Below are 72,089 nucleotides of genomic sequence, written 5' to 3'. Positions count from 1 at the left end.
CCCACCTATTGCATTTGACTCCCTGCAGGTAGGGCCCTGGAATTGTGATTCCTGCATACACTGAAATGGTAAACCATGGTGCAGTCAAGGGCCTTCCATCTCTGGTCCACAAGCCGAAGATGGCACATAGGCTGACTGTGAGCAGAGCCTGGGCCAGATGCCCCCCGCCCTCACCTTTAGGAAGATTGGGTCAGCATCGCTGCTGCCACCGTCTCCCAACCTGCCATGCCCTCCTGCACCCCCAATGGCCAGAAGGACTGTGTAGCACCTTGCCACATCTTGTTAGCAGTTAGGAATGTCAGACCCAGAAGGTATTCTGGTTAAGAGCATGGGTTCTGCACTCAAACTTCTTCCATCTGTGCTCTTTACTACCAGCCTGCTGTGTGACCTCCAGTGGATTATTTACCTTGCAGTGCCTCAGTTTCTCCAACTGAGAAGTAAGGTTAATAGGGCTATTTTGAGGTGCTTGAATGGGAGACCTGGCAAGAGCTCAAGGTGTGAAAGCTGTTGCTCCTTTTCTGTGGTTTCAACCTATTCTGCAGGACATTCACAAGATGAAGAGATAACATCTCTGGGTCTCTGACCTGTTTCCAAAACCTCCAGGTCACTCTTTTGCTGGTGGCTATGTGAGTGAAGACCAACCTAGACAGCACATTGAAAAGCAGAGACATTACTTTGCCAACAAAGGTCCGTCTAGTCAAGGCTATGGTTTTTCCAGTAGTCATGTATGGATGTGAGAAAGCTGAGTGGCGAAGAATTGATGCTTTTGAACTGTGGTGTTGGAGAAGACTCTTGAGAGTCCTTTGGACTGCAAGGAGATCCAATCAGTCCATTCTAAAGGAGATCAGCCCTGGGTGTTCTTTGGAAGGAATGATGCTAAAGGTGAAACTCCAGTACTTTGGCCACCTGATGCGAAGCGTTGACTCATTGGAAAAGACTCTGATGCTGGGAGGGATTGGGGGCAGGAGGAAAAGGGGACGACAGAGGATGAGATGGCTGGATGGCATCACCAACTCAATGGACATGAGTTTGAGTGAACTCCGGGAGATGGTGATGGACAGGGAGGCTGGCGTGCTGTGATTCATGGGGTCGCAAAGAGTCTGACATGACTGAGCGACTGAACTGAACTGAACTGATGTGAGTGAGAGGAAATGAGAGAACTCGACAGACCCTTTACAGAAACTTAAAGTTGTTAAGATCACTGCGGACAGTGACTGCAGCCAGGCAATTAAAAGATGTTTGCTCTTTGGAAGAAAAGTTACGGCAAACTTAGTGCATTAGAAAGCAGAGACGTCACTTTGCAGACAAAGATCTCTATAGTCCAAGCTATGTTTTTTCCAGTAGTCATGTATGGATATGAGAGTGGGTCCATAAAGAAGACTGAGCTGAGCAACCAAGGAAAAACTGATGCTTTCAAACTGTGGTTTTGGAGAAGACTCTTGAGAGTCACTTGGATAGCAAGGAGATCAAACCAGTGAGTCCTAAAGGAAATCAGCCTTGACTAGTCATTGGAAGGACTGATGCTGAAGTTGAAGCTCCAGTAATTTGGCCACCTTACGCGAAAAGCCAACTCATTGGAAAAGACCCTGATGCTGGAAAACATTGAGGGCAAGAGGAAAAAGGGACGATACAGGATGAGATGGCTGGATGGCATCATCAGCTCAGTGGACAAACTCAGTTTGAGCAATCTCCAGGAGACAGTGAAGGACAGGGAAGCTTGGCGTAAACCTCAGAGATGAGGTCCTTAAAAGGGGCTAACTGGCGTCTGAACCAATGGGATTGCAGAGTCAGACCCAACTTAAGCCACTGAACAACGACAACAAAGTTGTGAAAGGCAATTTGCAATCTTAGCCTGAGGGAAACTTGCCTAACCTTGAAATACAGGCTTTCATATCCTTGCAAGTATCGTGCATTTTTCTTTTATCCCCACATCTCGGTGAGAGGGTTTGTGGAAAAAACTATTTTCCTTTCTTATCTCAAGTCTTGGTCTTCTGTGGTAGAAAGCAGTCAATGAGCAAAAAACCCAGAAGTACCAAGAATAAGTACTCTTTTTTAAATAATAAAGAGTATTCAGTCATTAAATTATTATTAATATTATTCAATCATAAAAAGAAATGAAGTGCTGATACATGCTATGATGTGGATGGACCGAGAAAGCATTATGCTACAAGAAAGCAGCCAGATACAGAAGGTTTCCTATTGTCTGATTCTGTTCACATACAATATCTAGATTAGGTAAACTCATACAGAGAGAATGCAGATTGATCACTTCCAGGGATAGGGAGGAGGGGGGATGGAATCAACTGCTTTATGGGTACAAAGTTTCCTTTGGGGGTGATGAAAACGTGTTAGAACGAGACAGAGGTGGCAGCTTGTACAATATTGTGAATGTACTACATGCCATTAAATTGTACACTTTAAAAATGGTTAATTTTATACTATGTAAATTTTACTTCAGTAATAATAAAGTTATATTCACTATAAATTATACACAGTTGACCAGGTAGTAAGTGGAATTTAAAAAGAATTCTTAGCTCCAGAAACAGATGCCTGTCCAAGTTCAAAGTTACAGTACAATGATTTTCTACACCAATGCTATTGTTATAAATTGTGATGATGATAATAAAATAAGATAGCCTCTTATTTCCAAACAACTCAAACTAGAATTCCTTACCCGAGGATTATTTATTAATTTATTTCTAAGATAATCAGACAGACCTGTGGCAGAGATGTTCATTCTTCAGAGAAAGCAAAGAAAGGACCTTAATTCATAGCCTCATTTTTAAAACCATTTCCTCCAAGATTCTTCCATGGTTCTAATTTCACTTAACATAAAGAGTTACCCAAATACCCTGGTCAGAGGTAAAGCTAATTTTTAAGGGACTCCTGTAAGATTGAGAGGCCAAGTTGAGAGATTCAGAGATAAAAACCCACAAGGTTTTGTGCTGTTGTGCTCACAGGGTGGTTCTGACTAATTTGGGGTGACAGAACAGAGCATTTATAAACTATTTTCTGACATGGGCAGACAAGGTAAGGCTAAAACAGTTCAGATTACGGTTGCAGGGAGTGGTAGGAACTGGGGTGAACTGTGACCCCCCAAGCCCCACCTAAATCTGTGACTAGTGATCTGTGGAATTGGGAAGCCCAGCATAGCCAGATCTTCTAATCTTTCAAGAAATGGCAGAAATTCAGATATTTATGTGAAAGCTTCTGCTCTGCTAATGTCAAGAACTAATTTTAAAAAGAGAAGATCATTGTGCACGCCAAACAAAACAGGTCTGTAAACGATCCTGCCTGCCAGCTGCCAGTTTGGAACCTCCGAACCCTTATCTTTAAGCCTTCAAGGACACACTTGCCAAAGATAAATATTTCCCTTAGTAAGAATCAGATTATGCACTGAATTCTTAGCTCTCAGTTGAGGGTAAAGTTTATAGTGCTAGAGTAGATCAGATGTAGCCAGTGTAGCCAGGCCTCTTTCTTTTCTTTGCAGGTGACAGGTGAGTCCTGCCTAGTGCTTCCCCATTCTACTCCTCACCACACCCAACTTTATTTTGCTTTGAATACACTGGAGCATGAAACTGATCTGCAGTTACAGCCCTGTTCCACCCTCTCAGATTCGGACCAAGCTGGGGCTATGCCACTGTATTTATTCTCCATGTGTCCCATGGGAAGGAAGGGAGGGAAGAGCAGAGAGTGAGTGGGCCTAGGACAAAGCCCATTGCTGTGGGAAACAGAGCATTCCTCCACAGAATGGCCAATATCAGTAGCAACACTTTTTTTTTTTTAATCTTTTGGCCATGCCACATGGCTGTGGGATCTTAGTTCCTTGGCCAGGGATTGAACCCACACCCCCTAGGTTGGAAGGCAGAGTGTTAATCACTGGACTGCCAGGAAAGTCCCTGACTCTTAATTTGAAGTAGAATCCTCTGTAAAGTAGGAGGGAATTTCCAGGAGCTGAGACTCAGTCAAACCTACAAATCGGTTCTGATGTATAGAAAAACACTTTCTTCTTAAAATTAGATCCCTGTCCTAGAAAACACTGCCATCCTACATTCCAGCACCTTCCTTCCTGCACCTTCAAGCTCTTTTTGTCCAGATTCAGACATGTGGACCCAACAGGAGAGATTAAATTCAACTTTTGTAAAAGCTAAAGAGAAACCTCTGCAGTCTATCTTGCTGAGACCTAACAAAAAGCCACTTGAGTCAGACTGAACGGCCCTTGCTCCTCTTGCAGAAACTTAGGCAAGCTACCTGCATCCGTGCTTCTGATTTTGTGTATACTGGGTGGGTTTTTCAGCTTTATCAGCCTTGCAGGAAACCATAAATAGACTTCCAGTTGACACTCATGCATTCTGGTTATGTCAACCCCAGTTCTTCCTTCCAGAGACACCATCCTGGCTATAGAGATAAAATTCAACAAATATCACATTTTTTCCAACTGGTCTAGCCATAAGTTATGGCTGGTTTGAGCATGTCAGCCTTCTGGTTTTCTCCAGAGTACAAGCAGTGCCCTGGGCCCACTGGTGGCTTAGCTGGGTTTCCTGCTGACATGAACAGAGGGAAACGCCCCCTTCCACTGGCCAGGACCCTCCCTAGGAACAGCATCTGGCCTTTGAATCTTTTATAACTCAACTTGCTGAGCCTAAAACCTATATCTTGGTATTTTGCTTGTTTCTGTTTCATCAGGTGACCTTCAGTGCCCTTTCTGTATTGGCTTAAAAAAATTTTTTTTTGTTTATTTTTAAACCTGTAATGCCCCTGACCTGTGACCCTGAGAGGATCTGCCAATTATTTGTGCTCTTAAAAAAAAAGAAAAGAAGTTTCTTAAACTTTGGAGGAGTGGGGAGGAGAAAGTGTGAAAGAGACTAATTTGTTCAAGTTATTTATCTTCTCTCTTTTCTGTCTGGCAAAACCAACTCCTAATTGACTGATTATCTCTTCCTGGCTTGCAGGCTAATCACACATGCCCTCCCCACCTCCTGCCACCAATACCTCACCCCTTCCTTCACTGCCAAGAATCTTCGTTGTTTCTGCTAAGGAAGAGGAAAGAAAAAACTAGAATTCATTCTCTTTGATTACCCAAGAGAGGTTTGTGGGGCCCAGGCCTTATCTTGATCTCTCTTCAAGCAAATAATGGAGTCCACTCTCACCTCTTAGGGAGTACATCTTACTGAGAGCCCTTTGAGCATTCTGTGAGAAAACTTCCTTGAATGAACTTCTTGCTAGAGTGAGCCAGGACTCCAAGGTGGAAGGGCTTAACAGAACAAAATGTGGGGAATGATTGAGCCTACAAAGTTCTTTTGAGGCCATAAAGCCATCAACTGTTACAGGCGGAAGTTCCAGAAGGAAAGAGGAAATCAGTGAAATTCCATTGTTACAACCCTCGTTGTGTTTGGGACAGGAAAAAAAAGGGAAGAGAAGGAGTCATTTCGGATTACCAGGTACAGAGATGTGGTAGGGCAGGGCTTCCTGAATTTGATTGTGTGTAGGAAACACCTAGGATCTGAGTCTGGAGGTCTAGGGTGGGGGAGATTCTGCGTTTCTAACAGGCTTCCTGACAATTGCTACTTTGCTACCCTTTTAGAAGCAAAATGATAGAGTATTTTGGGAACTAGGGACTAGCATAAAGGTGAGATGCAGTGAGGGGCAGAGGCAAGAGAGAATGAAAAGAAGTCTGTTACCACTTCACGATGAAGGCAACAGATGGACAGCCTTGCAGCCAAGAGCAGAACAAGACAGCCAGTGGAGATCAATGTAGGTTGACATTCTGGCTCTGCCACTACTCTGCTGTCTGACCTTTAGGAAATCATTTCATCTCTTGGTGCCTCTGTTTTTGCATCTGTAAAAGTGGAAATAGTAAAATCTGCTTTGGCTAATTTCCAGGGTTACCCTAAGGATTACATGAAACAAACATAAGGAAACTCTTTATAGACACCAAAGTACTTTGCAAATGTAACCTATGATTATGCTGATACCACTGCAAAGTTTCACCCACATATGATTAACATTAACTCTAACTACCTTTCTCAGAGCACTGGACAAGCACTTATTCCCATGAGACTGGAAGAGAGGAACTTGTATCTGTTTCATCATCCTTCAAAGCCTTTGTGATGTTCACTGGTCCATGTCCAGGCCTTTGCTATCCTTCTGGTTCAATATTAATCACTTCATCTGTTTTATTGGATGATTAGTCCTCTCTGAAAAGATGAAGGAAGTGTTTGTGTTGATGGAGACTTCTCTTTTCTACTTTGGGCTGTCTCACATTTTACCTACACTCTTGGGCAGAATAGTTGATTTTCCTGTTTGATGTGGAACTAGATGCCCTTTCATTAGGAAACTTTGTAGCCCACAAAGGTGTGTTTTTCTCCTGAAAACAGGGCTCATTTTCCTCCCAGTGTGACGGGGCCCCTCCCACCAGATTCAGTACCTTTCCTGCTGCACAACCTCAGCACCAATGCACAGGCACCCATCGAGGCAGGCCTCAAGGACTACAAATACCAAGAGGAGAAGGGAAGATACTCTGGCAAATAGAATTTTCTGTTTAACTCACCATTATATCTAGAAAATATGGAGGTCCCTTCCCCAATTCTTATAATTAAAAATTTCTCTGAGACAGTACTCTCCAATTTACTAACTTAATAAGGAGAATATCTCAAACAATTAAAGCTTTTGAAGATTAGGATTTTGCAGCAGCTGAGTCATCATCCTGAATATCATCACTGATTACACATGATGCTAAGGCATAGATGACGGCAGACAGGCTCCAGACTGGTTTTTAAACTAAAGCCCCAAATTTTCTCCTCTTAAGTATAACACATAGCAGGTAGACAGTATGCCATGGGCTTAAGCATTTTCTTATTTAATCCTCAAAAATCAACCAATTAAAACAAAACAAAAAAAACCATACAGTGATTGGTTATGAACCCACTTTAATTGATGAGGAAACTGAAGCCCAGAGAAAGGGTATAATTTACCAAAGGTCACATAGTGGCCAAGGTGGGATTTGAAAGTAAATGTAGATGTTATGCAAAATAATAGCCCCCAACAGTGTCCACACCCTAATGTCAGAACCTGCGAATATATTACCTTACTTGGCAAAAAGGAGTTTGCAGATTGCTTAAATTAAGGATTTTAAGATGGGAGATTATCCAGGATTATCTGGATGGGCCTAATGTAAACATGAGGGTTCTTATAAGGGAAAGTGAGGGGTAGGAGGATTAAAGAAGTGATGGCAGAAGGACAGGTTGGAGGGACACAGAGCTACAAGCCAAGGAACGCAGGCAGCCTCTTGGAGCTAGAAAAGGCAAGGATATGGAGTCTTCCCTATGGCCTCCAGAAGAAGAACAGCTCAGCTGAGCCAGTTTGGCCTTTTTCTTTTTTTTTCTTTTTTAAAAAAGAAATTATTTATTTTAATTGGAGGCTGGCTAATTACTTTACCATATTGTGGCGGTTTTTGCCATACATGAACATGAATCAGCTACAGGTGACCTCCAGAACCGTAAGGTAATATATTTGGGTTCTTTTAAGCCACTGCATTTGCAATAATTTCTTACAGCAGCAATAGGAATCTAACACATACAGATGTTTCTTGGAGATACTGCAGATTTGGTTCCAAACCACCACAATAAAATTTATATTGCAATAAAGTGAGTCACATGAATGTTTCACTTACCCATGCATAAAGAGGTTAGATTTACATTTACATTACTGTGCACTTAACGGATGACAGTAGCATTACATATACTTATACACTGGATCATAGAAAAAGCAAGGGAATTAAAAAAAATAACATCTGCTTTATTGACTATGCTAAAGCATTTGACCGGATCACAACAAACTTCAGAATATTCTTAAGGAGATGGGAATACCAGACCACATTACCTGCCTCCTGAGAAATCTGCATGCAGGACAAGAAGCAACAGTAAGAACTAGACATGAAACAATGGACTGGTTCAAAATCGGGAAAGAAGTATGTCACTGTGCTTATTTAACTTATATGCGGAGTGCATCATACAAAATGCTGGGCTGGATGACTCACAAGCTGGACTCAAGATTGCCAGGAGAAATATCAATAACCTCAGATATGCACATGATACCACTTTAATGGCAGAAAGTGAAGAGGAACTAAAGAGCCTCTTGATGAAAGAGGAGAGTGAAAAGCTGGCTTAAAACTGAGCATTCAAAAAATGAAGATCATGGCATTTAGTCCTATCACTTCATGAAAATAGGTGGGGAAAAAGTGGAGACAGTGTCAGATTTCATTTTCTTGGGCTCCAAAATCACTGTAGACAGTGACTATAGCCATGAAATTAAAAGACGTTTGCTCCTTAGAAGAAAAGCTATGACAAACCTAGATAGTGTATTAAAAAGCAGAGACATTGCTTTGCCAACAAAAGGCCCTTATAGTCAAAGCTATGGTTTTTCCTGTAGTCATATATGGATGTGAGAGTTGGACCATAAAGAAGGCTGAGTGCCAAAGAACTGATGCTTTCCAACTGTGGTGTTGGAGAAGACTCTTGAGAGTCCCCTGGACAGCAAGGAGATCAAACCAGTCAATCCTAAATGAAATGAACCCTGAATAATCACTGGAAAGACTGATGCTGAAGCTCTAATGCTTTTGCCACCTGATGCAAAGAGCTGACTCATTGGAAAAGCCCTTTTTGCTGGGAAAGATTGAGGGCAGGAAGAGAAAGGGGTGAGAGGATGAGATGGTTGGGTGGCATCACTGACTCAATGGACATGAGTTTGAGCAAACTCAGGGAGTTAATGAAGGATAGGGAGGCCTGGCATGCTAAAGTTGATGGGGTCAAAAAGAATCAGACACAACTTAGTGACTGAACAATAACAGCATTAGGTATAAAAATGTACATGTATTACATATATGTGTAAAAATACTTTATTGCTAAAAACAATCTGAGCCTTCAGTGAGTGGTATTCTTTTTCCAACAGTAACATCACTGATCACAGATCATAACAAATAAGAATGAAAAAGTTTGAAATATTGCAAGAATTACCAAAATGTGACACAGAGACACGAAGTGAACAAATGTTTTGAAAAAATGGTGTCAAAACAGTTGCTTTGACATAGGATTGCTACAAACCTTCAATCTGTAAAAAGTGCACTCTCTGAAGTGCAGTAAAGTGAAGCACAATAATCAAGTTCTGCCTATACCAAAAGGAAGAAAAGCGGAAAGAAAAGTCTGGTTTTATCAATAAATCATATGTATGTTGCTGTTAGACATTTCTGGTTTTACATGCAGATTTAGGGAACTGTAATTATTTTTCAATACTCAGAGCCTCAACTATTAACCACAGAATGAAAGAGCCTCTCCTCACCTCCACCCCCAAACAAAACTTTTGTTGTTTGAAAGTGGTTGTGTGTAGCTAGAATTCTGGATTAATACAGAGTATTAAAGAAATAAAGACTATCAAGTTTATTTACATTGGAAATTATTGGTAGACTTCTTGAGTATCACCTTTCTAAGAGTGAATAGTGTGGACTGGCTTATAGAGGTGTCGGTTTGAATGCAGGTTGATGGCCGAAAGGGAAGGAGGGATCCACTTGGTTTACTCTGATCACATGGGGTGATTCTGAGCAGAGAGAATGAATGGAGAAGACTTTCAGTGCTTCAGTCTTGCAAGCAGATAGCCATATCCTGTGGGGGACAGAAGGGACCCTCAAGATAATCATCCAAAACTTCATTTTACAGAAGAGGAATCCCAGGGAGGAGAGCCAACTTGCCCAAGGTACACAGTGAGTCCTCGGGCAGAACTAGAGCCCAGATCTGGCTCCTGGCTCGTCTCTTGCTCTGCCCACTCCCCTGACTTGGCACACAGTGTAGTTTTTGTACACTAATTGGGCATTTCACATAAAAACATTCACAGTTTGGTCACTGTTCAGAGGACGGTATTTGTAGACACTGTCTTAAATCAATAAGAAATTTTCATACTTCAATAAACTGTCCTATTATACTTGTCCAATAAAACCCATGCTGTTTTCTAACAGGTTTATTTCAGAGCCACAGATGTTATAAAATCGTTGAACTGTAACATGTCTTTTGCAAGTTCAGTTCTTGCAGGAGTGCCTATATCAGCAGCGGCGTAGGATTACATTAAAATCCACGCAAATTTTGACGGAAGATAGGCGAAACCAGGCCAAAGGGCACCTTTCCACCCATCCCTAAGTTCACACACATAGGCTTAAACGAATGAACCTAGAGACCTAGATTTCCAGAATTTTAATCTAGTCTTCTGTACATATATCAGCCCCCCAGTGCACACACCTACCCACCCAATAAAAATGCATACCTGGTGGCCACAGACATACCTAGTCCTTTAAAATCTGCTTTCCTACATAGGAGCACATCTTCAATTTATTTGAGTGCCTACTGTGTGCCAGGAATTGATGTAGGTTTGGGGGGGGGGTACAAAAATTAAAATGCCCCAGTCCCTGATTGATGGAGTTAGGGATTAATAGATGTAGGTATAGCAGATTATTTCTATAACCATTTTACCAATGAGGACCAAAACTAGAGTACTAATTCACAGACCCAAGATCACACAGCCTGCTGTTGTCAGAGCAGACTAGACCCCAGGGTGTTCCTCCTTTAAGCTGGTGTGAATCTGTGAACAGGCTGCCTCATAATTACCTAGGGTTCTTGTTAAAAATGTAGAATTCCTCAGCCTTCAGAGTCGGAGGCTGGGAGGATTAGGAGGCATACTGTGACTGAGCAATTTTTATGCTTAACAAGCTCTTCAGGGGACTGATACACACTCAGGTTTGTACACTTCCAAGTATATCCAGTTGTCTGTGTCTCTACTCAACTGGCTATACATAAAAATTAGCTGGAAGATTTAAAATATATATGAATTCTAGGCTCAATCCTAGAGGCCTATATCCAGTTCATCTGAGTGGTGCCCAGGCAATTACATAATTTTGGAAAGTTGCCAGAATGATTCTAACGTGCAGAGTTCAAAGTCCACAACTCTGTGAGCAGTGGTAACAAATACTACACCCCAAAGTCAAGGTAACTCCCCAAGTAAGTCAACCCTATCCTTCTGGCTGTGTTCTAGCTTGTAGGCTCCCAAGAGGAAGCATGGGGTTTAGAGAGAACAGAGAAGGAATGAGGAACAAGGTTGGGTCCCCTGAGAAGACCAGGGCTTTGGATCAGAAATAAGTGTAGACGTGCTAGTTGCTTAGTTGTGTCCGACTGTTTGCAACCCCATGGGCTGTAGTGTTGCCCTAACGGTCCAGGAGCAAACAATGAGAACGAAGACAAAACACGAAACCTGTTGCACTGAGTCAGGGGACCTGCAGCCGCTATTGGACTGAGGTGCAGAGTCCACTCTGAGTCCAGCTTTTATTCCTAATTGCAGACTACAGGACTTTTTTTGATCTTAGCTTTCCCAAGACACTACACTGACATAGTCCAGATCTCCTTGTTTTTATCCCAGGCCGTTCCCTTTTGGGCTAGTCTCGGGAACAAGCAGCAAGTGCGCAGGCAGCGTTCACGCCTGACGCCGACCACAGGACCATGCTTTCATGATCCCAGTCATACTCCCTTCTGGGTCTGGCCTTGGGGGTTGTAGCAAGGAGATTATTCTCAAGAAAAACATGAAAGATAATTATTAATACATGTTCTTAATATATGCTGTTTTGCCAGGTGCTATTTCTGTGGAATTTCTCAAGGCTGTGAAAGGACATTATTAGGAATTCCCGCTATACTGTAGCCTGCCATGCTCCTCTGTCCATGGGATTCTCCGGGCAAGAATACTACAGTAGGTTGCCATTCCCTTCTCTTGGGGATCTTCCTGACCCAGGGATCGAACCCAGATCTCCCACATTGCAGGCGGATTCTTTACCATTTGAGCCACCAGGGAAGCCCACCTCATTCCCAAATCAGTGAGGAAGGAACTGCTCAAACCCTTAGGTCTTTCCCTAATGATGTTTCCCAAAGATTCCCCCAGTGTTCCCTCTTTGCCGGTATCAAGCAAAGTTCCTGGAGTGTTTGTTTCCATTTTGTGGACATAGTGAATCTTATAATTGATTTGTTTTTTCCTTTGTTCTCCTCTGAAACTCAGAGCCAAATCTGAGGCTCACCTTTAGCAATAACACAGCACCTATGGCATGCACTGTGTATTTTCTTAGCCCTGAGCCACTTCTTGTTTCCCTTCTTTAGTTTTTTTCATCCCTTATTTCTGCATTTACTGTTTTTTCCCTTGGACAAGTGTTCTCTTAATTTATTCTGAAAGGCTATAAGTGAATAAATCACTATTTAAAGAGCTATTATCAATATAGTTTTTCTTTCTCTTAGGTCATAGAGAGAAAAATAAAAGAGCATGCAAATAATACTGAGAAATGCTCTCCAACAGTGAGAGTTAATCTGCTCAGGGCTACTTAACAAGGGCTTTTAAAACTTTTGTGGTCAAACCCTTTCACACTTCCCTTCTTATTTAAAATCAGTCTACTTGTTGCATCATTGGCAGTAGGAATTACAATATCAAGGCCTGGCAGTTGGGAAACTAGGTATTATGACTATGAGTCATTTTAAAAAGAACATGAAATGGATTTCCTTGCCGGTCCAGTGGTTAAGAATCTGCCTTGCAATGCAGAGGACATGGGTTCACTCCCTGGTCTGGGAACTAAGATCCCACATGCAGAGCAGCTAAGCCTGTGCACCACAGCTACTGAGCCCAAGTGCTCTGGAGCCCATGTACCACAGCTAGAGTCCGTGCACCACAAGGAAAGATCCTGCATGATGCAACAAAGATCCTGCTTGCTGCAACTAGGACCCAAAGCCCAAATAAGTACTTTAAAAAATTATTAAAAAAAGGAGAAGAATGAATGTCTTTCCTTTTCGCATATTCATACACATATACAAAATTTATTTTAAAATGAAAAATTGATAGCTATGACAGGGAAGCAACCTAGATGTCCACTGACAGATGAATGGGTAAAGAAGATGTGGTGCATACACACAATGGGATAGCATTCAGCCACAGAAAAAAGAGCAAATCTGAGTCAGTTCTGTGAGGTGGATCAATGTAGAGCCTGCTATACAGAGTGAAGTAAATCAGAAAAATATTGTATGTTAATGCATATATATAGAATCCTAAACAATGGAATTTTGGAACCTATTTGCAGGGAAATAATGGAGACACATATATAGAGAGTGGATTTGTGGACACAATGGGGGAAGAAGAGAGTGGGACGAGAGGAAAAAAGTAACATAGACTTAAAGACACTACCAGGTGTGAAACAGATAGCTGGTGAGAAGCTGCCACATAACACAGGGAGCCCAGCCATGTGCTTTGTGACGTTCTAGAAGAGTGAGGTGGGGGCAGGGCAGGGCGGATCAAGAGGGAGATGATAGATGTATAATTATGGCTGATTTGTGTTGTTGTACAGCAGAAACCAACACAACATTGTAAAGCAACTGTCCTCCAATTAAAAAATAAATTAAAAAAAATAAAACAAAAAATTGAGAAAAAGTTATAACACTACATCTAAAATGATTTGCAAAGGAATTTTTCTTTACAAGTGGCCTGAAGTAGTCAGATAACAAATTAGGGAGATTTTGATTACATAGTGAGTCAACAAGGCATTTTTGTTATTGTTTAAAGAAACTCATTGCCTTACAGAAACATTTTTTAGTTTTTGATGATCCTGTAAACAAAAAAGCTCCCATTTCAAAATAAAAACTGAATCCAAGACTATATAGACATTTACAGCAATTATATTTATCTAAGTGACATACATAATTCAGTGGTAAGATGTTAACTACATTTCAGTAACAAATATGTTTTCTTTTTCAATAGCCAAGAACAACAGAGTGTGCAGAACCTGAAGGATAATCTCAAAGTCACTAAGTTTTTCTAAAGTCTTTACTTTAGATGCTATTTCCAGCACAGGTGACTAGCAGAGGCTTTCATATTCTCGAACACTGGAACCTTTGGTTGCTAGCATTCCAGCAAAGCAGCCAACCATTTTAAGAATGTTTGAAGTGAACAATTTGCAAACTCCAATGATGTCTATTTTTTAGCCTTATTAATATATATATTAAGTGAGTGAGTGAGTGAAAGTCGCTTAGTCTTGTCCAACTCTTTGCGACCCCATGGACTGTAGCCCACCAGGCTCCTCTGTCCATGGAATTCTCCAGGCAAGAATACTGGAGTGGATTGTCATTTCCTTCTCCATATATATATATATAAACTGCCTCAAATCTGCATTTTGAAATAAGGGAGATTATAGAAAATAACAGTGACAGAAGAGATTCCATTCCCCACAGAGAAGTGTTTATAAGTGGGATGAAAATCTTTTCCTCTTTCAATACCAAAGGGCCATGCCACCTGGCAGTTCTTGCCACTGAAGCAGGCAGGAAGAGGGGAAACTTTTTCCTCAATCCTCAAGTTTAGTCACTGGGACCTGCAAATTAACTGACAGAAGGAGTTCCCTGGTGGCCTAGTGGTTAGGATTTGGTACTTTAACTGCAGAGGTCAGGGTTTGATCCCTCATCAGGAAACTATTCAACATGCCAGCCAAAATATAAAAACAAAACAAAAACACCCCCTAAACAATAAAAAAAACTGCCAGAAATAAAGGCATACACATTTTATATGCACAGGGGCTTCACAGAAAACAAGTGAAAACTCAAAAAAGTAGCTAGACTTATATATTATTTTAACAAAGTGATAAATAGTGGAGAAGTAACTAGAAAAAGGAAAGAGGTTTGCCCCTATTCCAGGGGCAATAAACTATGGGAAAGTGACTAGGAAATGCATGGAGGAAACTACTAGGAGGTAGAAGGTAGGGTTGTTTTAGTAAGGTATATTTATGCAGACACATCTTGGTGTCAGCCTTCCACCTACAATGATAAGTATCATTCTCCCCATCCTAGTACAAGAAGTGGTAAAAATTATTGCCACCTTCAAGTGGGAAATTTATACTCTGGTTTGTAAAGAGGGAAGGGCAGAGAACTCTTGCATTTGCTGTTTCTCAGCTGCTTCAGCTCAAAATAATTAATACGCCAAAATGGCATTCTTGGCATAGCTTATCTGCAGCCACATTGTTTGTCTTCCCTCTTGCCCTGTGGCTGTGGCTCAGAGACACCTGAGGTTTCAGGGCTGAGCTCCCAGGATTGTTATATTTGTCCTGTAAGGAATCATGCTCTGCCAGCTAAGAAACAGCCACCACATGGGGTTCAAAGGATTCTGCACCCCAGCTTGTGTGTCTTCCTAACTGTGCTTCAACCTTGAGAAACAAGAGTTGGGAAGCCTTGGAAAGCCAGGTAGGTGGGAGTCAGAGGCCCTGGCAGGGGTCCTAGAAGCAGCACTCCCCACTCCCAGTTCTCCAGGAAGTGGGTCTCAAACTTGAGTGTGCATAGAATCATCTGGAGGTCTTATTAAAATCAGATTCCAGGGCTCTCCCCAATAGATCTAGGAGGACCAGCAATTTGCATTTCTAGCAAGCTCCCAAGGGATGCTGGTCAGGGGACTCCACTCAGTAGCACTGCCCGAGAGGTAGGACCTTGCAGTCAGGGTGACGTGGGGAAACAGGGGCTGTTGTGGGTGAAGATCCACTCCAGACTTGGGGGAGAAGAGGGGGCCACGTCCCTGTGGATGTCCAGGTGCCAAAAAGGAAACAGCTGGGATTTTCCATCAAGTATTGGTGAGGATGGTACACTTAGATGTGATATGAAGGGAACTTAATAAGGGACTGTTTACAAAGGTGTGGGCAGGATGCAGGGAATTCAGCAAGGGACAGTGAAGCACTCTAGGGCTAGCTACTGTGGGGACGTGTCTCCACCCCAGCCACCTCAAGGGGCAAGGAGAGGCAGCTGCTACCAGAAGTCTAAAACCACCAGTGTAGCTCCAATGGTTGATTCTCATTATTCAAGGCAGTTATGCTCTACGAAGTAGCTGCTAATACTGAATTAGTGAGCACCGAAACTTCGTTCCCAGGCAAGATCCAGAGTTAGGGTCCTGCCACAACATTTGCATCAACCAGTCAATACATATCCTTGTTTAATGTTTGTTTCTTTCAAAGAAGAATTGTTGTTGTTGTTGTTTAGTCGCTAGGTCCTGTCTGACTTTTTGCGACCCCATGACTGTAGCCCGCCAGGCTTCTCGATATATCCATGGAATTCTTCAGGCAAGAATACTGGAATGGGTTGCCATTTCCTTCTCCAGGGGATCTTCCCCGACCCAGGGATCAAACCCAGGACTCCTGCATTGACAGGCAAATTCTTTACCACTGACTGGGTCACCTGGCATATAAATCGTTGATTCATTAACCTTGAACTCACAGCCATGAGCACCTGAATGCAGCTTCTGTAACACACATACATATTTTTTCCATAAGGAACACTACACGGCGCTTCCGCAGTATGTTGGGGGGCATTTAAAACAGTGAAATCACCAGCAAAAAAGCACAGACGTGCGAAAACATGGTGTTAACGGACTGTGAAATGGATGCTTGTTCACAGTAGGAGAGCTGAAACAAAAAGGCAGAGCAGTTGCCTTGCCTGACCTCAGCTGGGAATGAGCACATTAGGCAACAAACTTTTTTTTTTTTTTTTGCCCTGAGCGTGTCTACAAATGACCACAAAGAACCAGAGGGCACAAGGACCCTTGATACAGTATTATAAAGGTCAATTTTCAAGGATACTGAGAAGGATGAGGAAAAAGTGGTGAGAAGTTCTGGGAGGGACCTAGAGAATATTAGTGCATCATCCCTTATTATTTATAGACTTGGCTGAAACCCTAAGGGATATGGCTATCTTATAAGCCATTCATTCATTCATTCTCTCACTCATTCATTCATCATGGATTTTTTTTAGCACAGAGCACTAGGCTATACACTCTAATCTGGGTAGGAGAAGGTTGAAAAGTTTAGAAGATAGTTTCCCACATGGAACTAAAACAGTACTATAAATAACTAAATAAAAGATACAGTTCCCATTGAGCTATTTAAGCATCTCCTACATTCCAGACCCTGTTTTAGGCGCGCAGGATATAGCAAGACCCAAGAAACTTCCCTGCCCTGATAGAACTTACAGACCAGGAAAGGGGAAAGACAAGTGAGTGAAGCACCCTGCTCTGGGATCCTAAGTGGAGCAGAGAAGCCTCTACTGTCAAGGGAACAATGAGGGGCCCCAGATCTAATTAGGGCAGAAAGAATGACCGTGGAATAGTCAGGGAAAGCTTTTTAAAGGCAAGAATGAGTGGTTTGACAGACTCTGAGTCACTGCCAGGAACCTAGAGCAGAGTTAACACCACGTTTTCGCACGTCTGTGCTTTTTTGCTGGTGATTTCACTGTTTTAAATGGCCCCCAAGCATACTGCGGAAGTGAAAGGCAAGAAGTGAAGCCATGTCTGTGCACAAATGTGATTACATTGTGTGTCCAAATGCTGAGAAGCGCCAATGAGAGCGAGAGTTAAAATGCTGTCAGAGCTCATAGGAAGGCAAGGTCACACTGCACTGGCCCTGAAAGCGTGAGGTGTACTCAGGAGGCTGAAGCACCAGGCAAGTCATTCTAGAGCTCCTGGCTCACTGTGATAATTTCCTAAAGGCAGGGACCTGTCCCCTGTGCCCGCCACATAGAGCATCCACACGGCAGCACTGATGGTACCCGTTCTTCTAGCCTGCTGCTGCCTTGAATTGCCCAGGGTGGGCCACTGTCCACTCTGGAGTTCAAACGTCAGAGTTGTAAGCAAAGTTCCTTAAAGAGAGCCTCAAAAACTTAAAAGGGATATAACTGCAGGGCAGTTGGGATGCTGGGGAAATGTTCAAATCACATCATGCAAAGGGTCTTCTTTACCCCCATGAATTGTTCAATAACGTTGCAGGGATTCTCCTTGCTCAGCTTCAAGTAGGTGCACTTGTAGAAGTAGGAAGGAAGGAAGGGAGGGAGAGAAGATGAATTGATGGATGAATGGTAACAAGTAAAACCTAACATTCTCTACGCTTGTGGCACTGAGCTGGCTCCAAGCTGTGGTTCTTTCTACTCATCAGGTAGGGGAGTTCACCAAGCCAGTCCTGTGTACCTGGCTCAGGGCCAGGACCTCACACAGGAATGGACTCACTTCAGGTTTCCAATAACCCTGAGAGGGAGACACTGCTTCCGCCATTCACTGAGTGAGGAATGAGGGGCCCAAGGAAGCTGAGTAACATCTTCCAACTCCATGTTCTGTCAGAGGCAGAACTGAGACCTGAAGCTAAGCCTCTGTCTCCAATTCGTGTCCTCTTTCCTTATTCCATTTCTATTTTGCTTCCTCTTCTCCTTTCCTTCTCTATTAATAAGAAGAAAATCCTTTTAAAACAGTATCTTTTTTCTGTTCTAAATAGGCCTTAATGGAGCTTTATCACCTGGCAAAGATGCTATTTTTGTTTCAGTGAATTCTGGGTGCTCTTGCTACCCTTTTGGGAGTACCTTGCTCTTTTAACCTTTCAAGCACGTTCCCACCCCTCACACCATTTAAACCTTTAGTGGTCTATAGGGGAAGTTATGGCCTCCATTCTACAGATGAGTAAATATTAATAGATGCTCAGAGGAATTTAATGACTTACCTCAAAGTCACGCATCCCTACTCTGAGATTAAAAAAAAAAAGAAGACTCTCTGGACTCTTAGTCTCTTTCTCCTAGCCTAGGAATGAGAATATTTTTCTGCTTCATTGACTATGCCAAAGCCCTTGACTGTGTGGATCACAATCAACTGTGGAAAATTCTGAAAGAGATGGGAATACCAGACCACCTGACCTGCCTCTTGAGAAACCTGTATGCAGGTCAGCAAGCAACAGTTAGATCTGGATGTGGAACAACAGACTGGTTCCAAATAGGAAAAGGAGTACGTCAAGGCTGTATACTGTCACCCTGCTTATTTAACTTCTATGCAGAGTACACCATGAGAAACGCTGGGCTGGAAGAAGCACAAGCTGGAATCAAGATTGCCAGGAGAAATATCAATAACCTGAGATATGCAGATGACACCACCCTTATGGCAGAAACTGAAGAAGAACTAAAGAGCCTCTTAATGAAAGTGAAAGAGGAGAGTGAAAAAGTTGGCTTAAAGCTCAACATTCAGAAAACAAAGATCACGGCATCCGGTCCCATCATTTCATGGCAAATAGATGGGGAAAAGTGGAAACAGTGTCAGACTTTATTTTTCTGGGCTCCAAAATCACTGCAGATGGTGATTGCAGCCATGAAATTAAAAGATGCTTACTCCTTGGAAGAAAAGTTATGACCAACCTAGACAGCATATTAAAAAGCAGAGACATTACTTTGTCAACAAAGACCTGTCTAGTCAAGGCTATGGTTTTTCCAGTGGTCATGTATGGATGTGAGGGTTGGACTATAATGAAAGCTGAGCACCGAAGAATTGATGCTTTTGAACTGTGGTGTTGGAAAAGACTCTTGAGAGTCCCTTGGACTGCAAGGAGATCCAACCAGTCCATCCTAAAGGAGATACGACTGATTGGTATGAGTGATGTTGAAGCTGAAACTCCAATACTTTGGCCACCTGATGTGAACAGCTGACTCATTTGAAAAGACCTTGATGCTGGTAAAGATTAAGGGTAGGAAGAGAAGGAGATAACAGAGGATAATATAGTTGAATAGCATCATCGACTCGATGGACATGGATTTGGGTAAACTCTGGGAGTTGGTGATGGACAGGGAGGCCTGGCATGCTGCAGTTCATGGGGTCGCAAAGAGTTGGACACAACTGAGTGACTGAACTGAACTTAACTGAGGAATGAGAATGGCAAATGGGCTAAATCTCTGACAGATAGAAGGCTTCTGAGGCTATATTCAGGCTCCAAGGGGAAGATATCTGTTAATTGATTAGTAATGTGCTGTCAAGGGGAAATAAGGTAAATGGAGGCACATGGGCTTTGTTTTTGCTAACCCAACCTAACATAACTATTTTTAAGCCTTATCTTATTTCTTACTTTAATGAAGAATTTTGTTAATTCCCTTAGCCTAGCAGTCCATGGGGTCACTAAGAGTCGGACATGACTGAGCGTCTTCACTTTCATGAATTGGAGAAGGAAACGGCAACCCACTCCAGTGTTCTTGCCTGGAGAATCCCAGGGACGGGGGAGCCTGGTGGGCTGCCGTCTATGGGGTCACACAGAGTCGGACACGACTGAAGCGACCTAGCAGCAGCAGCAGCAGCAGCACAAAGCTGATGCTCAGTACAGAGAGGTACTACAATTTATTGCGTGACTGCTGGTTATCAGGCACAGTCTGCTTAGCTACATTTACAGCCGTTCAAGTTGAAAATAAATAAACATTTTGATTCAGCTACACTGAAACAAGACGAGCTATTTTTACTCCCAGTCAGTCAGTTCAGTTGCATCCGACTCTTCGCGACCCCATGAATCACAGCATGCCAGGCCTCCCTGTCCATCACCAACTCCTGGAGTTCACTCAAACTCATGTCCATCGAGTCGGTGATGCCATCCATCCATCTCATCCTCGGTCGTCCCCTTCTCCTCTTGCCCCCAATCCCTCCCAGCATCAGGGTCTTTTCCAATGAGTCAACTCTTTGCATGAGGTGGCCAAAGTATTGGAGTTTCAGCTTCAGCATCAGTCCTTCCAATGAACACCCAGGACTGATCTCCTTTACTCCCAATACTTCGAACCAAATGTGTGGTGTTTTTCCCAACAGAGACTGCTTCTGCAATTCTCTGGACACCAGCTGGGTGTCCAACAATTCCGTTCAGCTCTGACACTAACTGCCCAGAGTTAGGAGAGACTCCCCAGGTTAAGGGCTCCGTCCCACACCATGCCCACTGTAGATGCTGGTCACAGGTCCCAGACTGCCACCTGAACTTCTGGCTGACTGGCTCGAAATTGAGATTTTCATGACCCCTGCTTCAGGTTTGGCAACTCACTAGAGTGGCTTACACAAGTCAGGAAAATACTTTATTTAAATTCACTGATTTTTTAAATAAAAGATACAACTCAAGAGCCGCCAAATGGAAGAGATGCATAAGGCAATCTATGGGGAAAGGGGTTGAAGCTTCCTGCTCTCTCTAGGAGAATCCCCTCCCAGCACTTCAGTGTGTTTACCAACCCAGAAGCTGCCCAAACCCCATCATTTAGCAGTTTTGTGGAGGCTTTATTGTATAGTCAAGTTGGATTAAATTATTGCCCTTGAGGTGGGGATGTAAATTAATACAGACACTATGGAAAACAGAATGGAGGTTACTTATTGTACAGGAGGCAGTGACCAAAACCATCCCCAAGGAAAAAAATGCAACAAGGCAAAATGGTTCTCTGAGGAAGCCTTATGAAAGGCTGAGAGAAGAGAAGCCAAAGGCAAAGGAGAAAAGGAAAGATATAACCATCTGACTGCAGAGTTCCAAAGAATAGCAAGGAGAGATAAGAAAGACTTCTTAAGTGAATAGTGCAAAGAAATAGAGGAAAACAATAGAATGAGAAAGACTAGAGACCTCTTCAAGAAAATTAGAGATACCAAGGGAACATTTCATGCAAAGATGGGCACAAAAAAGGACAGAAATGGTATGGGCCTAACAGAAGCAGAAGATAAGAAGAAGAGATAGCAAGAATACACAGAACTGTACAGAAAGGTCTTAATGACCCAGATAACCACGATGGTGTGATCACTCACCTAGAGCCAGACATCCTGAAATGTGAAGTCAAGTGGGCCTTAGGAAGCACCACTACGAACAGAGCTGGTAGAGGTGATGGAATTCCAGCAGAGCTATTTCAAATCCTAAAAGATGACACTGCTGAAGTGCTGCACTCAATATGCCAGCAAATTTGGAAAACTCAGCAGTGGCCACAGGACTGGAAAAGGTAATTTTTCATTCCAATCCCAAAGAAGGACAATGCCAAAGAATGTTCAAACTACTGCACAGTTGCACTCATCTCACATGCTACCAAGGTAATGCTCAGAATCCTTCAAGCTAGGCTTCAACAGTACATGAACTGAGGATTTCCAGATATACAAGCTGGATTTAGAAAAGGCAGAGGAACCAGAGATCAAATTGCCAACATCTGCTGGATCATAAAAAAGTTCAGAAAAAGCAAGAGAGTTCCAGAAAAACATCTACTTCTGCTTCACTGACTATGCTAATGCCTTTGACTATGTGATCACAACAAACTGTGGAAAAATTCTTAAAGAGATGGGAATACCTGACCGTATTACCTGCCTCCTGAGAAACCTGTATGCAGGTAAAGAAGCAATACTTAGAACCAGACATGGAATAATAAACTGGTTCAAAATTGGGAAAGGAGTACATCAAGACTATATATTGTCACCCTATTTATTTAACGTATGCAGAGTGTATCATGTGATTTGCTGGGCTGGATGAAGCTAAAGTTGGAATCAAGATTGCCAGGAGAAATATCAATAGCCTCAGATAGGGACATGACACCATTTAATGGCAGAAAGCAAAGAGAAACTAAAGAGCCTCTTGATGAAAGTGAAAGAGGAGAGTGAAAAAGCTGGCTTAAAACTCAGCATTCAAAAAATGAAGATCATGGCATTCGGTCCTATCACTTCATGGCAAATAGATGGGGAAACAATGGAAACAGTGACAGACTTTATTTTCTTGGGCTCCAAAATCACTGCAGATGGTGACTGCAGCCATGAAATTAAAAGATGCTTGCTCCTTAGAAGAAAAGCTATGACAAACCTAGACAGTGTATTAAAAAGCTATGACAAACCTAGACAGTGTATTAAAAAGCAGACAGTGTATTAAAAACCTTTGTTGGCATGACTTTGCCAACAAAGGTCCTTATAGTCAAAGCTATGGTTTTTCCAGTAGTCATATACGGATGTGAGAGTTGGACCATAAAGAGGGCTGAGCACTGAAGAATTGATGCCTTCAAACTGTGGTGCTAAAGAAGACTCTTGAGAGTCCCTTGAACAGCAAGGAGATTAAATCGGTCAATCCTAAAAGAAATCAACCCTGAATATCAGTGGAAGAACTGATACTGAAGCTCCAACTTGTTGGTACCTGATGCGAAGAGCCAACTCATTGGAAAAGACATTGATGCTTGGAAAGACTGAAGGCAGGAAATGAAGAGGATGACAGGACAAAATGGTTGGATGGCATCACCAATTCAATGGGCATGAGTTTAAGCAAACTCTGGGAGATAGTGAAGGTCAGGGAAGTCTGGTGTGCTACAGTCCATGGGGTCACAAAGAATCGGACAGGGCTGAGTGGCTGAACAACAGCAATGACCCAGCAGTCCGACTAGTGGACATATACCCTGAGAAAACCATAATTCAAAAAGACATATGCACTTCAATGTTCATTACAACACTCTTTACAGGACATAGTGTCCTGTAAATGCTAGGATGTGGAAGCAACCTAAATGTCCATCAACAGAGGAAGGGATAAAGAAGATGTGGTACATATATACAGTGGAATATCACTCAGCCATAAAAAGGAACAATATTGGGTCATCTGTAGAGACATGGATGGACCTAGAATCTGTCATACAGAGTGAAGTGAGAAATGGAATATTTCCTGTTATAACAGTAAACAAAGGATGTCACAGTCATCAGCGATTGCAGCCACTATGGATGGTGAGCTGGTGACCCTTGAGGGAACTCAGGAAGGAAAGAATTCCTGCCATGTAGTAGCCATCAGACTGCAGCCACACACTGTGGTGAGCCCTGAGGAAACTCAGGATATAACACAAGATACTGATCTCAGATGGCTGATTGCATATGAAAGGAATGATGTCAGTAAGCCCAGACTCTTGCATCTTCCCATAGGTAGAAAAGTGCTAAATTCCTTAATTTGACATATATAGCTTCTTTAACAAACATATGAACACCAAGTGAGGGAAGGGAAAGGTGGGATGAATTGGAATATTGGGATGGATACATGTGTACTGCCGTGTGTGAAACAGATAGCTAGTGGGAACCCGCTGTTTAGTATAAGGAGCTTAGCTCGGTGCTCCATGACGACCCACAGGGGTGGGATGGAGGGAGGAGGGAGGTTTAAGTGGGAGTGGATATAGGCATACTTATAGCTGATTTACTTCATTGTACAGTAGAAACCAACAACATTGTAAGGCAATTATACCCCAATTAAAAAAAAAAATTGTTGCCCACTGGTGGTTAACTCAATCTCCAGCCCCTTTCCTCTTGCTGGTGGTTGGGGGGTGGGGTGAAAGTTCTAATAATCACTGGGAGACCAATCCCCATCCTGAAGTTATTTAGGAGCCAATCATCTCACTAGTATACAGAAGACTCTTATTGCTATGGAGATTCCAAGCATTTTTAAAGAGCTATGTGCCAGGAACCAGGGGGAAAAAAACCAAATATATTATTTGTCACACTTGGCCTTAGACATACCTTGGAAAAACAAAACTCCTTTGTACACAGATGTCAGTACCAGGATTAAAAGAAACCTGATATAACTTTCTCAGCACAAAACAAGCTGACATTAAGTTTATTAAGACAGCAGTTTTATATGTGATAAATACGATTATCAGTATTTTCGGCGTGAAGTTTACTGCCAGTGAGCACAGGGAGCATTCTACTCATTTTTATGTCCCCATTGTCTAACCAGTTCTGGGTACTAACAGAGAATGAGTGAGTGAGTGAAGCTGAGAACCATTTGCTGATTTTCACTGGTGATACGTCCCTGTCCTCCCTCTAGTGGCCATGAAATGTTGCAGGGATAATTTCTATACCTTTTCTTTCAAAATGCTCTTGTATGGACACTTTGGACATTTAAGATGATGTCACTGGTGACTGCCATCTGTGTGCCTGTGTGGTTGTGGATGCATGCAAATATGGTTACAAATACCAAGGAGCAAACAGCCACAAGCAAGGCCCCAGAGGCAAGGTGTCTTCCAGTGTTCAGACCCCCACAATTCTTATGTACAGAAAAATAGTCTCCGCCTGAGGGAGGGAGAGAAAGTGGGGCTCTAAGTCTAGCCAAGGTGTTAGGTTGAGGGCAAGAGAGAAATATGCTCCCTGAGACGGTGACTCCAAAGCAGCTGTCCTGCCTGGCCAGAACAACAGGAAGAGGACACCCCAAAATCATGCTCCTGAGAAACTTGGACAACCCACATCTTGTTCTCCATCCTCATTCTTTCTTCAGCTCCTTGCCTGTGACACTGGGACAACCTGCTTTCCTGGAAGAAACCTAGATAGTGTGGTGCAGGGTGTATCAGCCCAGACCCAGGAACCAAGACATGACATTTGCTTTATTTTTCTGCATCTCAACTCAATTTCTGTGTCAAGTGCCCAGTTCCCAGGAATACTGGAAACAAAGCTCACTAAACAGGAGCTGTGTCAGGGCCCCGCAGTGTGTCTTTGCCAACCCTTGCTGAGATATTTGAGTTCCTGCCTTTCTGGCACCTTCAGTTGGGTGATATTTCTGCTCCCAGTCAGCCAGTTGAAGGCAAAGGAGTCATCCTGCTTTCTCATGCCCTTGGGAAGTCATCAAAGGCCCTTGCCTGACAGAGACACCTCTGCAGTGCTTTCTCATTCAGAGGTCTTGCCAGGGAAGCAGAGCCCCGAGCCATCTGAAACCCACCAACTTCATCACTTCCCTTCCATCATTTTGACCCCACTTTAGGTCAGGGGATCTTTTCTAGTTTATGGGAAAGTGAAGGGATTGGTAAGAAGTTGTGCTGTCTGGACATGTGTGCATTTTCTAAGACAATTAAGACACAATGGCCTCGGGCGGAGGTGGGGGGAGTGTGAGTGTGTATGTGAGTGTGTGTGTGTGTTCAGTTCAGTCGCTCAGTCGTGTTCGACTCTTTGTGACCCCATGAATCGCAGCACGCCAGGCCTCCCTGTCCATCACCATCTCCCAGAGTTCACTCAGACTCACGTCCATCGAGTCCGTGATGCCATCCAGCCATCTCATCCTCGGTCGTCCCCTTCTCCTCCTGCCCCCAATCTCTCCCAGCATCAGAGTCTTTTCCAGTGAGTCAACTTTTCGCATGACGTGGCCAAAGTACTGGAGCTTCAGCTTTAGCATCATTCCTTCCAAAGTAATCCCAGGGCTGATCTCCTTCAGAATGGATTGGTTGGATCTCCTTGCAGTGCAAGGGACTCTCAAGAGTCTTCTCCAACACCACAGTTCAAAAGCATCAATTCTTCGGCACTCAGCCTTCTTCACAGGCCAACTCTCACATCCATACACGACCACTGGAAAAACCATAGCCTTGACTAGACAGGCCTTTGTTGGCAAAGTAATGTCCCTGCTTTTGAATATGCTATCTAGGTTGGTCACAACTTTCCTTCCAAGGAGTAAGCGTCTTTTAATTTTGTGGCTGCAGACACCATCTGAGGTGATTTTGGAGCCCCAAAAAATAAAGTCTGACACTGTTTCTACTGTTTCCCCATCTATTTCCCATGAAGTGATGGGACCGGATGCCATGATCTTACTTTTCTGAATGTTGATCTTTAAGCCAACTTTTTCGTTCTCCTCTTTCACTTTCATCAAGAGGCTTTTTAGTTCCTCTTCACTTTCTGCCATAAGGGTGGTGTCATCTGCATATCTGAGGTTATTGATATTTCTCCCAGCAATCTTGATTCCAGCTTGTGTTTCTTCCAGCCCAGCGTTTCTCATCATGTCCTCTGCATAGAAGTTAAATAAGCAGGGTGACAATATACAGCCTTGACGTACTCCTTTTCCTGTTTGGAACCAGTCTGTTGTTCCATGTCCAGTTCTAACTGTTGCTTCCTGACCTGCATACAGATTTCTCAAGAGGCACGTTAGGTGGTCTGGTATTCCCATCTCTTTCAGAATTTTCCACAGTTTATTGTGATCCACACAGTCAAAGGCTTTGGCATAGTCAATAAAGCAGACATAGATATTTTTCTGGAACTCTCTTGCTTTTTCCATGATCCACCGGATGTTGGCAATTTGATCTCTGGTTCCTCTGCCTTTTCTAAAACCAGCTTGAACATCAGGGAGTTCATGGTTCACGTATTGCTCAAGCCTGGCTTGGAGAATTTTCAGCATTACTTTACTAGCATGTGAGATGAGTGCAATTGTGCAGTAGTTTGAGCATTCTTTGGCATTGCCTTTCTTTGGAATTGGAATGAAAACTGACCTTTTCCAGTCCTGTGGTCACTGCTGAGTTTTCCAAATTTGCTGGCAGATTGAGCGCAGCACTTTCACAGCATCATCTTTCAGGATTTGAAAGAGCTCAAGTGGAATTCCATCACCTCCACTAGCTTTGTTCATAGTGATGCTTTCTAAGGCCCACTTGACTTCACATTCCAAGATGTCTGGCTCTAGATTAGTGATCACACCATCATGACTATCCGGGTCATGAAGATCTTTTTTGTACAGTTCTTCTGTGTATTCTTGCCACCTCTTCTTAATATCTTCTGCTTCTGTTAGGTCCATACCATTTCTGTCCTTTATCGAGCCCATCTTTGCATGAAATGTTCCCTTGGTATCTCTAATTTTTTTAAGGGGATCTCTAGTCTTTCCCATTCTGTTGTTTTCCTCTATTTCTTTGCATTGATCGCTGAAGAATGCTTTCTTATCTCTTCTTGCTATTCTTTGGAACTCTGCATTCAGATGCTTATATCTTTCCTTTTCTCCTTTGCTTTTCGCCTCTCTTCTTTTCTCAGCTATTTGTAAGGCCTCCCCAGACAGCCATTTTGCTTTTTTGCATTTCTTTTCCATGAGGATAAAAAACAAGACAGTTACTCACTCAATGTATTAGCCCAAGACTTTATTATTGGCCTGAGGCTGTGTTGGATTTGAGTGAAAAGGGAAGATTTAAGGAAGCACATTATACTCAGGGTACATGACTGAGTTTTGATAACTTGGTTTTACTTCTTTTTGAAGCATTTAGGAAGGAGGACACAGGAGCCTTGTGTGTCACTTTTGATTAAGGACCATTTGTCTAGTTCCAGAGATGGCAATAAAAAAGGACCCATTTGTCTGAATCCAGAGATGGCTCTAAAAGCAGGTGCATTTGCCTGTAAGGAGTGGACAGTTAACTGGAAACTCAGACCCACAAGGTAGGACCTCTGGAGATCTGGCAATAAAAGGTGGAGGGAGGTACTGAGCAAGTGGAGAGAGCCAAGGAGACATTCTCTCCCCAGTGCAGACAAGAGCTCACAAGAGTTGACGCTAAAGAAAGGATGAGAGTTCAAGGATCTCGGTAGGTGCAACAGCAGTGTTGGGGTGGGATACTGGTCATTCCCTTTCCCTAGAGCACCTGGGGAGATGGCTCCTGGCCCCTCTCTTTTCATGAGGCCAACTGAGTGTAGTTTTTCCTGTTACTAAAAGTGGCCAGAGGTTCAGGGACTGCCTATCTAAACACAAGTCAACCATCTTTTAAAAAAAACCTTTAAAAAAAAAAAAAAAAAAAAAAACAGATAGCCAAGAGGCACACGAAAAGATGCTCCACATCACTAATCAGAGAAACACAAATCAAAACTACAATGAGGTATCACCTCACACCAGTCAGAATGGCCATCATTAAAAAGACTACAAATAACAAATGCTGGAGAGGATGTAGAGAAAAGGGAACCCTCCTACACTGTTGGTGGGGCTGTAAGGTGGTGCAGCCACCGTTGAAAACAGTATGGAGGTTCCTCAGAAAACTAACAAAATTAGTTAATAATTAGTTGATAGAATTATCATATTATCCAACAATCCTATTCGTAGGCATATATCCAGACAAAACTTATAACTCAAAAAGAGACAGTCACCCCCTATGTTAATAGCAGCACTATTCACAATAGCCAAGACATGGAAGCAACCTAAATGTCCATCAACAAAGGAACGGATAAGAAGATGTGGTATATATATAATGGACGGCTGCTGCTGCTGCTAAGTCGCTGCAGTCATGTCCGATTCTGTGCGACCCCACAGATGGCAGTCCACCAGGCTCCTCTGTCCCTGGGATTATCCAGGCAAGAACACTGGAGTGGGTTGCCATTTCCTTCTCCCACAATGGACTACTACTCAGCTATAAAAAAAAGAATGAAATAATGAGATATGTGTCAATATGGATGCAACTAGAGATTGTCATACTAAGTGAAGTCAGAAAGATAAATGTCATATGGTATCACTTATATGTGGAAGCTAAAATATGATGCAAAGGAACCTATCTACAAAACAGACACAGTCACAAACACAGAGAAGAGACTGGTGGTTGTCAAGAGGGAGGGGGTAGCGGGATAGAGTGGGAAGCTGGAGTTAGCAGATGTAAGCTTTTGTATATAGAATGGATAAACAAGGTCCTACTGTATAGCACGGAGAAGTATATTCACTATCCTATGATAAACCATATATATACATAAATATGCTGTGCTAATTTACTTCAGTCATGTCCACCTCTTTGCAGCCGTATGGACTGTAGCCCACCAGGCTCCTCTGTCCATGGGATTCTCCAGGCAAGAATTCTAGAGTGGGTTGCCATGCCCTCCTCCAGAGGGTCTTCCTGACCCAGGGACTGAACCCTCATCTCTTATGTCTCCTTCATTGTCAGGTGGGTTCTTTACCACTAGGGCCACCTGGGAAGTACACACACACGCACGCACGCACGCACGCACACGCGCACACACACACACAGCGCATTCAGTGATGGCTAAACCAAAACTCCTATCTTATAACCAAGGGTTATTACCCAGCTTGACCCTGAAGGCTACAGCTTTCAGTCTTTCAGAGCACCAGCTGACCATCAAAACAAGTTCTCATTATAAAGGGGTACGTACTTGTTGGGGTCATGGGGTGGGTCTTGGGCCCTGGGAAGGGATTTGTCCAAGGGACTCCAACCAAGACAGTGTATGGCAATCCAGTGAAATGTAACAGAAAACCAGAATCTGAGTGTCTCTCTTAAAGGTGGTAGAATTAAGGGAGGAAAAGTATCAGAGGGAAAGACTGAAACAAGAGGAGATGGAAACGTCTGTTTCTAGTGGCACACCTTCGGAGAAAAACTCTTTTGAGACAGTTTCTGCTATGAGTTTGAAAACCCAGTTCCTGGGGCAATGGAAATACCAGTAGTATCCCATAATTATGGGAGTGAAATATCCAGTCTCTGGGGAGAGGACCAAGACCATGCTGTTTTCTTAGACTAGTGTCAGTTTAAATGCCCCATTAAATACACAATGTTAGAAATGTACCATTTCTGAGACTGGGCAGCTGAGGGGAGAGTTTAAAAGCAGTATTTCATAGCAGGAGTTTCTGTAAATGCTGTCATCCAATGACTTAAAAGTACACTGGGCCATAATCTGGGACCTGGAAAATTCCAAGGAATATCTTTTCATCATCGTCACCTGTTTTAGGACCAAGCCATTGAAAAGCCAATTTCTCATTTCCACTCCTTGCACCAAGCCTAATGTAGTTTTAAGAACCATGGGCAAAGCCTGCTCTACCAGTGGTGATAAAAATGAGGCTGGGCTGAGTTGGGAGAGGGAAGGCTGGCATGGTTTCCCTCCCTGGCTGGGTGTAACTGCACTCTGATAAATCTCATTGTTAATGAGTTCTGTAAGGACCAGGGGAAGGTCAAGGGCATGCATGCCTTTGGAAGCCAAGCAGAGATTCTTGGAGGCTTCAAAAACTGATTTAAAATATAAAATTCTTATCACAGAAGCCATACTTATTCATCATCAAAATTTAGCATGTTATATCTTTCTAGATATATAAATACATATATATATATGCTGCTTTTTAACAAAAATGGAATTATTCTATAACATACATATTTCACTTAACAATATAGTATAGGCACTTTTGTGTGCATTAACATAAATCTACATCATTTGGGGGGCTTCCCTGATAGCTCAATTGGTAAAGAATCCACCCGGAATGCAGGAGACCCCAGTTCTACTCCTGGGTCAGGAAGATATGCTGGAGAAGGGACAGGCTACCCACTCCAGTCTTCTTGGGCTTCCCTTGTGGCTCAGCTGGTAAACAATCCACCTGCAATGTGGGAGACCTGGGTTTGATCCCTGGGATGGGAAGATCCCCTGGAGAAGGGAAAGGCTACCCACTCCAGTATTCTGGCCTGGAGAATTCCATGGACTGTATAGTCCATGGGGTTGCAAAGAGTCGTATACGACTGAGTGACTTTCACTTCACTTCACTCACCATGTGAATGAAGCTCAGCTTGGTGGTCTGTGATGACCTAGAGGGGTGGGATGATGGGGAGTAGGGTGGCTAAAGAGGTAGGGGATATATGTATATGGATTGTAAAGTAATTTTACCCCAGTTTAGTAACACAGGTTATGCTTTCTCGACTCCATCTTCAAGACAGTGGCAGCAGTGTCTGTGATCTAGTCAGCAACATGCAGCTCTTTGTCCACACCCAGGACCTACACACTCTCCAGGTGACTGGCCAAGAGTCGCTCGCCCAGATCAAGGCTCCTTTAGCCTTGTTGGAGAGTGTTGCTCCAGAAGATCAAGTCCTGCTCCTGACAGGCACATCCCTAGAGGATGAGGCTACCCTAGGCCAATGAGGGGTGAAGTTCTGAGCACTCTAGAAGTAGCCGGCCACATGCTTGGAGGTAAAGTCCATGGTTCCCCAAACTGTGCTGGTAAAGTAAGAGGTCAGACTTCCAAAGTAGCCAAAAGAGAAAAAGAACGCTGGCCGGGCCAAGGGGCATTACATAGTACAATCAGGGCTTTGCCAGTGTTGCGCCCACCTTTGGCAAGAAGGGCCCCAATGCCAATTCTTGAGTCTGCTATAATCTCGGCTTTCTCTAATAAAACCACTTAGCACGATAAAAAAAAAGGTGGGGAGTGTTGAAAACCAATGAGTTAACTTACACATGTGTGTACATGCAGAGTGTGTTCATTAAGTGATGGATGTTGTATTTCTTCTTTTTCCCCAAACTAGTAAAGAATTATAGTGCTTTCTCACTTCAGAAGAGGGGGCCCATTGACTTGTCCTGGAGGCTGCCCTCTTTGCATAATTGAAGAAGGAGGAGAATGGGGGGGCAGGGGTCCCTGAGGCGGCTAAAGGGCAGGGAAGGGGTGACTCATTCTCCTTGCTGTTTGGCTGGTGAGTCACAGTGTTTGACTGACCACCTCTGGCCAGGTTTGGAAAGAAGGCAGAAGATAGGATGATAGAATTCATGTCACAGGGAGGCAAAAGAGAAGAGAGTTAATGGCCCAGATTTTATGCCCAGTTCAGTGGGGCTGGAATCCCTGTCCCTATAATCCCCAGGTTCATGCATTTGGCCTTCTTGTGCCTCAGCTTTCCCATCTACTAAAACTAGATGATGATGGTGCTGTAATGATGATGACAGAACCCACCATGCAGGGTTGCCTTAAAGATGAAATGAGTTAACATATATAAAACATTCAGAACTGTGTCTGGTACACGACAAGGGTTCCCTCTTATTAGTCACACTGTATGGAATGAATAGAACAGACAGTCTGGGTCGGAAAGATGTCCGAGATTGTTTCCCCTGCATCATCGTCTGTGCCTGTGGACAGGTGGCAAAGAGCTTCAAATAGAGGCTTGTCCAAGCCTGCAGAGTCAGCACAGGGAGGCCAGGAACCTTTGATCCTTGACCTTTGTGTTTCTTGTTATAACTGCACATTTGTAGCTACAAGCAAAAGTCTGTCTTGAATCTCAGACTTGGGCTTCTTAATTGCTGCCCCCTCTGTGGAACCCAGGAGTCTGTAGGCCCCCTACCTTGACTGAACAAAAGCTGGAAAAAGGCAGCTAACAGGATCTGCTGAATTACCAAATTACCTGGGGTAGTTTTGGGATTGCATAAAGATCATGAGAAAGACTGGTTACTAGTTTGGTGTTAAAAACTACCAGCTACTAAAGAACTAATCCTGCTTTGGGGGTGGAGTTGCAGCCCCCTGAGCCAGCCAGGTGCAGCGTTTCAGGGACACAAGTGACCTGAGAACAGGTGCTTTGGAGAGAATTCTATGGTTAGTTCCTGGTGGCTACGTAGCTGTCTGCTAAAGGCTTAGAGCAAACACCATAGAGAAAAATAAAATTTTTCTATAGGAAAAGATATTCTAATTTAATGAAAAATAATATACTAAAGTATAATATTAGGTTAGTGCAAAAGTAATTGTGGTTTCACATTGTTGAACTTTGCTGTTTGATATTGGAGTTCATTCTTAAATATGGTTATGTTATACATCATTTAAATGTGTGTTTTTCACTATGTCTTTTGCTTTGACTTATTACTTGCTGTGTATTTTATTATATTTATTTCAGACTACAGAAATGATGTTAGACAAAAAGCAAATTAGAGCGATTTTCTTATTTGAGTTCAAAATGGGTCATAAAACAGCATAGACAACGTGCAAGATCAACATCGGATTTGGCCCAGGAACTGCTAATGAATGTACAGTGCAGTGGTGGTTTAAGAAGTTTTGCAAAGGAGACGAGAGCCTTGAAGATGAACAGTGGCTGGCCATCAGAAGGTAATAAGACCCAACTGAGAGGATCACTGAAGCTGATCCTCTTACAACCACTCGAGAAGTTGCCAAGGAACCCAACATCAATCATTCTACCGTTGTTTGGCATTTGAAGCAAGTTAGAAAGATGAGGGGAGAAGGCAATGGCAACCCACTCCAGTACTCTTGCCTGGAAAATCCCATGGACGGAGGAGCCTCGTGGGCCGCAGTCCACGGGGTCACTGAGGGTCGGACACGACTGAACGACTTCACTTTCACTTTTCACTTTCCTGCATTGGAGAAGGAAATGGCAACCCACTCCAGTGTTCTTGCCTGGAGAATCCCAGGGACGGGGGAGCCTCATGGGCTGCCGTCTATGGGGTCGCACAGAGTCATACAGTGACTTAGCAGCAGCAGCAGAAAGGTGAGGAAGCTCAATAAGTGGGTGCCTCATGAGGTGATTTCAAATTTTAAAAAATTGTCATTTTGAAGTGTCATCTTCTCTTATTCAATGCAACAACAACAAACCATATCTCAATTAGACTGTGACGTGTGACAAAAAGTGGATTATATAGGGTAACTAGTGACGACTGGCTCAGTGGTTGGACAAAGAAGAAGTTCCAAAGCGCTTCCCAAAGCCAAACTCGCATCAGAGAAAGGTCATGGTCACGGTTTGGTGGTCTGCAGCCCGTCTGATCCACTACAGTTTGCTGAATCCCAGCAAAGCCATTACATCTGAGAAGTATGCTAAGCAAATTGATGAGATACACTGAAAACTGCAACGCCTGCAGCTGGCATTGGTCAATAGAACAGGCCCAATTCTTCACCATGACACCTGACCACTCATTACACAACCAACACTTCAAAAGTTGAATGAACTGGGCTACAAAGTTTTGCCTCATCTGCCATATTCTCCTGACTTCTCACCAACTGACTGCCAGTTCTTCCAGCATCTTGACAACTTTTTGCAGGAAAATGTTTCCACAATTAGCAGGAGGCAGAAAATTCTTTACAGAAGTTCACTAAATTCTGAAGCATGGATTTTTATGCTATAGGAATAAACAAAATTATTTCTCATTGGCAAAAATGTGTTGATTGTAGTGGGCCCTATTTTGATTAAAGATGTGTTTGAGCCAAGTTATAATGATCTAAAATTCACAGCTTGAAATCACAATTACTGTTTCACCAACCTAATACTATATTTAAAAAGTAAAACATTCTCACCATAGACAATTCAGAAAACAGAGGAAACATAATGAAAATATAAAGTTATTTTTGTGTGGTTCTTTTTCTGGTTCTTTATATTTTTTAAAGAAAATTATATTTGCAGTACAGTTTTGAAGCTGTCATCATCCTAACCATTCTGAAAGTTATTTTTTTATTAACTCAAAGCTATGCTAAATGTTATAAAGAGTTTAAACATAACACCCTGATTCACACTACAGAAATGCGTTACCAGGACTTCCCTGGTGGTCTAGTGGCTAAGAGTCTGTCCACCAATACAGGGGATATGGGTTTAATCCCTGCTCCAGGAAGCTCCCACATGCCGTGGAGCATGGGGTCCATATGCCACAGCTACCGAAGCGCATGTGCCTAGAGCCCATATGCCCCACAACAAGAAGAAGCCACTACAATGAGAAGCCTGTGCACTGCAACTGGAGAAAGCCTGAGAGTGGCAATGAAGACCCAGCACAGCCAAAAATAAATAATTTTTTAAAAAAAGAAATGCATTATCAACATAGATACACCTAAGATATATCATGAAGAAAATAAAAATATTTAAGCCTATACACGAAAGGACAGCAAAGAATTTATATATTACTAGAAAAAAGTAGTTAATAGCATTTGTGTGGTTCTTTTTGGCCTTTGACTATGAATCCATAGTAGTATTTAATATAATTGAGATTATAAAGTATATTAAATCTTATATCTTGATTTTCACATATTATGTTATTAGCACTTTTCCATGTCATTAAGTATGTTCTTCAAGATAACATTTTTAATAGCTGTGAAGTATCCTAGTACAAGGATGGACCATAATTCTTTTAACCATTATTAGACATTTAGACTATTTCCATTTTTTTTTTTTTTACAGTTATGAACAATGTAACCCTAAGCTTTCATTGTTAAATATGTGTGTGTATTTCCAATTATATCCTGAGGTTAAAATCCTAGAACACAGACTTGCTAAGGTTCTACACTCTCCTACTGTCAGGGAGAATGCAAAGCTTCCCCTGCAAGGCCCCTTGGAAAGGAAGAGCAGGAGGGGGATGGCTGACACAGATCCAGAAAACTCCTATCAGGACATGGTGCTAAGAGGTAAGGCTCTGGGTGATGACAGATGTAACCCTCTGGTGTCCATGTGGGGCTGCTCCGTCTAGGCTCTATTTTAGGGGCCTCTGTTCTTTAGGCCCCAGGCTGTTGTATTAGAAATGCATTTCAGATTACTTTAAGCAAAAAGGGAATCAAAAGGAAGAACACTGGAGTATATCTCAGGTAATCAAAAGAAGGGCATGTAACCCAGCCATGGGAAGGGCAGGGACACTGCTGAGCCTCAGAGGAAACAGGGACCAGGGAGTCAAGTACATCAGCACTTCCCCACCAGGTACCTACTCCTGGACCAACCAGCCAAGCCAGGAGGACAGGCTCTGTAAGAGCAGGAAAACTCCCACATATGGGCTTCTCAGAAGATAAGGATGCTACTCCATGAAGAAAGTGAAGGGCAGAGGCCTTTGGGGTCTTTTTTCAAGTTGAGATAACATAATGGATGTGGGACTGCCTGTTACTGGGACCTGTCACTGTCACAGGCCCTGGAAAGGTCTAGGAGTGGGCCATCTTTAGTCAGTTTTTCTCAAGGATTTAGGAAGGAATATTCTCTTTCTTTTGGGCTTGTCTTTCCTTGTTTCCTCCTGCTCTTAGGTACTGAATTCTTTAGGACCAAGATTAGGAGATGGGCCTTGGGGACAAAGGTGAAGGTTGTCAGTATAGGGATAAGTGTTAGCGCAAAGGTACAAAATGAGCATTGTGGCTCCCATAAGCTCCAGCCCAGCTTAGTAGGCCTGGAGAGTCCGTGCAGTGGTCTGGGACCAAAAACCAGTACAAAGGCCAAGGCTTGTGTGGAGTGTTCCCAGAGCACACCTCCCTCCTGCACTTGCAGCGGAAGACTGAGGATGTGGGGGCGAGGAGTCCTGGCCAAACATCTGTCCATTTCTTTATGAACAACAAAAAGGGAAGCACATTCTTAGGGCTTTGGAGACATACTACCAAATTACTATCCTGAAAATCACACCAGTTCACACCCTGCCTGGAAGCAGCCCAAGAGTCCAACCACAGGGGGTTCTTGCCAATCCTGGACACAGCACCATCTCAATCAACTACAATTAGTACCCAATGTTCTGCATAGGATAGAGTTTTCCAGAGACCCAATCAATCAAATATAATAATCACCATCATATAATGCCACTGGATAAAACATTGTACTGGTTCCTTCTATGCAAAGTTTTTACATAATTTTGCTATAGTTTTCTTTTTTTTTTAGATAAGAAATTGCTTGGGGACTATTTTCAAATGATATAGAATTCAGAGGGCTTCCCTGGTGTCTCAGTAGTAAAGAATCTGTCTGCCAGTGCAACCGATGTAGGTTTGATCCCTGATCCAGGAAGATCCCACATGCCAAAGAGCAACTAAGCCTGTGCACCATAACTACTGAGCCTGGTGTCTGGTACCAGGGAGCCACAACTATGAAGCCCGTGCACCGCAACCAGAGAAGCCACCAGCTAGAGAGCAGCCCCAACTAGAGCAAAGCCCATGCAGTAATGAAGACCCAACACAGCCAAAGCTAAATAATAAAATTTAAATTAAAAAAAATTCATAAATATTTCTTTGGGAAACTTTTGTTTTGCTGTGCTTTCTTCTCAGGCTGAAGTTTCTTTCTTGATCACAGGTATCAGAGTTTTGGTGTAGCCTTTCTGTTTTTTTTTTTCAGGGATTGGGATCCAGTTTTTCAAGATTGGACAAACATGGATGAACGCTTCATTGTGAGTGCTGCCTGCCAGGGCTTCTCTAAACAAACATGATGTGATTGGCAACGGGTCATAGGACATGAAGAACACACACCAATACACAGAGATTGATATTATCTGACACACCTGGCCCTGTTTGTAGTTTCACAATTGGATCAAAGCATGATAGAGTTGGAAGGACCTTCGGAGACCATCTATTCCAAGCTTCTCCACCTAATCTACCCATACTTACAGATGGAGGGAGGGGCTAGAAGTGGCTTGTCTGTGGTTCTACATGCAGAATAATTGATCAAAAATAAGGTGTGGGGAATTTCCTGGCAGTCTAGTGGTTAGGAATCCACCTCCTCATCCCCAAACCAGGGTTTGAGTGAAAGGTAAACATGCATTTAAGTAAGAATTTAAGTTTTGTCTTTCTCATGTCCAAATATTTTAATACACATAAAGAATGATCAGTAAGTCAAGTACAATACAGCCAGGAAAGACCTGTGTGCAAGTATTTTGCAGTTTCAGGACTCCACCTCTTAGTGAGGAGAAGTTAAGCTTGAAGGCGATTTCACTACAGACCAGTGGTTAACATACAAATGTAAAGACAGCTCCGACTATGGTATTTGTTAATGATTGTTCTTTGTTAGTGGCTTTTGGCTCAGATTCATCCTGTACCAGGTAAGGCTGCTAAATTCAAGGTCACAAAACTGAGTTCAATGCAATGCTCTACTTCTTTGCTAACTGTGATCTTTGATAATGACCTCCTGAATCTCAGTTTTCTCATCTTTAAAATTGGGATAATAATATTGGCCTTGTAGGTCAGAAGATAGTGGGTTTAAATGTATATAGTCACGGGACTTTCCTGGTTGTCCAGTGGCTAAGACTCCTCCCTTCTGAAGCAGGGGGCCTGGTCAGGGAATTAGACACCACATGCTGCAACTAAGACCCGGAGCAGCCAATTAAATAGAATGGAAAAAAAAAAAGTATAGTCTTGTGACCACCCCACTTCTGCCAAAGACATCCTGTTTCTAATCCCTGGAACCTGTGAATGTCTATGGAAAAAAAGGGTATTTGTAGATATTATTAGATTAAGGAATTTGAGATGAGCAGATTATCCTGGATCAATACAATCACAAATATCCTTACAAGAGGAGAGCAAAGGGAGATCTGACCACAGATGGAAGACAGACGGCAGTGTGACCACAGAAGGTGGCACGAGAGTGATGAAGCCACGAGTCACGGGGAGCCAGCCGTCACCGGAGGCCGAAAGCAACAGGGAAAACATTCGCCCCTGGGGCTTCCAAGAGGGAGAGGGACCTGGCCAACACCTTGACTTTGAGTCAGTGAAATGGACTCTGAACTTCAGGCCTCCAGACCCGTGAGAGAATAAGTTTCTGTTCTTTTAAGCCACTGAGTCTGTGGTAATTTGTTACAACAGCCACAGGAAGGTACTATAGATTCCACTGAAATAAAGGGATTGTTGGAGTTACAGCTCTGTGGTGTCTTAGACTTCCTCCAGAGCTTGACAGTTCCATGAAAGTGACAAAACTGTAAATTCCAGGCTGCTATGATAGAGAGAAGAAGATTAAGATTTAGGAGAAGTCATGAGGCCCTGAGGCCTCTAACTTTGGAGCTGAGGTGGCCTAATGCGGGCTTGAGAATTCTCCACAGGAGACAGAGATGTTTGTAGATGTCTTTCAGGCAAAGCATTGTTTTTTCAGTGACTCTACATAGCTTGAGAGTGAGGTTCCAGAGGGCTTTAAGGGGTGGATGGGACCTTCCTGCTTGGAAGAGGGGCAGAATTCTGTTAGTTTTGAAGAGAGCGAGGGGACAGAATGAGCAAGTTGCAGAAGGCTGAATGCCTGTTGATGGCTCAGCAGTAAAGAATCCACCTGCAAGGCAGGAGACGTAGGAGACTTGAGTTCGATCCTTGGGTCCAGAAGATTCCCTGGGAAAGGGAATGGCAACCCACTCCAGTATTCTTGCCTGGAGAATCCCATGGATTGAGGAGCCTGGTGGGCTATGGTCCATAGGGTAAAGATTCAGATACCACCGAAGCACTTAGCACACACACATATGTCATTTCTTTCAACCCCTTCCTTCTTCATTCAAGTTACGAAAAAAATCACAAAATGCTGGGTGTAATGAATCTTTCCCCCAAAATTTTATTGTGGAAATTTTCAAATATATAGAAAAGCTAAAAAAAAAAGAAAGCAACCAGCCATATACCTAGATTTTCCAACTAACATCTTATCACATCTACTCATCTGTGCATTCTTCTATCCACATCAGTCCCTCTTATTTTTTAACATGCTTCAGGCCTCAGTACACTGCTAAACATCTCAGCTATCCATCTCCACCATTAGCTAGAGTGGTTTCAGTGGATTTTTTGGTGCAAACCACAGAAAGAGAGCTTGAGTTTGCTTCTGAACTGACATGGGGCAGAAACAGGCCAGCAGAGTAGACACAAATATAAGAGGAAGAAGTGTAAAGACGCAGCGCCAGGGAGGGCAGTGAAATGTGGGGAGGGAGCTGGTTTCCTGTAAGATCCTGTTGGATTAGAAGAGCAGTTTAACCACATTGCATCTGATGTTCAAAATGCATTCATACAGGCGAAGGTCCGGTGGTTACACTATGTGTATTGGCAAATGAGGCTGAAACAGTACTTATAAGCCCAACAATCTTTTCCAGGTTGGACATGTAGGAACCTCATCAGTGCAAAAGTTTAAAGGAAAAAGATCTTTGATTTTTAAAAGTATCACCAGAAGGAGAAGAAGGAGGAGGAAATAAATATTTGAAGAAATAATGACAGAGAATTTCCTCAAATTAATGTCAAGACACCAAACCACAGATACAGGAAGTACAGAGGATACCAAGCAAGATAAAGGAAAACAAAAACTACACCTAAGCATATCATATCCAAACTACAGAAAAGAAAAGATAAAATAAAAAAATCTCCCAAAAAAGTCAGAGAAAAAAACACCTTACCTATAGAGCAGTCAGGAAGAATTATATCCAGCTTCTCCTCAGAAATCATGCAAGCAAGAGAGTGGTGTGAAATACTCAAAGTGTTAAGAGGAAAAAACACCAACTTAGAGTTCTGTATCCTGTGAAATTATTCTTCAAAGGTGAAGGAGAAGTAAAAACTTTGTCTAAGGCAAACAAAAATTGAATCTGTTGCTAGGAGAGCTGCCTTAAAGAAATGTTCAAAGTTCTTTACAGAGAAGGAATCGTCCAGGGAAGAAATTCATCTAGGATTTCTCTGGTGGTAGATAAGAATCCGCCTGCCAATGAAGGGAACATGGATTTGATCCCTGATCCAGGAAGATTCCACATACCTCGGAGTAACTAAGTCCATGCACTGCAACTACTGAACTCGAGTGCTGCCACTACTGAAGCCTGCACGCCTAGGGCCTGCAGGCAGCAACCAAAAGTAGACAAATAATTCTTTTTATTTTTTTAAAAAAACAAAACAAATTCAGGTCTAGGAAAAGAAGAATGTTAGAAAAGGAATACTTAAAGGTAAAATTATTTCACATTCTTGCACACACACACACACATAATGTGTGCTTTTAACAGAATATCTTGCCTGGAAGGAAGGATGACTGAGAACTGTGAGGGAAAGGGAAGGAGGGAGCTCCCATGAAGCAGGGAAGCTGGTGTACAGTGACTTGGCCCAGGGATGGATGAGAGTTTTTGCTTCTGCCTGGGCTGGGAGCCTGCCCTCTCCTGGGTGGGGAGAGAGGAAAGAGGAAGGCCCAAACCTGCCCACAAGATGACATCCTGTCCAGCCAGAAGCTAGGCATTTGGCTTTCCAGGTGGCAGTCTCACTCAAGACCAGAGGAGAGAAAAAAGCATCAGAAGCCATGTAAAGGAGACCTCTGACCACAGGAAGCAGCAACATTACTGAGGCTATGAACCAGGGACCACCAGAGACCCGGTGAGAACTGGGGATGGTGAAGGTTTCAGACACACAAGGATGACTCAGCCTCAGAGCAATGGACCAGCAGCAACTGCAGACCCAGCTCTCTGCCTGAGCTTGCCACCATTTGGTCTTGCCTGCACCCCTAGCTTGATGAAGCCTGGAGAAGGGGAGGGAGGAGAAGTTTATGATTCATGGCTGTCCCGTCTGTTTTTGTGCCTCATTAGCCAAAACAGTGGAGAAGGCAATGGCACCCCACTCCAGTACTCCTGCCTGGAAAATCCCATGGACAGAGGAGCCTGGAAGGCTGTACTCCATGGGATCGCTGACGGTCAGACACGACTGAGCGACTTCATTTTCACTTTTCACTTTTCACTTTCATGCACTGGAGAAGGAAATGGCAACCCACTCCAGTGTTCTTGCCTGGAGAATCCCAGGGACAGGGGAGCCTGGTGGGCTTCCGTCTATGGGATCGCACAGAGTCGGACATGACTGAAGAGACTTAGCAGCAGTAGCAGTCAAAACAGAGAAATCCCAAGGCTGGAGATTTGAACCTCAAAGTTCTCTGCTCAGGAGAACCGAAATGGAGCAGGAGGGCACGGGTTGCCCTATGTGGCAGAGGTACGGGGAATGGGAAACAATGGGAAAGGCCTGTTGGGTTGACCTTTCAGAGACTCACCTGCCTTCCTTCAGAGCAGAACATGTCTGCAGAGACAAAGACAGCTTGGGTCCTTCCTGCCAGGGACTCCGGGGCCAAAACACAGTCTCCTTCTGTTTGGTCATCTTCTGCCAAAGGTAACGGGATTGCTTAGTTCAGAACCTGTGTGATGGTTTAGGCATTTGCCTGAGTGATGTCTCAGGACCAGCAAACCCAATGGCAGGGGTGGAATTTGCCACATTAGTGGAAAAAACTTTTGAGTTGGTACTGGCAGTATTAGTGTTGGGTCTGGTTCTGTCACACACCTTTGTGTGACCTGGTGGGTCATCTCATCTCTCTGTGTCTCAGAAGAGACCATTCATTACCTTCAGATCATTCAGACCAGCCAACTCTTTCTGCAGAGGGCAGTGAGAGAGAGGAGCATGCTTATGCCAGGTGGGAGGGTGGGGGTGCCCCTATCCTTAGAGCTACTACCCCCAGACTGTGAAGTGGAGAACATTCCCACAAAGGCATAATCGTAACAGATCAGATGTGGCCCAACATGTGAGGGTGTTAACATGTGAGACCATGGTGGGATGAGCTGGCCCATGGCCAGGGAGGGATAGCAACAGGCCTCTAAGGACTGGCAGGACTGGGCCTGGGGCTGTTCAGAAAACTTTCCTGGGAAGCTGTGAGTGGGCTCAACCTTCTCTCTATCAGCCTATACTTCTGCCCATGCCAGAGAACTGAATGTTAAAAAAAAAACAACTTTTTCTCAAACTTTGGCTTATGTTAGAATCACCTGCAGGACCTGTTAGAACACACATTTCTGGGTCCCACCCAAGTTTCTGATTTGGCATGCCTGGAGGGGGCACTGAGAATATACTTTTCTAACCTGTCCCCAGGGGGTGTTGCTGACATAGAATTTGAGAATCACTGAACTTGGGGAAACACTTTTATTTTATGTGACATCATGGTAGAAGCTATATGTTATCATCTCATGTAACATTCACCATGAACTTGCTGGGTATATTCTGGGCAGTCTGTGAAATTCTGTTATGAGTGAATGTGTCCCCTGAAAAGATACAGTGAAGTCCTGACTCCTAGTATCTCAGAATGTGACCTCACTTGAAAATGAAGCTGTTGTAGATGTATTAGTTAAGACGGGGCCCTATCAGAGCAGGGTGAGCCTTTAATCTGACATGACTGGATACACAGAGAGGGCCCAAGGCCACGTGAAGATGGAGACACAGAGGAGACAGGAGACAGTGCAGGCAGAGACTGCGTAGATGCTTCTACAAGTTGAAGAGTGCAGAAGATTGCCAGCAAACACCAGAGGCTGGAAGAAGCAAGGAAGGATTCTCCCCTCCAGGGTTCAGAGGGAGGATGGCCCTCTGATACTGTGACTTCAGACTTGTAGCCTCCAGAACTGTGAGACAGTACATTCCTGTTGTTTAGGGCTCCCAGCTTATGCTACTTTCTTAGAGTAGCACTGTTGCTGCTGCTGCTAAGTCGCTTCAGTCGTGTCTGACTCTGTGCGACCCCATAGACGGCAGCCCACCAGGCTCCCCTGTCCCTGGGATTCTCCAGGCAAGAACACTGGAGTGGGTTGCCATTTCCTTCTCCAATGCATGAAAGTGAAAAGTAAAAGTGAAGTCGCTCAGTCATGTCTGACTCTTCGAGACCCCATGGAGTGCAGCCTACCAGGCTCCTCTGCCCATGGGATTTTCCAGGCAAGAGTACTGGAGTGGGGTGCCATCGCCTTCTCCGAGAGTAGCACTAGGAAACTAATACACACTGGAAGCCAAACTGGCCTTCAGCTGTTCTCTCCAGATGACTCTGCTGTTCCTCAGGGATGACAACGCCAGCTGGCAAGACCAGGAAACCCTTCCTGAGCCAAAGAGAGCTCTGGACATGAGGTGGCCTGGTGCAAAAACACTGCCCTATGGGAATGCTCCATTCTGGACAATGACAAACTGGCTCTGTCAGATCCTTCAGGTAAGGACTGCAAGCATGATTGGGAGGTAACAAGAAGTACCAGAAGGAGCAGTGGGGGCCTTTGGCTGACAAGTCACTGAAGCTACAGCCACCTCCTTAATGAAAATGGGGCCTTCCCTAGCCTCCATGAAGTAGCTGCCGGCTCAGCCTTGGAGACACCTTGTCCTTCCTAACAACACACTTCTCTACCTCATCTGAAGTTCCCTATGGGTTTCTCTTTGCAATCTGGAAGAACTTAAATAAGAATAATCTTAAAAAAAAAAATACTGTTCCCACTTTATGGTTGAGCAAATTGAGACTAAGAAAGGTCAGATAACTAATCCAAGGTCACATGGCTAATAAACAGCAGACATGGAACTTGAACCATATATCCTGAGAAATCTGTATGCAGGTTAAGAAGCAAAAGTTAGAACCAGACATGGAACAACACACTGGTTCAAAATTGGGAAAGGAGTACATCAAGGCTGTATATTGTCACCCTACTTATTTAACTTATATAAAGAGTACATCATGTGAAATACCAGGCTGGATGAATCACAAGCTGGAATCAAGATTGCCAGAAGTATCAACAACCTCAGATATGCAGATGATACCACCCTAATGGCAGAAAGGAAAGAGGAATTCCTGATGAAGGTTGAGGAGGAGAGTGAGGAAGCTGGCTTAAAACCCAACCTTCAAAAAACTAAGATCATAGCATTCAGTCCCGTCACTTCATGGCAAATAGAATGGGAAAAAATGGAAGCAGTGACAGATTTGATTTTCTTGGGCTCCAAAATTACTGCAGAACAGTGACTGCAGCTATGATTAAAGTGACTGCAGCAATTAAAAGACGCTTGCTCCTTGAAAGAAGGGCTATGACAAATCTAGACAGCATATTGAAAAGCAGAGACATCGTTTTGCTGACAAAAGTCTATCTAGTCAAAGCTATAGTTTTTCCAGTAGTCATGTTGGATGTGAGAGTTGGACCATTTAAAAAGGCTGAGCGCTGAAGAATTGATGCTTTCAAACTGTGGTGCTGGAGAAGACTCTTGAGAGTCCCTTGGACAGTAAGAAGATCGAACCTGCCAATCTTAAAGGAAATCAACCCTGAATATTCATTGGAAGAAATGATGCTGAAGCTGAAGCTCCAATACTTTGGCCACCTGATGTGAAGAGCCAACTCATTGGAAAAGACCCTGATGCTGGGAAAAATTGAATGCAGGAGGAGAAGGGGGGCGACAGGGGATGAGATGTTGGATGGCATAATTGACTCAATGGATGGAGTTTGAACAAACTCTGGGAGTTCTAAAGGACAGGGAAGCCTGGCGTGCTGCAGTCCACGGGGTCATAGAATCAGACATGACTTAGCGACTGAATGACAATTCATTCATCCCTCATGGGAAAGGCCCAAGTAGAATTTCTTGGTATGGGTAGATTCTCATGTTAACTTTTCACATTTCGATCAATGCCCTCTAAAGAGCACAAAATGGCCACACCATGGGCCCCAGGGAAGGTTATCTAGCAGGCAGTGACCTTGACAAGCTACTTAAAGGTGATCATTCCCTCTCTGGCTTTGGGGCCCAGAACAGGACTCAATCCTGAATGTCTGCATGCATTTCTCTAATAAGCATTTATTAAATACCTTCTGTGTTTCCCAGCCTGTGAATGTTAATGGTCCATGCAGTTCTTTCTTTTGAGGCATCATCCTTCCAACTCTTAACCACTAGCACAGAACCCATCTCCTCAAGCAACCAATAAGATTTATAATACTGAGGAATTCATACAAGAAAGGGATGTCTCAGGGAGCTCAACCTGGTGCTCTGTAACAACCTAGAGGGGGTAGGATAGGGTGGGAGATGGGAGGGGGTTTCAGGAGGGAGGGTGCATATGTACACCGGTGGCTGATTCATGTTGATATATGGCAGAAGGCCAACAGAATGCTGTAAAGCAATTATCCTCCAATTAAAAAAAAAAAAGAAAGAAAGGGGTGTCTATTTCACTTGTCCACGTATAGTTTGAGAAGGGCATACTCCTCACATAGCTCTCGTATGACATAATCAGATTCAGCAAGGGAAAAAGCAACTCAAATTTTCTGGTGACTAATGAGTCCTTTTCCTACTGTTCATGGGGTTCTCAAGGCAAGAATACTGAAGTGGCTTGCCATTCCCTTCTCCAGTGGACCACATTCTGTCAGGCCTCGCCTGTCTTGGGTTGCCCTGCAGGCATGGCTTGGTTTCATTGAGTTAGACAAGGCTGTGGTCCTAGTGTGATTAGATTGACTAGTTTTCTGTGAGTATGGTTTCAGTGTGTCTGCCCTCTGATGCCCTCTTGCAACACTTACCATCTTACTTGGGTTTCTCTTCCCTTGGGCACAGGGTATCTCCTCACAGCTGCTCCAGCAAAGCGCAGCCACTGCTGCTTACCTTGGACGAGGGGTATCTCCTTACCGCCACCGTTCCTGACCTTCAACGTGGGATAGCTCCTCTAGGCCCTTCTGTGCCTGCTCCTCCCTGCCGCCGGGCCTGGCCTCGGGCGTGGGTGGCTCCTTCCAGCTACCGCCCCTGGCCTCGGGCGCGAGGTGGCTTCTCCTGGCCGCCCCTGATCTCGGGTGAGGGGTGTCTCCTCTCGGCCGCCACCCCTGACCTTGGATGCAGGGTAGCTCCTCTTGGCTGTTCTTGCGCCGTCGCAGCCTGGCACTGTAGGCCGTTGCCCCTGACCTCGGACGTGGGGTAGCTCCTCTTGGCCGTGCTTAGTGAGCCGCCTGCGCTTAGTGAGCCGGCTTGCAGCCAGAAATGAATGAAGGGATGGAGCCAAAGCAAAAACAATACCCAGCTGTGGATGTGACTGGTGATAGAAGCAAGATCCGATGCTGTAAAGAGCAATATTGCATAGGAACCTGGAATGTCAGGTCCATGAATCAAGGCAAATTGGAAGTGGTCAAACAAGAGATGGCAAGGGTGAACATCGACATTCTAGGAATCAGTGAACTAAAATGGATTGGAATGGGTGAATTTAACTCAAATGACCATTATATCTACTACTGTGGGCAGGAATCCCTCAGAAGAAATGGAGTAGCCATCATGGTCAATAAAAGAGTCCGAAATGCAGTACTTGGATGCAATCCCAAAAATGACAGAATGATCTCCGTTCGTCTCCAAGGCAAACCATTCAATATCACAGTTATCCAAGTCTATGCCCCAACCAGTAATACTGAAGAACCTGAAGTTGAAGTGATTTATGAAGACCTACAAGACCTTCTAGAACTAACACCCAAAAAAGATGTCCTTTTCATTATAGGGGAGTGGAATGCAAAAGTAGGAAGTCAAGAAACACCTGGAGTAACAGGCAAATTTGGCCTTGGAATGCAGAATGAAGCAGGGCAAAGACTAACAGAGTTTTGCCAAGAAAATGCACTGGTCATAGCAAACACCCTCTTCCAACAACACAAGAGAAGACTCTACACATGGACATCACCAGATGTCAACACTGAAATCAGATTGATTATATTCTTTGCAGTCAAAGATGGAGAAGCTCTATACAGTCAGCAAAAACAAGACTGGGAGCTGACTGTGGCTCAGATCATGAACTCCTTATTGCCAAATTCAGACTGAAATTGAAGAAAGTAGGGAAAACCGCTAGACCATTCAGGTATGACCTAAATCAAATCCCTTATGATTATACAGTGGAAGTGAGAAATAGATTTAAGGGACTAGATCTGATAGATAGAGTGCCTGATGAACTATGGAATGAGGTTCGTGACATTGTACAGGAGACATGGATCAAGACCATCCCCATGGGAAAGAAATGCAAAAAAGCAAAATGGCTGTCTGGGGAGGCCTTACAAATAGATGTGAAAAGAAGAGAGGCTAAAAGCAAAGGAGACAAGGAAAGATATAAGCATCTGAATGCAGAGTTCCAAAGAATAGCAAGAAGAGACAAGAAAGCCTTCTTCAGTGATCAATGCAAAGAAATAGAAGAAAACAACAGAATGGGAAAGACTAGAGATCTCTTCAAGAAAATTAGAGATACCAAGGGAACATTTCATACAAAGATGGGCTCGATAAAGGACAGAAATGGTATGGACCTAACAGAAGCAGAAGATATTAAGAAGAGGTGGCAAGAATACACAGAAGAAATGTACAAAAAAGATCATCACAACCAGATAATCATGATGATGTGATCACTAATCTAGAGCCAGACATCCTGGAATGTGAAGTCAAGTGGGCCTTAGAAAGCATCACTACGAACAAAGCTAGTGGAGGTGATGGAATTCCAGTGGAGCTCTTTCAAATCCTGAAAGATGATGCTGTGAAAGTGCTGCACTCAATATGCCAGCAAATTTGGAAAACTCAGCAGTGGCCACAGGACTGGAAAAGGTCAGTTTTCATTCCAATTCCAAAGAAAGGCAATGCCAAAGAATGCTCAAACTACTGCACAATTGCACTCATCTCACATGCTAGTAAAGTAATGCTGAAAATTCTCCAAGCCAGGCTTCAGCAATACGTGAACCGTGACCTCCCTCACGTTCAAGCTGGTTTTAGAAAAGGCAGAGGAACCAGAGATCAAATTGCCAACATCTGCTGGATCATGGAAAAAGCAAGAGAGTTCCAGAAAAACATCTATTTCTGCTTTATTGACTATGCCAAAGCCTTTGACTGTGTGGATCACAATCAACTGTGAAAAATTCTGAAAGAGATGGGAATACCAGACCACCTAATGTGCCTCTTGAGAAATCTGTATGCAGGTCAGGAAGCAACAGTTAGAACTGGACATGGAACAGCAGACTGGTTCCAAATAGGAAAAGGAGTATGTCAAGGCTGTATATTGTCACCCTGCTTATTTAACTTCTATGCAGAGTACATCATGAGAAACGCTGGGCTGGAAGAAACACAAGCTGGAATCAAGATTGCCGGGAGAAATATCAATAACCTGAGATATGCAGATGACACCACCCTTATGGCAGAAAGTGAAGAGGAGCTAAAAAGCCTCTTGATGAAAGTGAAAGAGGAGAGTGAAAAAGTTGGCTTAAAGCTCAACATTCAGAAAACTAAAATCATGGCATCTGGTCCCATCACTTCATGGGAAATAGATGGGGAAACAGTGGAAACAGTGTCAGACTTTATTTTTGGGGGCTCCAAAATCACTGCAGATGGTGACTGCAGCCATGAAATTAAAAGACGCTTACTCCTTGGAAGAAAAGTTATGACCAACCTAGATAGTATAATCAAAAGCAGAGACATTACTTTGCCGACTAAGGTCCATGTAGTCAAGGCTATGGTTTTTCCTGTGGTCATGTATGGATGTGAGAGTTGGACTGTGAAGAAGGCTGAGCGCCGAAGAATTGATGCTTTTGAACTGTGGTGTTGGAGAAGACTCTTGAGGGTCCCTTGGACTGCAAGGAGATCCAACCAGTCCATTCTGAAGGAGATCAACCCTGGGATTTCTTTGGAAGGAATGATGCTAAAACTGAAGCTCCAGTACTTTGGCCACCTCATGCGAAGAGTTGACTCATTGGAAAAGACTCTGATGCTGGGAGGGATTGGGGGCAGGAGGAGAAGGGGACGACCTGGGATTAGATGGCTGGATGGCATCACGGACTCCATGGATGTGAGTCTGAGTGAACTCCAGGAGATGGTGATGGACAGGGAGGCCTGGCATGCTGTGATTCATGGGGTTGCAAATAGTCGGACACGACTGAGCGACTGAACTGAACTGAATGAGTCTTTGGCATATTATAGGTGCTCAACTAATGTTTATTGATTAGATGAAAGAATTTGGGCAATTTTCAATTAGGAAATAACAGATCATCAAAATCTGTTGTAAAGTCATCTCTTCATTATTTCACTCACTCATCCAAGAAATAGCTGCTGCTGCTAAGTCTCTTCAGTCATGTCCAACTCTTTGTGACCCCGTAGACGGCAGCCCACCAGGCTCCCCTGTCCCTGGGATTCTCCAGGCAAGAACACTGGAGTGGGTTGCCATTTCCTTCTCCAAGAAATAGCTGTGGTATACCAACTACACATCAATTAAAAAAAAAAAAAAAAGAAAGAAATATCTGTGAATCTGTGAGCCCTTGCTTTGTGCCAGCAACTGATAATGCAAAAGTCTCTGTCCTTGAGAAAGTCAAAGAATAATCCACATAGACAGTTCCTGGACACATGTTCTAAATAAATGACTCTGGGGAAGGGTAATCAGTCTCAACATTTCCTATGGTGGACTGTGTTTAATTACTCGGCAGTTTTCCTCTGAGGGAAGCCCCATATTTAAGTATGGGAGTTCGGCCATCTCCACTCTGCCAGTTACTATCTTGTGACATCTAGTTACCCAGCCTCCACAGGCCTCAGTCTCCCGTGTTAAGTAGAAGTAATAATAACACCCATCTGACAGCAGTGCTGTGGAGCTTCAAGGAGAAAATGAGATAACCTACATTAATCACTTCACTCAGCTTCTGACACGCAGTAAAAATACATTTAATATACATCTATGGGCTGAACTCTTCGTGGAAAGGGACTCATTTAGGCTCTTTGTTAACTACCTGAAGGGAAAGGCCAATCACATGAGAAGTTGAACTGATAATGACCCTTCGTGGTGACCCAGCCCAAGGTGTTCTTGGAGCACCACGGAGATCCAACTTTGTGCCAAGATACCTTGAGAAACTCCACTGAACAATGGCTTTCCCTGAAGACTCATAATGTGCATCAGAAAACTAAAGATGTCCAGAGAGTTATAGTTAAACAAAATCAATCTGTTTAAGTTTGTTTAGATCAGTGTTTTCCAATCTTTCAGGCCAATAAGATACACTGGAAAAAGCTGAACTCATGAATTTAGACTTGGAAGGAAACTCTGGGCAGAGAGAGCTGCTTGGTCCCTGAGTGCCAGCCTCTCCTCTGGGACTTTTCCTTCCCCCTGGGGTCCTCTGACTTTACTATGTGTTGTTATCCTACTGATTGTAAGGGCTATTCTGACACTTCATTAAAATTCTTTGGTTTCTCCTGGTAGAGCTGATACTGGCTGAAATATTACAAAAATTTTACTAAATACCTCTAGGAAAATACAAAGAAACATCAAGAAACACAGTTTCTGGGGGTGCAAGCCCCTGATCCCATCACAGCCTAATGCTCTCAGGCAGTCTCCTTAAAACCCTGGGTGAGCTATCTTCTTTTGATCCCCAAAGAGCTGCATAAGCTTGCATGCACACTAATTGGCAATATGAACTCTGTATTCTCTTGGTCCAATTCAACCCTAACCTTGAAAGCCAGCAGCACCTGATGCTGGTGCCACATTGGTCTTGGGGGCCACTACTGCCTCTTTTGGGGGTTCCCAGGTGGCGCTAGTGGTAAAGAACACGCCTGCCAATGCAGAAGATGCTAGTTTGATTCCTGGGCTGGGAAGATCCCCTGGAGGAGGGCATGGCAACCCACTCCAGTACTCTTGCCTGGAGAATCCCATGAACAGAGGAGCCTGGTGGGCTGCAGTCCACGGAGTGGCAAAGAGTCAGACATGACTGAAGCGACTTAGCCAGCACTGCCTCTTTAAAACAGAGTGCCTGACTTGGGCCCCTGAAGCTCCCCTAAACTAACTGACAAATGGACACGGGGCTGGTCCAGTCAAATAAGCTCAGGTATAACACACAGGAAGGTAACACAGAGAAAAGGCAACTGGATGATTTGACTCACAAGGTCAGTCTACTGAGGTTTTGGCTTGTTTACCAGCAGAATGTTAGAAATGATGGATTTATCCAATCCATGACTGTGCTAAAAAAAAAAAGGCCCAGAGCTGGGACCTCCCCTTCAGATGATAACTCAAGTTAACCAGATTGTTTTTAACATCATGGTGAAGTCGCTCAGTCGTGTCTGACTCTTTGCGACCCCGTGGACTGTAGCCTACCAGGCTCCTCTGTCCACAGGATTCTCCAGGAAACAATACTGGAGTGGGTTGCCATTTCCTTCTCCAGGGGATCTTCCCAACCCAGGGATAGAACCCAGGTGTCCCGCATTGGAGGCAGACGCTTTAACCTCTGAGCCACCGGGGAAGCCCTATTTTCTTTTTTTTAAACATAACAGTTAAAATTAAAATGCTATGTAGAAACTTCTTTGTAAAAGAAAATCAGCATTGAATTCTTTAACAATTAAAAAATCTGACATAGACAGCATATCCACCCATCATCTCCACAGAAACAGTTGAAAGAAGCACGACTCTGACCTTCGGCAATTTCAAGTTCCACCTCTTCCCTGTTATCCCAACATTGTTCTTGAAATCCCAGGATCTCACCCCCGATGGATGGAATGAAATTGCTTAACTCCCCATTGAGTTTGTTCTTTTTTGCTTCACACACAGAAAATACTCCTTTTATACAGAGACAGTTGGTGTTTTTATCTGCCTAAGGTCTGGGGTTATTTCCAGGTATTCTGGGAGACCAGCAGGAAGGCAGAATGGAGCACGTCTTATGGGTGAGCCACATCACCTTCTCTTACTGAAACACAGCCAAAAGTTCATTATAAATGGTCACTCTCTCAAAATATAAAAACTATGGGTCTTCCCTGGTGGTCCAGTGGTTAAGAATCCACTTCGCAATGCAGGAGACATGGGTTCCAATCCCACATGCCTTGAGACAGCTAAGCCCGTGGGCCACAAACATTGAGCCTGTGCTCCAGAGCTGGGGAACCAGAACTACTGAGCCTTTGAGCCTAAGTGCCCATGCTCTGCATCAAGAGAAGCCGCCGTAATGAGAAACCCACACACTGTAATGAAGAGCAGCCCCTGTTTGCTGGAACTAGAGAAAGCCTATGCACAGCAATGCAGAATCAGAACAGTCGTAAATAGCAAATCAATCTTAAAAAAACAAAACACTATGGGAACATCAAAATGTCAGCCCTTAGAAGCCAGAATTTCTCGTGGGATTGTAGATTTTGTGGCCATGGAAGGAAATCCAGAAAAAAGTGTTTCCAGAGACATAGAGGAAGATGGCAGCTAATACTTCAAATGTTTATTATTTGCAAAAACTTTCTTAACCCTTTTAGCTCTTTGATACTAAAAGGGAAGAGGGAGGCTTGGAGATCATGGCTATCCTTCCTCAATATGCCAGCACCCAGGGACCCTCAAGGCTACATTCTAGAGCCCTTTTCTCCTCTGAGCACTCCTCTGTACATGGCAGGCACTGCTGAAGAGCTGTGAACAGTAATTAAGACACTTTCCCATCACTAAACCTCCAACAAGTCTTCAGGGCAATACCTGCCAAGAGAGATACCAGGCTCTAGGAGATGGTAGTTGTGCAGGGAAAGGAGGATTTCTTTCAAAATTTAAAAGATAAAAATATGCTGAAGCAGACAGCTGTGTTGTCCTTAATGTTGAAATATTATCCCATTTTTCTCTGATGACCGTACCTCCTAAAAACTTCACTGGGGATGAGATGGGGCAAGAGTTCAATTTACTGAGGTTCCATCATGGGCCAGGCTCTGTAGCAGGCACTAGAGATATGGAGACACGTGAATCCTACCCCCAGGGGGCTCGGGAATCCATGGACACATCGGAGATGAACACACATGTCAACACCACAGAGTAAGCGGTAGGAAGGGAGTACAGACAGGGAACACCCGGCAGCCTTCCAAAGTCTCTGCTCACAGGACTTCCTCTCACAGTGCCGATTAGGAAACAGAAAAAACTAGGGAGACTTCTCAGGGATAAATCCTCCCTTGGGGAGCCAAACATTGTCAAGGTCTGTCTTTGTCTTTCCTGCATCCCTTCCTTCTTATATTGGTAACAAAAAACCAGATTCCCTCAGAAAATTTCTCCTTCTCTGTTTTATCAGCCTTGATGGGGTATTAAGCATTCTTGCCCGCACCGTGAGGCCATGCCTGAACAAGGATTTGGTATGAGACCCCAAGCAAGATCCTCCAATCAATTTCAATCTCATACTTAAACAAGGAGGAACTAGTCAGAGCTGATTTCGTCCTGATAACGACAACCTGAAGGGTCATCTATTAATTAATTCCTACCACCTGTGTCCAGGTAGAACTCAGCTCTAGTCCTTCTTAAGATCTGATATGCTTAGTTTTTTTGTTTGTTTTTTAAATTATGTGGGTCACTTCTATAACCTTCCATTAATTTTCTTATATCCTTAAGTAGCCAGAGTCAAGTTTGTGTTGCCAGCCAGCGAAGAACCCTGACTAATGCAAGAGTTCACTGCACACCAGGCACATGAGCCTGACAGCCCCCGCAGAGAGACAGACACTCTGTTCCATTCTGTAGATGAGCAGACTAGTGCCAAGAACCTTACATACCCGAGGACCACAGTCAGTCCAGGCCGGAACCAGCATCTGACTCAGAACCAGAATCCAAAACCCAGGCTTTCTCCTATTCATCCCTCCATGTCACCAATACACTGCCCGACATTTAAGGGCAAACTGCTGCTTGTAGGTTTCACGTCAATATGATTTACGGTTCACAAAATGTTTCCACACACAACGACAGCACATGTAATCCTCACAGCCTCCCAGGAGGTAGATTAAATACCATGACACTGGAAGACAGACTGACCCCAAGTCTGGTCAGCCTCAGTGTTTTCTTCGCCACTTACAACCTTTCTGTGACTCAACGCAACCAGCCAACGAGGGTCAAAAGCTTCGGCATGGTGTTCACATGCTTTGAGCTTCAGAACCTCAGGACTACACTCCTTTTCTGTACTTTGAACTCCAACCATACAGAACTTCGAGCAGTCCCCCAAACCCGCCAGGCCGCCCCACACCTGTGTACCCTCCCTCCACGTGGATGTCATCTTCCCAACCTGGCTCCCAAGTCGGGACGCGCAAACGTTTACTTATCCTCTGCGCTGAGCACGCCCTCCCCATCTCATGTCTGGCGACTCCCTGCTCACCTTTCCAGACTCAGAGGAAACTCATCTTCCTTTAAGAAACTTCTCATGTGCCTCCTGTCCCCAAGAAGAACCCACACCCCCGCTATTTCCTGGGCAGGAATCTGGGGTGGCTCCAATATTATCTGACATGGTGGTGAACATAGCATTCCACCCCAAAGATCATTCCAATCAGTCCTGCAAGCCCATCCCTCTTGATACTGACTCGTCAGAAGTGGCCAAGGGATTATTAAATCCCATTTCTGATTTATTAATGCTCTTTTCTCTGCACCTGAACAGCCTCAGGAACTGGGCCATTGTTCTCATACACAACCAGCTTCTGTGCAAGCCTTGGGACTGTGCTAGTTCTCCCCGAACAACTTACCTGTTGGATTGAGGAACTGACGGAGCCTCGTGAGAGTCCAGCCTGAGACCCGCAGAAGGTGACTCTTGCTCTAGAGTGCCTGAGGGAGAAGGGGCGGGGCGGGGTGGAGGGGGGAGGGGGGGGGGGGGGGGGGGGGGGGGGGGAAGGGGAGCAGGTGTGTGTCCTGTTAGGTGCCCCTGTGTAGATACACCTTGGTTCTGCTCCCGACTGGACCTCTCCACTGCCACTTCCACCCTCAGAATATCTCCGACCAACGGCCCTTTATGCCACAGGCAGTATAACTTGTTCACTGATTAGCACTGAGCAATTATCAAGCCACAGCCGAGCATTATTAGTTCACAGGCTTATGCTGCTATCCCACCCTCTTAAGGCTATTTGCACATCCACAGGAGATTCCTGGAGGCATCAGCCTTTCTCAAGTTTTAGTAATTTGCCAGGCATTGCACTGGATGATTTTACGTATTTTATCTTATTTAAATCTCACAGCAATTCTGTCATAATGATTAATTCCCATTTTGTAGAGGGGGCTGCCGAAGCTCAGAGAGCTTAAGAAACTTGCCGAAGGTCACACAGGTAATAATGGGAGCTGGGATTCAAGGCCATTCTGACTGAGTCCCAGGACTCCACCGAGGGTAGGGAGAGAGTACTGTCTGCGGCCTCCTTCAATAACTGCAGAGATGTCTACCTGTCTTCTCCACTTTCTGATAAGCAAGTTCTGATTGTTTAGCTTCTCCTACAAAAGGGCAGCACCAACAACTCCCATTTACAACAATGCCCTTCATAATATTCTAGCATTTTCTGTCGAGGTGTGGTAAGAGAGCAAGAGCTCACAGTCTTGTGGGGCACTGAAGAAGGTTCTAATCCCCAAGAAGGAAAAGTGAAGAGGACTCTGGTTCCTGAGCACTGTGAATGAGAGGGTTTTGAAAAGATCAGAGTCCCAGCAGCTTCATCATCTCGGGGCCTGCGGTGCAAGGGGACCAAGGCCCACCAGGTGGCAGCAGAGAACAAGTCAGTGACCGGCCAGGTGCTAAACTCTAATCCCGAGTCTGGGGCACAGGAAGCGCAGTGTCACGCCCACACTCAAGGCAGGTCTGAACTGGGCCAAAGGGGTAGTGGGTACGGCAACCTTGTAGTAACAGCTCACACTATCGTTAAACTCATTCTCTGCCAAGCAGGTGGTAAGCCTTATCTCCTTTAACTTTTACAACTAATCTAGGGAGTAAATACTATTAATAACTCTCTTTTTTTAGACGCATGCAATGACGTTCTAAGAGATTTATGATTTATCCAAGGTCACACAGACCGAAGAGAGGAAGTGCAGGCAGTTTGGACTTTAGAGCCCCAACTGTGAACCTGTTGATGGTGGTGTTGGGTAGATGTTGCACCAGGGAAGAATGTTATGCCAGGGAAGAAGAGAAATCACTAGAGGGGATGGGGGTAGGGTGAGGGCAAGTGGAGCCTGGGCTGGGATGGACTGGCTCTGGGGCAGAACCTGGGGCCTAGGCCAGTCCCAGGACAGTGACTAGGAGCCTGAGGCAAAGGGAACCGCTGGGGGCACTTTCAGGAAACGGGATGTGTAGGATTTTGAGGCTGAGGGTCCCTGGTGACTTATTTAAAGAAGCCACCCCAGCTCTTCCTGGGTGCTTCACCCTAACAGGACTGGGTACCCCAGAGGCTGCAAAACCACTCAAAGACCTAAAGAGATGCCCCTGTAAGATCTGGTCAGGGCTCCCTTGCTGAGCTCCAAAAAGCAGAGTAGCTGGAGGGGAAGTGCCAAGACAGGTCACAGTATCCCCAGTGAGCTGGGCCTGGTCCCAGAGCCTCTTCTGGGGGAGCGGACGCCAGCTGCCTTGCAGTTTCCACCCTGGAACGGTGCCCAGGCACACTCAGGGCCCCCGGATTAGCTCACATCACTGAGGGACTTGAGCAAGACCCAGGAGCTTCCCTTTGCCTGGAGATCCAGGTTAGTACCTTCCTCCTTTCTGGTCTGGGTGCTCATCCAGGGGCCACGTTAGTTGAGTCCAGCTTAGCACGTATCAGTCTCTAGGCTCAGAACTGCACCTTCAGTTAACATGTCTTGTAGGATTCTAGAACAGAAAAATGGCATAGGTGAAAAACTAAGGGTATCTGAGTAAGATATGGCTGTAGTTACTGGTTCATTATGGTAACTAATTTAAGATGTTAATAATAGGGGGGGTGTGGGATATCTATGTATTATCTTCATATTTTTCTGTAAATCTAAAGCTGTTCTAAAAAATAAAGTATACATTAAAATTTAAAAAAATAAAGTAAATAAAAGAACTGCATTCTTCTTTCTAGACTAGCACACACCACTAGGCCTTCCTGGGAGTTATTGGGCATAAACATGAGTCTCAGGTTAAAGTTGCTCTCCTCAAATCCCTTGACACCAAAGGCTTGTATCCTTCCTGATTTTCTTATGAAATCTCCTAAATCAGCCTCAGTTCTGGGAGTCCAGACCACGTCTGATTCTTTCTCTGCTGTGGGGTCTTTGCACTGGTTCTTCTCTATGAAACACTCTCTGTCCATCTGTGAATGGCTGACTCCTTCTTGTCACTCAGATCTGTTCGCATTTTTTCTCCTTTTCAGAAAGGAGAGAGCAAGGATCTCACCTAATAAAGATCAACCTCACTCATGCTGTTTCATTTCTCCCATGTCATTTCCACTGATGATTATCCAGTGCCAATAATGCCCTCACACAAGACAGTCCAATGGGAACTAGAAAGAACCATAAGATCTGCAAGGTGCGGAAAGGGACCTCGTGTTGTAGTTGTGTTAGTCAATCAGTCATGTCCAACTCTTCGAGACCCCATGGACAGCAGCCCACCAGGCTCTTCTGTCCATGGAAATTCTCCAAGCAAGAGTACTGGAGTGTGTTGCCATTCCATTCTCCAAGAGATCTTCCCAACCCAGGGATCGAACCCAGGTCCCCTGCATTGCAGGCAGATTCTTTACTGTCTGAACTATCAAGGAAGCCATAAAGGGGAACCTTAATGGTCATTTAATCTAAGTGCTTGGCTGATGAGAACTCTCACATTCCTTAACTCTGGTGGGTGTTTTGTTTACTTTTTGCTTGTTTACAATGGTTATAGAGAGCTGGTGTTGCTGCTGCTGCTGCTAAGTCGCTTCAGTTGTTTCCAATTCTGTGCGACCCCATAGATGGCAGCCCACCAGGCTCCCCTGTCCCTGAAATTCTCCAGGCAAGAACACTGGAGTAGCTTGCCATTTCCTTCTCCAATGCATGAAAGTGAAAAGTGAAAGTGAAGTTGCTCAGTCGTGTCCAACTCTGTGCAAACCCATAGACGGCAGCCCACCAGGCTCCTCCATCCATGGGATTTTCCAGGCAACAGTACTGGAGTGGGGTGCCATTGCCTTCTCTGACAGAGAGCTGGTGAGCAATGATAATTCTGTCCCACTGAAATGCTTCTGGGCTGTACACATTTGACTCTCAGAGCAGGCTATGTAGGTTGAATTAGCCCTGGTTTCAATTAAATTCTAGATAGGTCATATCCACCTTCAAAGAGGAAATTTTCTCTGCTCCTTGCCAATGCAAGAAACCCATTCTTCCCAAGGGACAGTCATCTCTGAGGGTGTAACAAAAAATCTGGGAGCTTAGCTCAGGAAGTTTCAGGGATCCTCTAATTCTTCTTCTTGATCAGGAGGTCGTGCTCCTAGATGACCTTCAGGCCTGAGACCAAAGGCTCACCCACACTTTGAGGTGAAGATGAGGGTGGGTAGAGGGTATCCCATAACAACTGAATTTCAAGTAAACAGCAAATAATTTTTTGCACTAAAAATATTTCATGGGACACAGTTATACTAAAATCTATTCATTGCTTATCTGAAATTCAAATGTAACTGGAAAGCCTATATTTTATCTGGCAATCCTACAGATGAGGGATCAGCATTAAAACTAATGACTCCCCTAAGATGAAACCTGGGATTAAGGAAAAAAGAGGCCACAGTGAGCCGTGACATTTTGAGGAGAGGAATGAAGTTGGTTTCTTTCACGCTAATTAAGCAATCACAAACGACCCCATCAGAAATCTAAACTCGTGATTAACATGGGACTCGAGACCAGGGGGAAAAAAAATGAAAAAGGTTAAGAGCCAGAGAAGCAATCTTCACAGAAACGGCAGCCAGCAGACGGAGCTGGTCCCAGGAAGGCAGGTAAGAGCAATGCCTTTTCACCCACTCTTTCAGAACAGAACAGGGTTTGGCAGATTCCAGTGGACTCCTCCAGCCTCCCTGATACCTGGATGTCGGCAGAATTCTCCTCAATATTCACAATTCTCCGACTTTTAAGGATCCACAAAGTCTCCTCCTAGGTCCTACCTCTAGACTGCCCAGAAGCAAAGCGGAGAACCAGGAAAAGCAGTTATTCAGGCTGTAACTGGCTCATGAACAGCTGTGTCTAGTCCCCTGAAGAACCACTTTTCTTGGCTCAGGTAGGATGAAATACATTTGCTGTCCTGCCACTGTTTGCCAAGGCTCGAAACTGGAGGTATAGATTTACAGAAAACAACTTAATGCAGAATTCGTTTTGTGTCTGTCATTTTGAACAGAGTTCATCCCCACATTATTCACCTGAGATGATCAGTAAGGTCAAGTGTGACTTCTTTACAACTGGGAAGCACAAATGACACATAAAATGCCCCAAGGAAAGGGTTCATGGGGTGAACTCTCCACTCCCTTTTCCCACTTCTATTCAGCTGTTTTAAACGGGCTCATTAATATAACTCTATGGGGATCAGACCTATGCAGTTCACAAGAAAAATAAAAGGAATGAAAAACACACAATAGCAAGGAGAGAAGAGAAATCATTGTTGGTTTTTAATAAGCACACTCTAATAATGACCACTAAAGTTCATGAGCTTTTTATTTGTTTGTATCATAGTTTAAAATTTCATATTTTGGGGACAGTTTCCTTTGTTGGTAAATGGGCTTGAAGGATGCTGTGCTGAGGCACATACCCATTATATCATCATAGCCTTTTATTTGTCCAAGGATTGATATAAAATAATACCTCTGGAGAGAAATAACTCCTCTTATTAATCTGTCTTGAGCCAGGGAGAGTAAGCAATGAATTAAAATGCTTTTTGTTTATTTCTCTACAAGTTTATGGTATAGAGTCAAATTAATTCTCAAATCACAACTCAGTTTGAAAGTTTTTTCCTTTTGTTTGTGGTTTCTTCTTCGAACTTAAATTTCAGTTGGTAGAAAGGGGTTAAAAACCTGAGCAATTCCCACTTGATATCTGTGAAAGAAGCAAGTACGAGTCCTTGCAGAGAGAGAAAACGGGGTTTGGATGTCATTGTCGGTCACCTAGTGAGAATGTCTTTGTGGGTGTTTTTGAGATGGTAAGAACACTCTGGATGCATGAAATGACACCTGTGTGTCTCTGCTGCTAGGTGTCCCGTGGCCTGACCCTACAAGATGCCAAGAGAAGAGGTTCACTTCTTCTATGGTTCCCCCAGGAAAGGGCACAGCTACTCTTATGTCACCGCTGAAGAGTAAGTTCAAAATCAGACCCAGCGGGGTTACAGTTTGCCGTTTGCTGACACAGCCTCTGGCTTCCACCAGCACATGTCGGTCCGTAAATCTCTCTAGTGTTTATTTCTCCAGAAATAAACCTGGCAATGAGGTAAGGAGACCCTGAGGTCCTACAAAAGGTCTCAGGTTTCTCTGAGGCCAAAGAGGCAAAGAGGGAGGGAAGGCAAAAACCTGGATCTTGCCATTTTTGTTGCATTCTTGGCTATGAGGCCTTTACTGTGGGTTCCCAGGCTGAAAATCCTCTGTCTGAGAGCATGATGCCTCTGTCCTCAAGCCTTGCCTGTCTACTCCACTTGGGCTCCCAGAGGTGGTTTGCAGATAGAACAGAGGCAAGTTGCCAAAGGACAGTGAGGTTGAAAGGCAGGTGCGTCCCTCCACCTGCTGACTGAGTCCAAGGTGAAGAGGGTGGTCATAACCTTTGCATCAATGCTTTACCCTAAAGAAAGGTGTTTTGTATTATGAATTATTTAAAAATAAGTATTTGCATGATTAAACATTTCTAAGTGCTAAGCAATGTATACCAACTCAAGATGCTATTCTCTCCTTTGAAAAAAATCTTACAACCTACTGGGAGAGTTAGGCATGGGAGTAATTTCATCAGGTATGAGTGCTGTGATGGGGACATAAGCCACAGGACATAATCTGCAAGGTGAGAGTGGGCAAGGGGTGGTGGCGGTAGGAGGGGCCCCTCTCTCAGTGGAGATTCCATCAGGACAAATGAGGAATCTGGGTTTTATTTGGACCATCTCTTAAGTGATCTGCTCAGAACTTCCTGCAAACCTGCTGTCTTGGGAGAGAACTGTTGAATTGCTTTACTGGAGTGAACTAGCAGGGGCAAGAGAGATGGAGAACCTGTCAAAGGCACCGAAGAGGAATTCAGGCTGGAGTATTTCTTCGGAAGACCCTAGTGGGATTCTCTAATATCCCTGCATGGTCAAATGGGATGTGGTGGTGAGATCTTCTGAAAAAATGTGCCAACAGCAAAAATATACTCTTCAGGGGTACAACTGCACATGGTATTAGGTAGTATATTTTTCAGGATTTGCATGATGACTCAGCAGACTCTATCTCTGTGAAACCACAGTTGAGAAGTTCTCAGTTGAGGCGGCACAAGCCACCTATGGAGCTCGTGAAAATGCAGCTTCCTAGGCACTGCTGCCCAAGAGGCTGACTCAGTAGGTCTTGGGGTCAGGGGCCCAGGATCTGTACTTTAACATGAATCTCAGGCAACTCCCTTGCAGGAGGTATTTGGGTGACATCTGAGGAGCCCTGCCGGGCAACGGGTTCTTATGGTGTGTCTGGCACATCCCAGCATTTTTGGCTCTCACTTCCTGTGTGTGAGTGCAATGTGACTGTGGTGTGAGGAGTTCAAACAGAGCTCTGTGTGTGTCAAGATGCCCAAGGGGGTGACCACAGACCTAGGAGGGAGAATGAGAGCACAGGCATGCTGGGAATGGAATCATCTGCCTTCAGTCATGAGAACCCACTGAATGCCCCTGTAATAGCTCCATTTCAGGAAGGGGTGATGCGGTCAAAAAGGCGCTGGCTGGGTACCTCAGGCCAGTCGCTGTGAATGCTGGTTCTGCCACTCTCTGGCTGTGCAACCTTGGGCATTTTACCAGCCTAAAGTCTTAGGGATGTCAGATGTGAAATGAATGTCATACCTACCCCTGAGGATTGTTGTGACAGGGCCAATAGCAGGGTGCTCACCATAGTGCTTGGCAGGGTTGTTGTGAGAATTAAATAATCTAATGAATACAGAATGGTTATCATGGTACCCAGCTTACAGCAGACATTAAGTCAAAGTTAATTTCTGTTTCTTTTTTTGTGGACTGACAGCTGGGGAAAATGTTTTAAACTAGCCCTGATGGAAAGATGACTCAGTCCACAGAAGGGTCAGCTGCCACTGCACCTGTTGCCCTTGCAGCCTGGCCGCTGGGGCCCACGACAGTTAGCACTGCTGCTGTGGACACACACCTGGGAGGCTCCGAGAGATGGTTCTGTCTCTGTATACGCATGCTGGAGGCCCATGGGTGCCTGGTGTGGGGTGGGGTGGAATACTCCTTGGGGACTGGGAGATGCTGCTCTGATTGCAAAGCCCCTGTGAAGAGAGAAGATTGAGACATGTTTCTTCACAATCTGGAGCAAGGTTTCCATACCAAGGTGGACTTGTCTGTCTCTCGGGCCAGGGCTGCAGGGATTGGCATCCTGACAGTGATTCTGGGAATTCTACTACTTCTCAGCTGCTGGTACTGCAGAAGACGAAGTGGTTACCGAAGCTTAAAGGTCAGTAAAGTTATCACTGCTGAGTCTCTCCAGTTCCAGGACCTCCCTTCTCCTTCTTTCTCTGAAGTTCTGGGGAGTGGAATGACAGTCTCATGATCACCTCCAGCACTGATTCATGGTTCTGATGCATCTCTCTCTATGCTGTACATCTTATAACTCTTCTTTTGCCTCTGCTCAGGCATGAATCCCAACCAGGAACTTGGCCCATCTTTCTGATTCCACTCACAGCAAACTCGAGGGCCTGTCTATGTAGCTGATGGTTTTGGGGGCAAGGGGGAAGGCTTCGTGGTCCTCTTGTACAATTGAACAGAAGTACATGAGACACTCCAGGTCTTACCAATCCTTCTGGGGATTCCCACTGGCTCTGTTACTCCACTTAGTGGCCCATTCTTCTTACCCTACCTCTTCACCCCTTTCTTTCCAGGGTTCCTGGGAATTCTAAGTTCTCTAACTCTATTAGCAAGTAGTCCAGCATAGCCAGGACCCATGTAGCCATCAGTGCAGGAAACTGTCCACCCCTCAGCAGCACAAAGCACCACCAGGTTTTTAACAGGCTCCTCCCTCCTTTGATCCTCGATGTGGTTTTATTAGAATTTTTGCTCCTTTACCCATACGAGCAGGAAGTTAACAAATGACAATGTCCAGTCTTGGGGTACCAGGATCCTTCACAAACAGGCAAAATCAACAGAGTCACTAACCTGTGAAGACCACAGGTTTCAGAAACCTTGCTTAAAAGACAGGTAGCAGTTTGGAACTTAAGCATCCAAAGCCATTCTCCACAGTGAGCAACAGGATAGAAGGAGAGTTGCAATTTTTCTTTCTCCTCTCTCTTTATTACAGATCTGAAAGCTTCTGGGGTTGATATATATGGGGAAAAAATTTTATCTTTACAAAAGATGTTGAAAAGTCCCCTTCCTCATTTAGCAACACTTCATTCAGAGAAAGTGGTTTTGTGATGGAGAGGAGGGCCGGTCCGGGTGGAGGGCTAGAGCCTGGCAATCTGAGGAGAAGTTCAGTTCAGTTCAGTTCAGTCGCTCAGTCGTGTCCGACTCTTTGTGACCCCATGAATCGCAGCATGCCAGGCCTCCCTGTCCATCACCAACTCCCAGAGTTCACTCAGATTCATGTCCATTGAGTCAGTGATGCCATCCAGCCATCTCATCCTCTGTCGTCCCCTTCTCCCCCTGCCCCCAATCCCTCCCAGCATCAGAGTCTTTTCCAGTGAGTCAACTCTTCGCATGAGGTGGCCAAAGTACTGGAGCTTCAGCTTTAGCATCATTCCCAGGGCTGATCTCCTTCAGAATGGACTGGTTGGATCTCCTTGCAGTCCAAGGGACTCTCAAGAGTCTTCTCCAACACCACAGTTCAAAAGCATCAATTCTTCGGCATTCAGCCTTCTTCACAGTCCAACTCTCACATCCATACATGACCACAGGAAAAACCATAGCCTTGACTAGATGGACCTTAGTCGGCAAAGTAATGTCTCTGCTTTTGAATATGCTGTCTAGGTTGGTCATAACTTTTCTTCCAAGGAGTAAGCGTCTTTTAATTTCGTGGCTGCAGTCACCATCTGCAGTGATTTTGGAGCCCAAAAAAATAAAGTATGACTGTTTCCTCATCTATTTTCCATGAAGTGATGGGACCGGATGCCATGATTTTAGTTTTCTGAATGTTGAGCTTTAAGCCAACTTTTTTACTCTCCACTTTCACTTTCATCAAGAGGCTTTTTAGTTCCTCTTCACTTTCTGCCATAAGGGTGGTGTCATCTGCATATCTGAGGCTATTGATATTTCTCCCCGCAATCTTGATTTCAGCTTGTGTTTCTTCCAGTCCAGTGTTTCTCATGATGTACTCTGCATAGAAGTTAAATAAGCAGGGTGAAGGGGAAGGTGAAAATGGTAGCTTCAAATTCTTCTCCTTGCTTGAAAGCTTGGGAAGTCCCATGTGACCCTTTTCCTAATGCCCATCTTACCATGGTGTCCCAGATATAAATCATGAAAGGGTGAACGTGGGGAGACAAAATCACCAAGCAGCAGCCCTCCAGTGTGGTGGCATTTATGGGAAGGAGAAGTTCTTGAGTCTGAATAAGACTCCAACCATAGCAAAGCCTTGGGTTGAGAGGGTAGGGAATATAACTCTTTGCTCTCTGCTATACACTTCATGTGTACCTCTAGAACAGGGTTATGACATTGCCTTGTAATTTGTTACTTTTTGCTTCTTCCACCCCTTCTCTTTATCCCATTTGGAGCTGATGCGGAGAGTATTTTTTATTCCCTTTTTACTTCCAGAGCCTAGCATGATGCGTGGCACGCAGCAATTGTATGGCATAAGGATTTGGTCTCACTCTGCTGTTGACTTACTGGTGGCCTTAGATTTTCATTTCTCTGAGCCTCATTTGCTCTATTACACACCTAGACACAGATGACATAACATGATGCATGTCACTTTTTATGTAATATATGCTTTCTTCTATAAATAAAAAAATTAATTCTATGTTTACATATTAAAAAGAAAAACAATGATTAGTCGTTCAAGGAATAAAAGCTCTACAAACTCAATATGTTGGTATCCATCCCTTCAGTTCAGTTGCTCAGTCGTGTCCGACTCTTTGCAACCCCATGAATCGCAGCACGCCAGGCCTCCCTGTCCATCACCAATTCCTGGAGTTCACTCAAACTTCTGTCCATCGAGTCGGTGATGCCATCCAGCCATCTCATCCTCTGTCGTCCCCTTCTCCTCCTGCCCCCAATCCCTCCCAGCATCAGGTCTTTTCCAGTGAGTCAACTCTTTGCATGAGGTGGCCAAAGTATTGGAGTTTCAGCCTCAGCCTCAGTCCTTCCAATGAACACCCAGGACTGATGTCCTTTAGGATGGACTGCAGAGTGAAAGAGTTGGCTTAAAGCTCAACATTCAGAAAACTAAGATCATGGCATCTGGTCCCATCACTTCATGGCAAATAGATGGGGAAACAGTGGCTTACTTTATTTTGGGGGGTTCCAAAATCACTGCAGATGGTCATTGCAGCCATGAAATTAAAAGACACTCACTCTTTGGAAGGAAAGTTATGACCAACCTAGATAGCATATTGAAAAGCAGAGACATTACTTTGCAAACAAAGGTCTGTCTAGTCAAGGCTATAGTTTTTCCAGTAGTCATGTATGGATGTGAGAGTTGGACTGTGAAGAAAGCTGAGTGCCGAAGAATTGATGGTTTGAACTGTGGTATTGGAGATGATGGTTTGAACTGTGGTATTGGAGAAGACTCTTGAGAGTCCCTTGGACTGCAAGGAAGACTGTCCATAATTGCTAGCTTGATGCTACCCAGACAAAAAAGCAGCCTTTCTCCCCTCATTCTGCTTCAACACTCTCTTATCTTAAATGTGTTCAGTGCAAGAATGACAGTCTGAGCCATGGCCTCCAACACTGAACATTTGCCTGGGTGTTCAACCTGCCATCCTCCACTCCTCCAGCTCTCGACCAGTGACTTGCAGAGTTTCTGGAATTTTTATGAGATTTAAAAACTGTGTTTAAATTCCCTGGTTCCATCTAATGTTTAAAACTGGAGTCATTTATTTTTAAAATTAATATTAAAATCTTGTTTTGAGACTTTCGTATCTACTGAAAAGCCAGGCTGGGGACCAGCAGTCTAAGAAAAGTAGGTAAAATTATGTAAGGTAGTGCATTAAGTACTGTATTTAATTACACAGTTACCTCCCTGTCTCTCTTTGGTGATTCTGTTTTCATTATAAAACAAAAACATAAATGACGATTAATGCGAGCTTCAGGTACCACTTTTAACCAACTTTTACTAAGCTTTGAAATATGTTTATTTTTCCACTTTCATTGGCCACAGAATGGTAGAAAGGTTGGTTGGATGTAAGGTCTCCTAAAATTTCTTCCTTGCCCAACAATTCCTCTTAGATCTGAAAAACATCTTTTGAAAGGACAGACTGCTTTTTGCAGAAATGCGTTTCTGCAAAAAAATGATTTATAAGGCATTGGAAGTTGGCTTTCATATTTATGAATTTTATTCTTTCACTTCTAAGTTGAGGACATAGCACTTCTGATTCTTGGGGAAAAATTAAAAAGGTCTCCTGACAGCTCAGTTTACACTCACATCTTTCAGTGTCATGTTTCTCAATGTAAGTCAGGGGCCCCTGCACTCAAATAACCTAGGGTTCTTGCTAAAACGTAGAGTCTGGGACCATCTCTGGTGGTGGGACCTAGGACCCTGTTTGAACACACACACACTGAAGTTTGATGTTAATACACAGAATTGGCAGTGAACTGGGGAAGTGAATCAAGCTCTTAACCTATGGTAGGTGAGAATTTAAAAAAATAAGGAATAAAATCAATAATCAAGGTAAAGGGAGAGAATGCATTAACATTAACACACCTTGTGCTGTGCCATGCTGTGCTTAGTTGCTCAATCAAGTCTGAGTCTTTGCAACCTCAAAGACTGTAGCCTGCCAGGCTCCTCTGTCCATGGGGATTCTCCAGGCAAGAATACTGGAGTGGGTTGCCATGCCCTCCTCCAGGGGATCTTCCCAACCCAGGAATGGAACCTAGGTCTCCTGCATTGCAAGCAGATTCTTTACTCTCTTAGCCACCAGGGAAGCCCAAGAATACTGGAGTGGTTAGCCTATCCCTTTCCCATGGGAACTTTTCAACCCAGGGATTGATCCAGGGTCTCCTGCATAGCAGGCAGATTCTTTTGCTGAGCTACTCAGGAAGCCCATTAAGCACCTTACTGGAGGTATATCACTGGGAGCTGTGGAGGGGAGCAGAACTTCCTTGGATCCTCTTGTCAAGATTGGGATCCTTGTGCTTATATACTTCCAAAAGGTAGTGTCAATAATGATTTCAGAGTAGAGTTTAGGAAAACTTCTTTACAGCCGGCAGACTCTATAGGTACCAGCCCCAACCATGTCTGGTCTCATCCAGTTGATGATCCAAACACTTCTCCTCCCTGGGAGACCCGTCCGGATGCCATTCTTTCAACCCAGTAACACCAGTAATCAACCGCAGTCTACAGGCCAGCCTGAGGAGGAGGCACTGAACCCTGGCACAGCCTTGCTGTTCCAATTCCAGCTGGGACCCCAGAGAGCTGCTCATGCCCTACTGGTGAATTTGGTTCACAGATAATGTTTGGGTCTGTAACTTAAAAAAAACGGAATTAGGTGCAAACATTTAAAAGTAACATTTTATGTAAAAATCTTAATTTCTAGTTTATTTTTTTAAAAAAATCGAAAGATCCGGCAAAACTTGGCAGCTATGCAGTGGTTTGTCCCTTTAGAAGGGACACATACTCCCTCCTTTTCTGTGGCCCCCCCTGACCTCCTCCTTCCTCTAAGGGTCAGATCGTAGCGGGGTCATGCCAGGCACAGGCAATAAGGAAGTGCGTTGTCTGGAGAGCCCTGGACCAGCAGTATCAGTATCACTTGGGAACTTGCCAGAAATGCAAATTTATGGGCTTCACCCTATACCTACTGTCAGAAATTCTGGGTGTGAGCCCAGCAATCTGTGTTTAACAAGCCCCCCAGGAGACACTGCTGCATTTTAAAGTTTGAGAACGACTATTGTGGAGAATTTAATGGTAAGAACATATAAAACTCTGCTTTTTATGATCACAATGTGCCAGCAATTTAAAACACCACCAGTAATGAAATACTCCACTTCAAAAGAAACTGTGCCTCTGCAGTCCCTGTTTTGGTACGTGTCTCTGTCTTGCACAAACTGTTGTCATTCTATTCTAGGGATGGAGAGCATCACCCCTTCAACCTATGCAAATAACCAAACTATAAGCTTTTACCCACCCCTTCCCCCAATAATTCAAAGTGCACAGCAGCCTGAGGCTGACTTGTCATTGTTGTGATGCGACTTGGAAGCTCAGCATTACAACCACAGTATTTCTATCACAACACAAGCATTCAGTGTTTCAGATATATTGCTGTCATTATGCTGCTGCTGCTGCTAAGTCGCTTCAGTCGTGTCCGACTCTGTGCGACTCAATGGACGGCAGCCCACCAGGCTCCTCCGTCCATGGGATTCTCCAGGCAAGAGTACTGGAGTGGGATGCCATTGCCTTCTCTGTGTCATTATGGGGAAGGCAGAAATAGTGTCCCTGCTATCAAGCTGTTCCTATGTTTCTCCTCACTGTGAAACCACCTCCTGCCTCCCTAGCTCTGATCTACTCCTCTTGTAATCATTCTCTGAGATCCAGTTTTATATTTCACTCTTCTTCTTCCTTTCAAAAATATTCATTGACCAACTAATAGATGTTAGGCACAGTATTAGGTGTTTTCTTGTGCTCAGTCATGTCCGACTCTTTGTGATTCCCATAGACTGTAGCCTGCCAGGCTCCTCTGTCCATGGGAGTTTTCCAGGGAAGAATACTGGAGTGGGTTGTCATTTCCTCCTCCACGGGATCTTCCCAACTCCACATCTCCTGCACTGGCAGGTGGGGTTCTTTACCATTGAGCCACGGGGGAAGCCTAGTTCTGAGAGGTAGGTAACATTATCTTAATATTACTGATGAAAACACTGGAATTCAGAGAGATTAAGTGACTACCTGAGGATACACTGAGGATAAGCGGCAGGGCCAAGATTAAAACTCATTCTTAAAATGTCAGCTTCTTTCTCCTTTTCTTTAATGCACTCAATTATTTTTTCTCACCCATTGACCTTCATGAATTCACATTTCAGGACAAAAACATTCATGCTGGTACTCAAAGTACCCTAACAGGAGGATGTTCACATGAGTGGCTTGGTCAACAGGACAGCAAATTGCCTTTTCAAGAGAACAATTGTGAACCTGTGGTAGGTTGAGATCCTGCATCCTGGTGTTTCTGTATATGCCTACTTTTAACTCTAATGAATAAAATATTGCCATTTAAAAAGCAAGGGCAATGTGAATATATTTAATGCTACTGACTAAAAAATGGTTTAAATGTTAAATTTTATATGGTATATTTTACCATAATAAAAAGTAAATAGTAAGATTAAAAACAAAGGAATTCACAGAGGTTTTCTTAAATTGTGTCCTCTCATATCCAGAGTTTCCTGGGTCAATAAAGAAACATCTACGTGTAAGGCCCAAAGGAAGAACTTGGTTCTGGATACAATGTCCTCTTGTCTCATGTTTTTTAGTATAATTGCTTTTGTCCTGAACATAGACATAACTAACAGAGGAAAAAAGTGCCTATTATTAATTGTATAGAGTTGCACTGTCCAATAGTTGCACTGTAGCCACTAGTCACATGCGGTTATTGAAACCTGAAATGCAGTACTTTGAATTAAGACATCCTGGAATACATACTAGATTTCAACAACTCAGTATGAGGAAAATAACATAAAAGTCCACTAATGAGTTTTATACTGACTATAGGTTGAAGTGATAATATCTCACTTCAACATGAAAGTGGGGTTAAATAAAATATATTAGTGAAATTAATTTTGTTTCTCTTAATTTTTAAAAATGCAGCTACTAGGAATTTTAAAACCACATATGTGGTACACTCTATTTCTACTGGACAGTCCCGGTATAGATGCAGTAATTATAGCTTTTGAGAGCACTGGCTCCAGAGCCAAATTACTATATTTGACTCTTAGCTCCATGACTGGCCAGTTGTAAGACATTCATCAAGTGATTTAACCTCCTTGTGCCCCAGTTTCCTGACCTGTAACATAAAAACAACAGAAATATTCCTAAGGTTGTTGTGAGCATTAAATGAGGGCCTGACAGATTTGTGCTCTGTTGATAGAAGCAACTGCCTTTAGACACAGCTGTCAGGATTTACGCTTGTGGTAAAGATGCTGTGTGATCAGTGTCTGTAACAGGTCTGAAAAATTTGTAAATTAGGACTTGGGGCTTCTACTGATAAAGATAATCCAAGGAAATTTGGGGGAAGCCACTTAGCCTTTTTTCTCTGCTGTTATCCCCCCACCCCACACCGCCCAAATGCTTCAACATACACACTTGTGTAATTCAACATTAATTACCTCATTGGGTGGAAATTAGATATGGACAGGTAAACGGACAAGTTTCAACCCAGAGCAAAAGTGTAAGCATGCTGCAACTATTTTGACTTAATCCCTCTTCCAGAACGATGTGTGCTGTTGTCGAGCCCCTGCTCTCCTTTCTCATCCTCACAGGTTCCCAATGCTCCACCTGCTTATGAGAAGCTACCCGCAGACCAGTCACCACCACCTTACTGTCCATGAGAGCCAGCGAGGCCTCGAGAGGTGCTGAAATGATTTCCCGCATGCTTTTGCTTGAATTTGATGTGGACATGCAATGTTCTGCTTCAGAATGCTGTAGAAACAGTGTATATGATCTCTACTAATAAGCTGAGTGTCAAATTCTTTGTAGGGCAATTGATTGAGGAAATGATGAGAAATATTAAAATGGGGAAAGCTTTGTCAATAAACATTGTAATGGATTGATACTATCTGTGCCAGTAATAATAAATCTACAATGTTATTTTCTGAGGGAGAGCATTCAAGTGTGTGTTCTGGGACCACTGGATTTAAGTTAAAAATGTGGCTAAAAACTACTATTCTGATTTTTGAAGCAGCAGCCTCTTGACCAACATGAACTCTAACAGAACAGTTGCAGGTTAGTCTGTGTTATGGAGTACTCAAAATGATACATTTACAGGTTTAAGATCAAGAGCTGAATGACCTAACAAATTACAATCAGATTCATCTGATCAGGAATCAGTCATGTCTCTTTGTGTTCTACAATTCTATGGTGCAATAATAACACACTGCAGAGATCCTGTATTTTTAGTAATACAGTTCATGCAGTTCTAATTACATTTCACTTCAATGCTCAATGCTATCATAATTAATGACAAGGATTTCCTGTTAAATCAAAAGGTGGTGTAAGGACTTAAACAAGTAAAAGCTACTCTAGTTTGGCTGATAACCTTGCCTTCAATGTCCCAAAGGCAATTTAGCTCATTTGGGTTCCCAAATTCCTCTCAAAAGAACATACAGAAGAAATCATAAAGGATCAGAAATTCTGGAATGGTGTCTTTATTTGTATAGCAACGTTGAAATTTATGTGACATCTACATATTATTATCTGTCTAATGTTTTTCTTC

At 43.9% G+C, this 72,089-nt stretch overlaps 1 protein-coding gene and 1 pseudogene across 1 annotated transcript; both read left to right on the top strand.

The window, feature by feature from the left end:
* The first annotated feature begins 31,224 nt into the window (after positions 1-31,224).
* On the top strand, positions 31,225-31,660 carry LOC120860220 (annotated as a pseudogene).
* Positions 31,661-62,651: 30,991 nt separating this feature from the next.
* Positions 62,652-71,472, top strand: LOC120860219 (melanoma antigen recognized by T-cells 1-like). The gene is made up of 3 exons (XM_040236003.1): positions 62,652-62,983; positions 69,688-69,801; positions 71,137-71,472. The coding sequence occupies exons 1-3, from the start codon at positions 62,822-62,824 to the stop codon at positions 71,203-71,205; spliced, it is 345 nt and encodes a 114-aa protein (XP_040091937.1). The 5' UTR covers positions 62,652-62,821; the 3' UTR covers positions 71,206-71,472.
* Positions 71,473-72,089: the final 617 nt, after the last annotated feature.

Source organism: Oryx dammah, unplaced genomic scaffold, assembly GCF_014754425.2.
Source record: "Oryx dammah isolate SB20612 unplaced genomic scaffold, SCBI_Odam_1.1 HiC_scaffold_11050, whole genome shotgun sequence".
Lineage (NCBI taxonomy): Eukaryota > Metazoa > Chordata > Mammalia > Artiodactyla > Bovidae > Oryx > Oryx dammah.
This window is presented reverse-complemented; position numbering and strand designations above follow the sequence as displayed.

Coding starts and splice junctions, on each gene's coding strand:
- LOC120860219 (XM_040236003.1), top strand. CDS start 62,822: ATGTTTCTTCACAATCTGGAGCAAGGTTTCCATACCAAGGTGGACTTG. Junction 62,984..69,687: donor GTGGTTACCGAAGCTTAAAG/GTCAGTAAAGTT, acceptor TTCACATTTCAG/GACAAAAACATTCATGCTGG. Junction 69,802..71,136: donor AGAACAATTGTGAACCTGTG/GTAGGTTGAGAT, acceptor TCATCCTCACAG/GTTCCCAATGCTCCACCTGC.